Raw genomic sequence first — 71256 nt, 5'->3', positions numbered from 1 at the left:
CTCATTCTATCCTCATTAACAGGTGTTTTTCTGCATAGACAGGGTATTGCTTACAAGAGGATTTAGGTGGTTGTGAATCAGGAACTTTTACAAATAAGAGGGAAAAAAAACAACAGAAACCTTATTCACAGATGTGTGAGTTTCCAGAAGCATTGACAGCATTTTGTGGAGATGCCCGAATCAATGAGAGCCTGTTGAAAGTACCTAACTGCTTTCAAATTTTTCTTAATTTTCCATTTCATAGAAGAAATCTTTTCTTTTTTTTTTTTCTTTAACTGAACTGTATGTCATAGGAGGAGACTGAACATGGCAGCGACCATGACTTCACGTCCTTCTGAGAATGGTGCAGTGGGGCTTACCAGTCTGGAGAGCAGGGAGCAGCCTTGGGGAGCACCTGTCAGGAAGCTCGCTCTCTGTCCAGAGCAGACTCCAGCTGGAGCATGGCCGACTCGCCCAGTGTCTCAAACTTCTCCATCGCCCTGGCGTTTTCTACAAAATCAGTTAAGTACGTTTTCATTTGTCTTCTATTTAGGATGTTTTAAATCCCATCCAGAAAAATTTAGGAGGTGCTCAGGATTGTTACTTGTCTTTAATAGTAAATAGGAAAGTTACTTTTTACTAAGTTGGGCATAGTATTAAAGATTCCTAAGAACAGCCTCATTTGTATATGTATCAACATGATAGCTATCCCCCCTCCCCCCGCCACTGCTGCCACGGGCAAAGAACAGGGCTGATTTCTTAGGAAGAGGCTTTTTGTGGGATGGGACCCATATATATTGATATAGTTCAGCTTCTCATCATGGTTTCCAGCATCTGTCTTTTCCACCCTGTGCGTCTTGCTGGACTGTGAGTGACGCCCACCCTTGGTCCTGGAGCTGAATGGGAACTTCTTGAAGACTCCACTCCTTTGGCTTTTTCTAAGTCAAGCCCTGAGTATCCCTTTCGTCCCTGATGCTAGAATGTAGAAAGTAAAAGATATGAAATGCTAACGTGGAAAAAGTAAATCAATGTAAATAGGGGTAGAAGCCAAGATACATGACGGTAGGCCACAACATGAAACCACTGAAGGAGACCTAAAGAACACTTTTTTTAAACTACCAGCAAAAAAGAGTAAAAGCCTCAAGACGGTACCAGTGCAAACACAGGAGTAAAGACCTCGAGATGGTACTAGTGCGAACACAGAGCCCTAGATCTTGACAAAGCTCCTAGGAAGTGCGATGGCCGCCTCAACTTAACACACACTGGGCAGGAGCAACCTACTTCCCGCACTCAGAGTGTGCATCTGGTTGGAGAAACCATTTCTTCTCTCAAGCAGAAAGCAGATTTATGGACCTGATTAAGAAAGGGCACCATTCCAAACATTTTATTCTTAGAGATTAATTTAGATACTGACACAGGCACTGAAATTCTAGTCTGCCCATCTGTGGAGCAGTTGCTCACCCAGCGGTATGTACAGTGCACACCGCTCAATGTTGTCATAGCGTTAGGCCTCTGTTCCAGAAGGATCACCCGTCACTGGACCGGCCTATCCCGCAGCAGCTCTGGCTGGCACAGGACAGTCCGGGTGTGAAAGAAACGAAAGGTGTTTGTACACACAGAGGGATTCACCACGCACAGGCTGTTCTGAAATTCCTCCAGAGTGCTCTCTGGTACAAAGCAAACTCTGACTTCAGGAAAGTAGGAAACAAAGGACCCAAGAAGAGTGGCCCAGCCAGTCACTTCCTGTTAAATCTACAATGCTGTCCGTGAGGAATTACCTGCCTCCGACGCCCCAGGTAGTTCAGCGCTAGGACTTGAACGGACCTGTCAGAGCTTTTGAGCACAGGCGGAGTGCAGCCCTCTCAGCATCTCCCACGGCCCTGTGATTTCCGGACACCACAGGCCCCACGGATTCCTGCTGCTGCTGGATCCCAGGACATAGGCACCCGGAACATAGGCATCTTCCCTCAAGGTCCTGGAAGAAGCTGTGCCCTACAGAAACCAGCTGCACAACGTAGAATGTTTTTCTTGCTAATGAGAGCAAGAGCATCTTATATCCTTACCATAGAGGAACTGTCAGAGCTGCTCGTGTCACTGAGCTTGATGTGTCTGGAGAGTTTATTTCTTCAGATCTGATCTGTAGAGACTTTGTTGGGGTCAACTATGAAGCCCTTATATTACATGTAAATGTACTGGAATTTGTGGGATCTGGCTGCATCTCAAATATTCTTACATGGAACACACGATATGAAAGCCTTTTAGGAGAAAAAATATTTCTCTCCTGTGTGTTAATAATCAGAGAAGGAAACTGGGCACAACACATGGCCAAATTCTTATGGGAGGTAAAAGGAAATTAGTGCCCTTAAACAAATCACAACTGAAAGAGGTTAGAGGATTCAGACACAAACCAGGATCTGTGCAGGGAAGAAACATAGTAGCAAAAATCATAAGGCCTTAGGCAGCATGGCTCTGAGTACCCACTGGGTCTAGCTCCAAGGACTTAAGAGCCTAGACATGGTACAAAACATCTCTGAACTGAAAGCATGAAATGAGATATTAATGTGCATATGATGGGCATTGTTATTAGAAACATCCAAAATGTAGATGTTTCTGTATGTCTTCTGAGCTTCTGATGCCCGACATGGCGCGCACACAGCTTTTACTGCATATTATTAAATACAGCTCAAAAAAGAGTTGGCTTACAGAAATTGTAATTAATTTCTGAAGACTTAAGGACTGAGGAAAGTGATCTGAAGAATGTTTAGGAATTATACATTCAGTTAATTTCCGAATTTGTTAATTTCATGGGTAACCTAGGGTTACCCGCATTTCCAAGCACCTTTTCCTGGAGCAATTTGTAAGAGAAGCAAATAGAAATGGATCGTAAAAAGAGAAACAGACATTTTAAAGCAGAAGCCCTGATTCTCAGCTGAGTACAGGCACTTTATTAGATACCTAGGAAGGTGTGCTGAGCTTACAGTTGGCGAGTCGACAGGGCAAGAGCTTGGGCTGTCGGCCCTTCTTGAGGCATCCCACAGGGGTCTCTCACCTTTTATCCTGCAGAAGGAGGGAGTTCTCTCTTTGTTCATAGTGATGTGAACATACCCAGGGTTTCCCCTCCTGGAGATCTTGCCAGACAAGGGCATCCTGAAAGAAAGCCTGGTTCCCGGCCCTCCAGCCGCCCAAAGGAGCCACTGCCGGCAGGCCAACTGATGCTCCCCGGGGTTCCGAGGCCGGCTCCTGCCCCTGCGGCAGTTACCGGTGACGGCTCAGCCATCCAGACTGGATGGGCACCCGTGTGTGATGGTCCAGCATGGGGGGAAGGAACTCATCCTTCCCTGGAGGGATAGGGTGTGAAATGTCAGGAGATGACATTGTGATCCTGGACTGTTTGACACAGCCTCTGAATTATGAATGTTCAGATACGTATGTATATGAAGCTGTGTATCCGGACAGACAGCCACATATATGAAGATGTGTATATATGAACATGTGTGTATATACGGGATAATAGGAATCGCAACTTCTTTTATAAGTTTTGTTTTACTGTGAGATTTTCTTTGGTAACCTTTAATTCTGACATGATTTCAACCTTGCAGAAAAGTATAAGAGTAGGCAAAGAGCACCTATAAATTCTTTATCAAATTTAACCATTTTAAACATTTTGCCCCATTTGCTTTATCTCTCCTTTTCTCTCTGCATATGTAATATGGACAAGTCTTTTCTGAACCATTTGAAAATAAGGTGCAGACACTAAATATCAGAATAAGGATGCCGCCGGGGTGCCTGGCTGGCTCAGTTGGTTAAGAGTCTGACTCTTGGTTTCAGCTCTGGTCATGATCTCGGGGTCACAGGATCAAGCCCCATGTTGGGCTTGCTGCTCCTGGGGAGTCTGCTTCAGGATTCTCTCTCCCTCACCCCCTGCCCCCCCCCCCACCGCTGCTCACTCAGATGCTCCCTCTGTCTCTAAAATTAATAATCTTTAAAAAAAAAAAAAAGTCAGGGCACCACCTGCATAACCACCGTACCAGGATAAAAACCTGGAAATTCAGCATTGACACACCATTGATTAAATTACACCATTGACAGAGAGGGGAAAATGACATTTTACCTTCAAAGGAATAGCAGATTTTTTTTCACAAAAATTACGAAACTGAGAAAATGCATAATGGAACAGCATCGTTGAAGCGCTTCGTGAAAATAGCTGCCAGCTGGCAACTCTACAGCTAGTTCGGGAAAGAATTCCAGCACGGAGGTGGACCTGCCAGCTCTGCGTCAAGTAGGATGACCGCGGCCAGCTATGCTCAGGGGTGGGTGGGGGGGGGGACATGGAAGTGGTGAAGAGAGCAGGTCCCAAGACTTCTCATCACAAGGAAGAGACATCTGCCGTCCATGTGAGGTGATGGGTGCTAACTGACTGATGGTGGCCGCCATCGCCCCCTCCCCGGAAGGCCCTCATGCCGAATGCCAGAGGCTTGGACGGTGCTCTCTGTTGAGGGCACCTCAGTAAGACTGGGAACCAGGAGGTTAAAATGTCGCCCACACAGACAAAACCGTAGGACATCCTTCCAAAGACCCACACTGAAAGAAAGGGAAGTTTTGAGTCACAAGGGAGGGAACTACATGGCAGTTCGGTAATGGACGCAGGAAGGAAGAACAGCAGGACGGTTACTATGTGGGTGAATCTGAGTAAACACTAAGGAAATGGGAAAACCAGCATGGGCTTTATGTCGCGCGTGGCATGAAATGAATGGCAGCGCAGGAGCGCAGGGGCCAGACAGGGTTAGGGCTTTGAGGTCCCACACGGTCAGTCAATTCTAAAATCCACGCAGATGGGGAATCCAAATATGAAATGTGAAACAACGGAATGTTTACAAGAAAAATCATGACATATTATGATAAACGAGGTAGTGATAGATACTCTGCTGGTGAGAGTTCTCTCCGTGAGTGGTTTCTCGGGAAGAGTCACCCCCAGCCCTCCTGAGACAAGCTCACAGGAGGCAAGTGTCCACACACCTGACCTGGAGGCTGAGCCCCTGCCGCCCACATTCGCGTCTGAGATGACCAAGAGTGATGGCATCCAGGCCCAGCTCCTCCTTTCCCACTCGGGAAGCAGAGAGGTGGGCCACTTCCAGGAGAAACATCACCACACAGGAAGCCCTGGAAAGCTCTCGCATCAAAAAGCAGACCGCAGATGTCACCAGACTTCCATTCCCTCCCTTGTAACTCGTATAAACTGTCTCCTGGGAAGAGAATAGTCCAGCCTCGTGGTCTCCCTGGTAACAGCTTATCAGATCTACCTTCATTTTTTTGCTTTTTATCCTCAGGAGCCAGATATTAAAGACTAGGACATTCCAAAAGAAATGTACGTTCAGGGGAAAGTAGAGCATGACAGTGTCTGCCCAAGGAGAGGCTCAAAGAAGACCCAAGAAGATGTTACATTTATGCTGAAAGCTGATCCTTGGCACAGAGAGGCTACAATTTAAAAAAAAATTTTTTTAATTAAAATAGCAAACCCTGGGGAAAGAGAAAATTCTAATTTCCAGACTTACCATATTGTTAAATTAAAATGTCTGGTGCTCAACAACAATAAAACATAGCAGACGTACAAAAACAGGAAAGTATGCCCCATTCCAAGGGAAAAAGTAAGTCAGCAGAGTCTGTTCCTGAAAAGTAGTACCTATTAGACAAGGACTTCAAAATCGTGCTCTTACAGCTCTTAACGTTGCTCAAGGAGCTAAAAGAAGACTTGCATAAAGTCAAGGAAGCTACGTGTGGATGAAATGGAAGCATAGAGGCAGAGACAGAAAACATACAGAGAAACAAGAAAGAAACAGCAGAGCTGAAAAGTATAGTAACTGAGATGGAAAACGCAGGAGAAGCATTGGGAGACAGTGTCAGGCCCGCAGGAAAAGAGTCTGAACTTGAAGACGACACTCGACATTAGGAAGGCTGAGAAACAAAAGAGAAAAGATCGAAGAACAGCAAGCAGAACCCAGAAGAAATTTGTCACCTTCAAAAGGACTGATACACGTGTCTTGGAAATCTCAGAAACAGGGGAGAAAAGAGAAAGAGGCAGAGAGAATACTCGAAGAAATCATGGCTGAAAAATTCAAAATTTGAAGAAACACATGTATAGAAACATCAAAGAAGCTCAGTGAACTTCCTAGTAAGATGAACTGAGAGAGACCCCAAATGAGACACATTATAATCAAACGTTCAAGAGCTGCCAACAAAAAGTCAACACAGGGCAAGGGTCCTCAAGGCTGCAAGCAGATTTCTCATCAGAATCCTGGAAGGCCAGGAGACCGTGGGCTGATACTCAACGTGAGAATAGGAAAACCTTCATCAAGAAATCCTGTATCTGGTTCAAGTGTTCTTTGTAAGTGAGGGAGAAATCAAGACATTCTTTTTCTTTTTTTTAAGATATTTATTTATTTATTTGACAGAGATCACAAGTAGGCAGAGAGGCAGGCAGAGAGAGAGGAAGGGAAGCAGGCTCCCTGCTGAGCAGAGAGCCCAACGCGGGGCTCAATCCCAGGACCCTGGGATCATGACCCGAGCTGAAGGCAGAGGCTTTAACCCACTGAGCCACCAGGTGCCCCAAAATCAAGACATTCTGAAAGAAACAACAGCTGGGGGACTGCGACTAGACCTTTCCTACAAAAAAAAATAAATAAATAAAAAGGTCAGCAGAGTCCTGAAAGGTGCAGTGAAGAGTCAACCAGTAACTCAAAGCCACGTAGAGAAATAAAGATTTCAATAAAGTCAATGTATGGGCAATTATAAAAGCTGGTGAAGTTCATTGTCCCAGGACACAAGCTCACCAAAAGCCTGGGACCTAATCCCAGGGCTAGAGAACACCTCCCCTCCCCCCAGCACCTCACAACCACTTTACTAAAGCCTGTTTCTGGGAGTTCCTTCTATCCAGCACATCATGCCTGGCTATCTAGAAAAAATCACAAGCCTTACAAAAAGGCAAAACACAAAGTCTGAAGAGACAGAGAAGCATCAGAATCGGACTCGGGTATGGCAGGGCTGTTGGAATGATCAGGCAGGGGAATTTAAAACAACTCTGATAATATACTTTAATATAAAAAGTAGACAGTATGCAAGAACATATATGGGCAGTGTAAGCAGAGAGGTGGAAATTCTAAGAAAGGTTGAAAAGAAAAGCCAGAGATCAAAAACATTTTGACAGAACTGGAGCTCGCTTTTGATGGGTTCGTTGTAGACTGGACATGGCCAAGGAAAGAATTTCTCTCTGAGTTGGGAATGTGACCGTAGCAACTCCAAAAGGAAAAAAATACAAAAGAATATGCAAAGACCGCGGGACTGGGGACATCAGAAGGAAGAGGAAAAGACAAGGGAACAGCAGCAAAATCTGAGGCCATCATGATGGAAACACTCCCCAGATTATTATCAGGCTCTGAAGCACAGATCAGGAAGCTGGGAAAACAAGTAGGTAAATGTCCAGAACAACGACACTTACACGCATGAGAATGGGGAGGAAATAAAGACTTTCTCAAACAAACGGAAACTGAGGGAACATGTTGCAAACAGCCCTGCTTCATGAGAGACATTAAGGAAGTTTTTCAGGGAGAAGGAAAATGAAATAGGTCAGAACCTCAGATCTACATAAAGAAAAGAAGAGCATCAAAGAAGGAATAAGTGAAGGTAAAGTAAACTTTTTTTTCTTATTCTTTTTTTAAGGATTTTATTTATTTGGCAGAGAGGGAGAGAGAGCACAAGCAGGGGAAGCAGCAGGCAGAGGGAGAAGCAGACTCCCTGCCCAGCAGAGAGCCAGACACAGGGCTCCATCCCAGGACCCCAGGATCCTGACCTGAGCCGAAGGCACACATTAAACGACTGAGCCACCCAGGCGCCCTTGCTCTTCTGATTCTTAATTGATGGAACAGATAGCAGTTTGTTCAAAATAATAACAGCCACTATGTATTTGACTCTGTATTTATGGATGTTTATGGAGGGGCATATAGTAGAAATACTCTTACCATACAACCCAAGAATCATGCTCCTTAGTATTTACTCAAATTATTTGAAAATTTGTGACCCCAAAACCTACATATGGATGTTCATCGCAGCTTTATTCATAATTACCAAACCTCGGAATCGACCAAGTAGGTGAACAGATAGATAAGCTCTGTTGCATCCAGACAATGCAATGTTATTCAGCGCTAAAAAGAAAAGTGCCGTCAAGCTACAAAAAGACAAACAGGAAACTTAGATGTGTATCACCAAGCGAAGGAAGCCAGTCTGAAAGGGGGACGTACTGTATGATTCCAACCCTATGACATTCTGGAAAACTGTGGAGACAGTAAACAGATCAGTGGTTGCCAGGAGGGGGCAGGGGCACGATAGGCAGAGCCCAGAGAATTTTTAGGGCAGTGAAACTATTCCGCGTGGTACTGCTGCTGCCAGGTGGAACCTGTCACCAAACATTGGTCTGAAGCCATAGGAGGACTGTGGACGTGGGCAACTATGACGTGTCACTGTAGGTTTCCCAAATGTGATGACCGTACCACTCTGGTGGGGATGTTTATGGTGGGGGAACACAGGGGCATCTGGGAAATACCTGCACATTCTTCTCGGTACTCACCGTGAACCTAAAACGGCTCCTCCCCAAAAATAGTTCATTAATTTAAAGAAAACAGGGGCGCCTGGGTGGCTCAGTGGGTTAAAGCCTCTGCCTTCAGCTCAGGTCATGATCTCAGGGTCCTGGGATCGAGCCCCGCATCGGACTCTGCTCAACAGGGAGCCTGCTTCCCTTCCTCTCTCTCTGCCTGCCTCTCTGCCTACTTGTGATCTCTGTCTGTCAAATAAATAAATAAAATCTTTTTTAAAAAAAATAAAGAAACACAACCACAGGGAACACAGACATGAGCCGTCATCTCTTTGGTGATTTCTTGGCTGGTTTTCCCTATCAGGAGTGAGGAGCACGTGTTTTGGGTAGGTTAGTACATTCCTAACCACCTTCCAGTTTCCTCAGGGATTCTAAAAGGTGTCAGAACTTGTGTGTCAACAATCATGGTTTGGACTGGGAAAACCTCTTACTGCCCCTAGAAATGCAGTTCCAGGATTCAGATCCACATTGAATCAGAGGAGTGAACAGGGAACCGAGTGTTCAAACAGGCAGCCACGGGGTCAGTGGCTGTTGTGCAAACCCACTGTTGAGAAAGCCAGCCCAGAGGAGTCCTGCAGAGGAGGATGTGATGTTGTCAAACTTGTCCTGCTCCTTGTGGATCCAGAACGTTTGACTCCAGAAACCCTGCACTTAATTCTCATCGAGATATCCAGGAAGGCACGGGACACTCCCACCTCCTTGGCTTCTCACCCTTTCCCACCCAAACGAGATGCACTCTGGGCTCGAGATGGCATTGCCACACACACCTGGCACACATGTTTGGAATGAAGAAAGAGTGGTTCTTAGTTTCCTTCAGTCTGTAACAGTCTGTTTGACAGCTTGAGGTTGCAGAAAACACAGTAGAGTTTCACATTAATTGAACCCAACTCAGTCGGGATTTGCGATGAAGGATCGACTTCGAGGCTCCCATCTGAGAGGGTCCGGACCTCGCCTTTGTAAGGCAGTTTGTACAAGATGGAGAAGGAGCTAGCTTCTCAAATGAAGAAAATGTGGGGCATGAGGAGGGGAACTGATAGGGACTCTGAGAAGCTCAGAGCCCCCCTCGGGCTGCCCGCAGCGTTTCCCTGGTTCCATCACCACTTCTCGGGGCTCCTTCCCAGCACCGACAGATCGGGCCAGTTCGCATTCCAGTTAGCTAACACAGGGTGACGCTAGTTTCAGGGGTTCGATCTAGTGACTCAGCACTTCCACACAGCACCCCGCACTGCTCAGGACAAGTACACGCCTGGGTCATGAGTCCTTTTGAGACAGATGGCCATGCTCCATTTCCAAAGCTGCTTCCTGAAGGAAACCTGGCAGTCACCCATCTCGGCCATCAGCGTGGCCCTGGCTGCCCTGTGGGCACCTGGCGACCTCCCGGCAGGATCTAAGCAGCTCTGCCTTCTCTTCTTCCCCGTCACTGGGGACGGTGACTGCGTGTGCCAGAAGGACAGCGCCCATCCCTCAGTCCATGCTCTTTCCTCCCCTGAGAGCCTCACTCCCCACTCCGAATCGCCTCCCTTGCTTCCTCCCCCGCCTCTGCTCCCAACAGCAGTCCAGCTCACATTTCTTCCAGGAGGTGCTCCCAGCAGCGCAAGCTCAATTCCACTTTCCTCGTCTGTAACCCTTGCAGGACCCGGCACGGACCCTCTGCTGTGGCTGCTAAGGTGGTTCTGAGTGGCTCTGAGAACAAGCTCCGAAGTCTCCCGGTGCCGTGTCTAAAGCATGCTGGGTGCTCAGAAATGAGCAGTCAGACTGGGTTTTGAAAATAACATAGAACACAAAGCCAAATAAAAGGAAAATGTAAGGTTTTGGATAGAAATTTTTCATTTCAAACACCAGGTTTTTCCGGACACGGTCACATCAGGAGGTGTCTGCCCGACGGATAAGAAAGCAGGCACAGGGCTTTGGCAACTAGCCCGAGTTCACACAGCAGCACGGGGGCACTTGGGGCTGGTCCCCATCCCCGTTAGCCACTCCACGCCCCTGCTTTCCCTGACACGACGCCCACATCTTGGAGGGTAAGGAGGGTCCCCATTTAAACATCACTGTCTCTGCTCTAGGCCCAAGGCCAGTGATCTTTTCCAGCTCACTGTACCGTCTGTGTCCCCGAAGCACTCCCTGGGCTCCCTGCAACAGCCCAGCGCAAGGACAGACCCCTGGCCTGCCACACACTATACTCTCTCGTGTTCACACTTTCAGCAGTTCTAATTCATTGTTCCCTTTGACTCCCCTGACCCCAGGTGCTCTCTTCTCATTTTTAACTTTTTAGGAAATCAGGTTCCATATTGTTTTTTTCCCCCGTATTGTTTTGTTTTGGAAATTCTATCTCAATTACATTTTGTTCCCTTTGGAAGAACAGAAAGGGTCCACCCTGGAGAAGCAGGTACAGTTCTCAGGAGGTGGAGGGAAGTCGGGGCGGGTGTATGTCTGGCCGGATTCAGGAGCGGCCCGCCACAGGCAGCACTTCATGCAGAGGAGGAAAATCCCAGGACTGCCACCTCGGTGGGGCCCCCGTTGGCGCAGCGCTGTGCCCCGTGCCCCCTCCAGCACATTCCCGGGCCACAGAGGGTTCCTTGGGAACCTCACGTGGCTCAGTGAACCTTCAGGAGATGTTAGGCCCTCGGAGCATTTTCCACATTCCAGTTGCTTCTCTGATACAGCCCTGAGGCCCTTTGTAAATAACTCACCCTAGGTTCACATTAGCGACATTAAAGGTCACTGATAAAGACTCTCAACTAAAAACCAGTGCAATCATTTGACCAAACCTTTACATTCTGCCTGGTGTAGGGAACAGAGAGATTTGTTCAGGATCTGGGACTTCAGGTCCTGGGGTCACACAGGGCCTCAGACAGGGGTAGCCTTGCTCCAGGCCCGCAGAGCCGGCCTGTCCATCACACAGCAGCTCTCCTCCGTGGAGGACCAGAGAAGACTCATCATCCATGACTCGGCACCCAAAGGCCAGTGACGAGTTGGGGGTCCTGGCTCATGGGACCAGTTTCTCCCTGCTTCTCCGTGCCTCGCTGGGTCACAACAGGACCTCGGGAAAGACCTGCTAATAGATAAGGCTATTGCATCAGAGCACAAGGTAAACATAACGAAACAAAGCGTATCCTTCTAAAACCCAGAGCCTCCTCTTTCATAAGCCGGGTTATCCTGTTCTCCTAATCAGCTGGGAGACGTTCAACAAGTCCCTCTATCCCTCTCCTTCTGGTGCTGAGGAGTTTCATTGGAAAAATGACTGAACTTGAACTCAAAGGCCCTTCGTGCCCTGCCATCTCAGGTGCGCTGGCCTGCCGGCGGCCCAGGGCACAGGCGGGGACTGTACCGTGTGCTGAGTGCTCAGAGCCACCTGTGATCTCATTTAACCCCATTTCCCGAGGTAAATACTAATGCCCCCATTACACAGATGAGAGTACAGAGGTTTAGAGGCGGGGCCTAGAACTGGGGAAGTGGAGTGTGGCTCCAGCCTTAAACCCCATGCTCCAGGTGACTCTGTGCCAAGAGCCGATGGCTATGCTAGATGCTGGAGCACCAGCCACGGTGGGATAGCAACTGCCAGGCCCCGGCCACTCTTATCAGCACTCTGCAGGTGCCACCTGGCCTAATTCTCACAACGGCACATTCCCCTTTAACCATTGAGGAAACTGGGGCACAGAGATGTTAAGCAACTCACCCAAGGTCACACAGCCAGTCCATGTAGGAGGGGGACATCCATAAGGAGAGTTATCCAAAACTCGAAAGATGGATAGGATTCTGTCTTATCCTTACACATTGTTTGTGGTATCCTGAACTGAGACTTACAAAGTGCACCAAGCATAAAGTAAACTCTTGTGTGAGCAAAATGGAACTCACCATATGCACAATTTAAGAGCACCCCATTGAAGTTTTTCAGGATTTAGGATCCAAAAACTTCTTAAAAACGCCTTCAGTACTGACTCAGCACTAGCATTAAGGCGGTGTGGGAGAAGGTGAAGAGGAAATTGTTCAGACATTTACTAGCTATTCACTGAGTTGTGGTTACTCGTGAGTATAGTGAGAGGAACACCACAGCTCATGTCTTTGGAGACGTGAAGGCAGACAATCATCCAGACACGCACACCTCTGTAATTCGGTTTTATTACATGAAACCGAGGAATGCAGAGTTCGAAGACAGCATGGAACCCAGCAGGCAGCTCCCTGAGAAAGTGATGTCTGAGCCACCATCTGAAGCATGCAAATCCCAGACGCTGGCTGGAAGAAGGAGCGTTCCAGGGACAGGGCGTACCTCCCAGGTGCACAAGCCAAGACGCACAGAGGAGAGGAAGGGAACATCCAGGGGGAATGGGGCTCAGAACACAGGCCTGGCTAAGGATTGGGCTTGATCTAATGGGGTGGCAGACACCATGGCACATCCCGTCCCACCCCCCTCTCCGCAAAACGGAACCCCAGCTGATTCAGGCAGTGGGCAGAGACGCCTTGATCTCAGTGAGGACAGACCATAGACCCAGAAGATGAATCGTGATTGGTTGGCTAGTTCTAACCCCAATAAAGTATAAAGGGAAGAATGCTGGAGAACTGGGAAAATCCGGTTTCCAGATGAAACCTCAGTGCTCAAGAGAAGAGGACTTTTGCCCTGCCTCTCTCATCCTGATTGCTTGTGACTGCATGGCACCGAGGTCATCTGGAATTGGTGACAATTGTAACGACACAAAGCCACCTTGCTGAGGATGGCTCAATGGGAGATTCTGGGTCACTGATCAAATCCTGGAACTGCCTCCCCCAGGCTCCCTGTATTGCGGGGTCATCACCCGCCTTCATGGGAGTCATTGACAGCCAGGTACCCTCTTCCTCACAACTGAATTCAGCTTAAACTGATTTACGTGGGAAGTCACAGCCCACCCTAGCGCTTAATGACATGAACACCTCAGTATCGTTCTCTCTCATGGTTTGGTGGGTTGACTGCCCATCTTGCAGGATGTTGTAGTCACAGGGAAACACAGGTGCTGCGATGTTCTGAAGGCTCACCTTGGCTGGATACCTAAGGCGGCTCACTGGCAGGCTGCTGGTGGGATCTGAGCCAGCACGGTCCACTCAGATGCCCACACTTGGCCTCCTGAGTGTCTAGTGTCTCACAGTATGGTGGCTGGTTTCCTGGAGTGAGTACTCCAAAAAAGGGTATTCCTAGAGGTGCAGGCATAAACAGCAAAGTTTTTATGAGGCACTTTCAAAAGTCACACAGCACTGTTGGTCAAAAGCAAACAACAGAGAAAAGCCAAACTCAAGGTGAGACTAGCAGGAGGTGAATTCCGTGCAGTGGCCATCTCTGAAGATGAGCTACCGCACCATCACAGCATTTAAAGTGACAGGTGCCATGGTCAGATGATTGCTGTGTTGACCGGGTTGGAGGAAAAAACAAATAAAGATAAAATAGAGGGAGGAGCAAGCTGGATTTAGAGGGTCGTGATTAGCTCCCAATATACATTCCGTCCCTCTGTTGTGTAGCCGTGAGTCATCCCTGCTCTACACTGACTGAGTCAGGAATAGGCGGACTTAAGCCACTGTGCTCCAGGGAGACTTCAGCAGAGCTCTCAGGATCCCAAGAAAGCTGGTTCCTTGCTGTTAAGAAAAAATACCAGGAAACCCATCTCTCTTCACCCAAACCTGAACATGGGATCATTCAGAACTGACTACCATTGACTGAGGTCTTATGGCCAGTAAGGAGTCGAGTAGTGGTCTTCAAATGATCTCACTGTTGGACTTAAAAAGAAGGGAATACTGTGGGCGATGGAGCAAAGTTCTCAGAAGAACTGATCTCCAGTGGCTTTATTGATCCACAGAACCAGAGCTCTCCAGGGACAACCTGAACCTCACTTTAAAAATTTTTCACAAATGATTTGAATGGAGAGCGTCACTGCATAAATTCTGCAAGGCTACAAGTATACTTAAAGACACAAGAGCAGGCATCCAGAAGGTTAAGGGATGGGAGTGGAAGTGGGGACCTGGGGCAAAGAGGGAGAAATGAACAGAGGGATGGATTACAAATGGTCTGTAAATTTAGCAGTCTGGATGACTCGACTTAGAGCCACGATACAGCAGTAATGAGTTGAAAGCCCTTAAGAAACTATCTAAAGGAAGAGTTGCAGGAGTGAACTCAAGAGTATGTATGCAGGGGCGTTTGGGGGGCTCAGCTGGGTGTCTGCCTTGGGCTCAGGTCATGATCCCAGGGTCCTGGTATGCAGTCCTGCATCAGGAACCCTGCTCAGCCGTGTGTCTGTGCCTCTCTCTGCCTCTGATCTCTCTCATTTTGCTCTCTCTCAAATAAATAAATAAAAGCTTTTTAAAAAACTGTGTATACAAAACTACACATCTGACATGTTGTTGGGTTGTGGGAGGATTAAGGGATTTTAGTTCATTTTATTATGCCAACAAATCTTTTTGATTGTAGATCTAAATTGAAACCTTTCCGTGGTACTTCATTGGTTCCTACACATAAATCAATAGTAACAGTGACTGACACACAGCACGAACCAGGTTAGGTGATGAATTATAAAGGACAATGAAAAATACACCTTGGTTTAATTTTGATTTTCCCCGAGTAGTACAGACATTATAGCTTAAGAACTCAACTAAAAGCACAAAGTTTATAACAAACATCAGTCCTGGCCCCCCCTTCCTTACCCCAGATTCCCAATCCAAAAGCCAACCGTTTCTTCTAGTTACTTCTTGTGCAGACCTCCCAGGTTTCATCAGCATGCTACCCGCCATCTGTGATGCTTTCAGTTAGCTATTGCCTGTCACCCCCCACCGCGGAAGGCAAGGATCTCAGGGTCTCGCCTCACTCCGTGCACACACTGGACCAGCTCCCATCTTCTCAGTGTCGTTTGGACCCATTTTTTAAAGGTCATTCCCCATGTTTTCATGACTACATGACTTTAAATGTGGTTCACTGCTAAACCAAACAGTGATTGATTTCTGTAACATTTTTCTTCTGGGCAAACATAATCGCCTCTTTCCCTTCAATTTGCTGGGTGACAGAACCACCCAAGTCCATTCCCCTTCATCTAGCTTGACATGGTCACGTGGTGGGGAGGCCTGCCGCCGGCTGCCGTGGGCGATCTCCTCCCCTTCTTTTCTGAATGAACTGTCCCACATCAACTTCTTGCTTGTCTGCTCTCATTTGGGAGCTGCATATCACCCAACAGCGTCTTGAGAAAGCCTGCCTCAGTAGATCAGGGGCGCAGAGACCCTCGCCTCTTCTCTCCCATGTCTGCACTCATTCCCTGGAGCTTCAGAATCTCTTCCAGCCACTAGACCATCAGCCCGTACTGTTCAATTCCCGACCTCTTCTCCGGCTGCAGACCCCAACACCCACCTGCCCCTGGCATGTATTCGCATGGGGGTTCAGTGTCCACTCCCAAAGCTGCTCTCCTCCTGTCTTCCCCTTCTTAGAAGCAGGGACACCAGGCACACAGTGTAGTTCAGGCGGGAGGTCTTGGGGCATCCCTGATCCCCTTTCTCTCCCACCTCACAGCAGCAAATCCTATCAGCTCCACCTTTCAAACTGTGTCGGGCATGAGAACCTCCCACCTCACCCACCCCTGCTGCCAGGGCCTGAGCAGGAGCCATGCTCATCCCACACCAGCCACACTCTGGGGCTTCGTGAACCTTCTGAGCATTTCCCCAGTATTTCCCTCTGCCTGCATCACTCCCTCACAAAACACTCATGGGTTTCCTTCCCTCGCTTTAGAGTTCTGTCCAAATGGTATGTCTTCGGAGAGCCCTGTCCTGTCCACTCTAATTCCTTATCTCCATCCATACCGTCATTTCCCACATAGCATTTCATGATCTTAAGCCACATCTTTAGTTGTATACATTTAGGGTCTCTCTTACCATGACCCTGTAACCTCCAGGAGGTTGGGATGTCACCTGTCTGGGGTCCTGTGACTCCAGTGCTAAAGGGAGTGCTCGGGAAATACCTGTTGATGAATGCATGACATGAATTCTAATTATTAACATTCCTAGAAACAATCACTGAAACTCAAGTTGAAACCACTGATCCAACAGGCTGCATGGATACAAGATAGAATTAGTGGGCTGGAATGCTGACAATAGAAATTTTACCATGATGAAGCACAAAAAGATGAAAGTTGGAAATTTGGAAAAAAAAGTTAATTTACATAAAAGATAAATATATTCATATAAAGAAATTGTAGGGTTTTTGTTTTTGCTTTTTACTGTGGTAAACACTTACCTGACAAAATTTACTTCTTTAACCACTTTTAAGTGTATGATTCAGGGACATTAATCACCCTTTCACGTGCTTAGTGACTATTTGCATATTTGCTTTGGAAAAATGTCTGTTCGAGTCCTTTGCCCATTATTTACTTGGGTTGTTTTGGTTTTTGTTACTGAGTTGCAGTTCTTCACATATTCTGGATATTAAGCTCTCATCAGATACACAGTTTGCAAATATTAGGGAACTAGGGAGTGGAGAGGGAGAAGCGGGGTCACCCAAGTGGTCATGTGTCTCCAGGGCTTTCTGAGAAGCCCTAACCCTAACCCATGGGGACAGCCTAATTCCTGCTTGTGTGGCTAGTCGCTGTGTGATGCAGCTGGAGGTATGATTATTCGGGATGGATGACTTTTGAAATGGATGCTTCTGCGATCCAAGGCTGAATGTTAGGCACTCATGTTGTAGTATGTACATCCTATATTGTATATATAGGTATATAATATTGGCTATGTGATATATTATACAATATTCTATATAGTATTATATAATAACTATATAATATTATGCAATATTATTTGAGTGGTTGAATCAGGAAGAGAGGGAGGTTGTCGTGTAATTAAGGATCCCAAGATTAGATCATCCTGGACTATCTTCAGGGGCCTAAATCTGATGACAAGTGTTCTTATAGGAAACGCAGAGGAGAAACACTTAGAGAAAGAGAAGACCCTGTGAAGGTGTAGGTAGAGACCAGAGCGATGGAGCCACCAGAACTAGAAGGGGGAGCAAGGGAAGTCTCTCTCCTGGAGTCTTCAGAGGGAATGCAGCCCTGCAGACCTCTGGATTTTGAACTTCTGACTTGCAAAACTCTAAGAGATTAAATTCTCTTGTTTTAAGCAACCCAATGTACGTTAATTTGTTACAGCCACCCTAGGAAACGCCTACAGATTTTGGTCCTGGGAAGCCGAGTGCTGCCTTACCAAAAGCCCCCCACTGTGGAAATGGCTTTGGAATTAGGTGATTGGGTGGAAGTTGGGAGAATCTTGAGCATCACAAGAGATAAAACCTGGACTTTCTAAATAGAAAGTAGCTTATTAGTAAAAATTAGTAAAATATTAGTAAAAAATATGGACTTTAAAGGTAGCCTGGTGAGGGCTCAGAAGGAAATGAAGAGCACGGGAGAGGAGGTTGTCCTCTCAGAGGGCACAGCTCGTCAAAAACAGCATGTTATTCAATATTGATGTGACAGACGTGTGTTGAGGCTCAGAAGATGAGAAACGTGTTACTGGGGACTGGAGGGAAGGTGATGCTTGCGCTGTGCCAGCAAAGAACTTGGCTGAATTGTGTCAGCTGAGATTTCTAAGCAAAGCGTGGAAGGTACGGCGGGTTCCTTCCTGCTGATAGTGAAATGGGAGAAGAAAGAGGTTAAGTTGAAGCAGACACAGTTAAGCAAAAACAAAATCAGCCTGATGACTCAGGAGAATCTTGGCTTATCCATATGGCAAGGGACGAAAAATGAGTAGCTTCACTGTTGAGGGAGTGCCCTGGACAGACAGAGAGAAAGGGCCCAGGGTGTGGCTGAACGACGTTCTGCGGAAGATCCGAGCAGGGCACTGAAAAGTCCGCTCAAGTACCTCCGCATAGCCAGGAAAGGACATGTAACAGAGTAGTTAAAGAGCTAAGTGTGCACAGCAACAGGCTGATGCAAGCTCGGGAGGATAGCACAGATGCCGCAGAGATGCCCTTTCCAAGCAGGATCTGAATCCAGAGGCAGTCAGGGACAGTGTGACACGTGACATGAAGTCCAAAAGGTAGGTGTGACAGAGACAGCATAAACAGCCAGAAAGAAACCGGGCAAAAATGTTGCCTATGAAACGGGAAAAATATGAGATACTCAGCACGTAGAAAGAGCTCCTGTAAATCCGTAAGAAGATGAAAATCACCAAAAGAAAAATGGGCAAAGAATGTAAATTGGTGATTCCTGGAAGTGCTGTACATGCCAAGAGAAGTCGCTAAATGTCACGGACAACCAGAAGCATCAAGACGAGAAGTCAGCGAGGCGTCCTTTAAACGCCAATAAGCTGGGGAAAGTTCCAGAAAGATGGATTATACCCGTCGGTGAGCTAGAGCCCGGCTGAGCTCCCCGCCGCATCAAGGGCAGCGGGGCCGCCAGCCGCACTGGCCCAGGAGCGCGGTGTGCGGCGGCCGACGTCAGTGTGCGTGCAGGAGCCCCGCAGGCGGCCGCGGGGGACAGCCCGGTGCATGCGTGCGGGAGTCCGTGCACCGGAACGGGACTCATATGGGACGCGGCGCTCCGAGCCAGGGACTACGCAGGATCAGACACGCGCAGCTGAGGGGCCGGAGCAGGAAGGCCTGTGGGGCGATCACGGACACGTCTGGCCGCAGACCCCGGCTCGCCGGCTTGAAGCATCTGCGCATCTGCGAGCGCCCGCGCACCGCGTCAGCAGAAACCCGCGGAGGTTCTGGAAGCCGCACCGCGTCCGCACGAGCCCGCAAGGGTTCCGGAAGCCGCACCGCGTCCGCAGGAGCCCGCGGAGGTTGCGGAAGCCGCACGCCGCCGCACTGCTGGAGGACCTCGCCCCGCCAGCGTCGGTCCGAGCAGAAACCTGCAAGCGCTTCAGGAGAGGCCGCTGTTTCTGGGCATTTCTGTAATTTTTATTTAGTAAAGTGCCTTCGTGGGTTCCTTCTGTGATGGAGAAGGGAAGAGCAGGCCTGCGAGTGCAAGGCAGGCATTTACTGTTGGCCTCCCTCCGGGGAGCCCGGCACCGGTCCTACCACCGCACGGCCACAGAACACCAGCTCCCGCCTCTCCCGGCCGCCTAGAAGACCCCCAAGGCCGACACCCACCGACTCTGCGGCTCAGGCCGCCCGCTTTCCTCCAGAGCGCAGGCGTCGGGAGGTGGTGCCCCCCGCTCGCCAGCTCCGCCCCAGGCCTTATGTCACTGGGCTGCGCCACGCGCCGCGTGACGTAACTGCGACCCGCCTTCCGGAAGGCAGCGCCAGTGGCTCACCATGGCGACCGCCGCGGAGCAGTGGGTTCTGGTGGAGATGGTCCAGGAGCTTTACAAGGTGAGCTGGAGCGCTCGAGCGGCACGCCACCACACCGGGCCCAGCGGGGTGCGACGGGTCCTGGGCGAGGCCGGCTGCGTCGCGCCCCGACCCCTTCTCCGGCTGGAGGGGCTCGCGGGGAGACTCGGGCGAGAGCGGGAACCGAGGGTCTCCTTTGGCGCTGGGAGGGAAACAGGCGGGGGCGCAGGGGCGAGGCTGCTCTTGACGCTTCCGAGCGGGGACGGGTGGCAAATCGGGGTGGCCTAGCTGCGGTGGGAGAGCTCGGTCCGTCGGCCTCAGGGAACTGGGATGCTCGGGAGGAGGAGCAGACGGGAGGACGAAACCGAGTGCGGGAGTTTGCTCCTGTGGGCGCTAAGGGTCCCGGAAGCCGAGTGGACGGGAATATGAAGTCGTCGCCGTTCTCCCCCGTGTGTCCACTTTCTGTCCGGTAAACGTGCCCTTCCTGCGGGTTCCTGGACGCGGAGCGCTAGCGTTCCCGAACGGCCGGCCGCTTCAGGTGCGTCGGGCGGCTCGGCAGCAGAACCGCTGTCTGAGAGCGAGAGTTCGCCCCACCGGCGTCCGCAGAGCTCCGCCACCGAGGCCGGGAGGACTTTCCGCACGTTCTGTCCCCGCGGGGTCCGTGCGGTGGCCGCCCGCCAGCCACGCGGCTAGAGCAAGTGAGGGGCCCAGAACTTGGGATTGTGTTTACACAGCCTCATGCGCCGGGTTGGTGTGCGGCGGGACGGCGCGGCGTCGGTGCGAGGGAGGGCGCCGGGAACGAACGGAGGGAATTACCGTGCCAGTGCCCCGAATTCCGGGTTTCCTCGGACGGTTCTGTAAAAGCTGACATAGCTGCTTGCTGGCGGGGGAGACCGCTGTCTTCCCTGAGAGACTTCTCAGAACCATTGAAAAACAGTTGACAGAACAGATGTGATGTACGCGATGGCCAGTACCATCCGCATTGTAGTAACAGAGATAAAAGCCACTGACGTGGACGTTTTTAAAAAAGTTTTTAAAAAATGAACAATTTCTTGTTCTATGCTGCTGCTTCCTTTGTGAGGACTGCACAACTAATCAGGAGTGAGGCGTTCTCTTGGATATAACGTTTCCAGGAAAAGCCACATTTGTGATTTTGATTAATCCACTAGACAATCAGTATTTTGGTTTTTCTTGCGATTTCTTTGTATAGCGAGATGCTTGCCTACTAGAGTACAAGTGCTGAGAAAACCAAAAGAATTTTTTTTTTCTTAAAGATTTTATTTATTTGTCAGAGAGAGCAAGCACAAGCAGGGGAAGCATCAGAGGGAGAAGTAGGCTCCCCGCTGAGCAAGGACCCCCCCCCCCCCCATGACCCCTCCACACACAGGACCGGATCCCAGGATCCTGGGATCATGATCCCGAGCCAAAGGAAGATGCCCAAGTGACTGAACCCCCCAGATGTCCCAAGAAAACCAAAAGAATATTTAGACTAGAGTCCCCATTCTTAAATGTATTATATTCAAGGGAAATCAGTATATTTAAAAATCTTCTTAAACAGAGATTTCCATTCTTGCTCCCAGCTGTGTTACAGTTAATGTATAGAATGTGAGGAATCTTACACCCAAAAGAGAAATAATAGTGTGTGGATGTAACATATGTGTGTAGTTAGATAATTGTATATTGACTTAGAAGTTAACCTATCAGTTTGTCTGCAGTTTTCCTGTCTTCACATTCTGGGTTTTTGTTTTTAACTGCGGTAAATCATCTTCACTTTCTTTTTGTCTAATGTTTGCACATAACTTGTATTTACATTTCTTTTTTTTTTTTTAAGATTTTATTTATTTATTTGACAGAGATCACAAGTAGGCAGAGAGGCAAGCAGAGAGAGAGGAGGAAGCAAGTTCCCCGCTGAGCAGAGAGCCTGATGCGGGGCTCGATCCCAGGACCCTGGGATCATGACCTGAGCCGAAGGCAGAGGCTTTAACCCACTGAGCCACCCAGGCGCCCCTGTATTTACATTTCTAAATACCTCTTTTAAATGGCTTTCCCTGACAGCTTATTGGAGTAGCTCACTCTGTAGCTGACTGGGGTTTAGTCACTGTGTGGAATCTTCCACACGCACTTAGTGTGTCTGGTTGTACAAAACACAGAAGTCAGCCCAGTCTTTATCTTAGAAATGTACAGTGGAAAGAAGACCTGGCATGGATAATTTCAGTGAGGTGTCTTTATGTCTGTTGATATGGAACACACTGCATACTTTTGGGGAACTGCTGTAAGGAAAAAAACCTGCCATTCCTTTAGGCATTTATAAAGCCTTTTTCTCTCAGCCGTGTTCCAAGAAGGATTTAAAGAGCCTTATCAGGGATACGGAAAATGGAGTAAGATGTGCAAAACGCCAAGAATTGTGGAAACTGAATTTCAGATAACTCAATTTCAAATTAAATTATTAAAATCAAATAAATCTGTAGAAAAAAAATGTAGCTACCTTTCAGTGAACGCACTAGTGCTGTTCATTCAGTACTGGGTTAACACAAGAGTAAGTGAATTTACTTAACTTGGAGAGGTTTTTTCTTTCAATAATAGCCTTATTGACATAATCCTCAGACCATGAAATTCAGTCTTTTAATTCACCACAATTGAGTGGGTTTTAGTATGTTCACAGACTTGTGCAACCATTGCCACTGTCTCATTTCAGAATATATTTTTTTTAAAGATTTTATTTATTTATTTGACAGAGATCACAAGTAGGCAGAGAGGCAGGCAGAGAGAGAGGAGGAAGCAGGCTCCCCGCTGAGCAGAGAGCCCGATGCGGGGCTCCATCCCAGGACCTTGAGATCATAACCTGAGCCGAAGGCAGAGGCTTAACCCACTGAGCCACCCAGGCGCCCCCAGAATATTTTTATCACCTTAGAAAGAAATTGCACACCCACGCTTACTCAACCCCCCATGCCCCCCATTCCCCATCTACTTTCCCCTGACACCTACTAACCTACTTTCTCCGTGTGTTGGCCTGTTTTGGACTTTAAAGGAATCATGCAGTATGTGGCCCTTTGTGTCTGATTTCTTTCATTTAGCATCACATTTCCAAGGTTTGTCCATGTCATAGTAGCTTGTGTCACTTTTGTGTCTGAATAATACAGTATTTCACTCTGAATATATCATACTTTGTACGTTCATCAGTTGATGGGTATTAAGGGTTGTTTCCAGGTAGTATGTGGAAGGAGAAAAATTATATGTGTGCATAAACTCCCATGAATATTTGTGTACATTTTTTTTTAAATTTCACCTTTTTTTAAGGTTTTATTAGAGAGAGAGAGTGCATGCACAAGCAGGGGAGGGGCAGAGGGAGGCAGAGAAGACTCCACACTGAGCAGGAAGCCCAACTCCAGGGGCTTAGTCCCAGGACCCGGGATCAAGACCTGAGCCAAAGGCAGACAGTTAACCAACTAAGCCATCCTGGCGCCTCTATGTACGCATTTCTTCTGCGGACATATGTTTTTATTTCTCCTGAATATACACCTGAGAATAAAATTGTTGAGGTTTGTGGGAACTTACTTTGAGGACCCACCAGTCTGTTTTCCAAAGTAGCTGAATCATTTTCCATTCTCACCAGCAATGCATGTGAGTTGTAATTTCTCCCTGTCTTGGCCAACACTGTCTTTCATTGTGACCATCCTGCTAGGTGGCGAGTGGTACCCTCCATGGTTGGGATTTGCATTTCCCAATGATTAATGACGCTGAGCATCTTTTCATGCACTGATTGGCCATTTATACGTCTTTTCTGGAGAATAACCTACTTAAGTCATTTGCCCATTTTCTAATTGGGTTATTTGTCTTTTTATCATTGAGTTATAAGAGCACTTTGTATATTTTGGATACTAGTCCCTTATCAAAAATACGACATGCAGATATTTTCCCCCATTCTCTGGGTTTGTCACTTCTCTGACAGTGTGCTTTGAAGCACAAATGTTTCTAATTTTAATGAAGTCCAGTTGTCTGTTTTGTTCTTTTGTTGCTTGTGCCTTTGTATTGGTTTACAATCCTTCCCTGATCCGAGATTATGCAGGTTTCCTTCTTTGTTTCCAGGAGGAAGGCTTGGCGTCCCATTTTTCATCATGTGGATTTGTACTCAATTCCTGTTTTCAGCATGGCACCATCCCGCAGCTGTCCGTAGGACTTAAAGTTAATACTCAGGCTTTTCCAGGGAGGAAGTCTGCTGTCTTTCTGCAGAGTAGGAAGAGGATCTGAGCGCGAGTGGCTGCTGCTTACCAGATTTCCAGCTGCCCTCGTGCCCACAGGGAACTGTTCCCCGGCAGGGGGCGGGGGGGGGGGGGAGTGGGGGAGGGGGGGTTGTTTTCCAGGAGCAGGGGCTGAGCTGCTCACTGCCGGCTCACGTGCAGCTTTCTCTCTGGTCTCTGACTTCTCACATACAACCTGTCCATTTGCCAGGAGTTGTCCCTCCCTGCATCCTGGTCTTAGTAGCATCAGATAGTTAGACCTTGGAGGCATCTTATGTTCCATTAGAAGGGACCACAGGCTGACGGGTTTTGTTCATTCTGTTCTGTTTACCAGAGGCCACTGGTAGGTCTTCGTATTCATAAGTAATTCTTAAATTCCTGGAATAAGGCTGTTTGATTAGTTCTTATACGTTGCTGGTTTGTTTTGCTAATGTTTGGGATTCTTGACCTGCATGTTGAAATGTGAGTTTTGTTTCTTTTTTTCCCTTCCTGTTGCTGGTCCAGTTCAGGTATCAGATATAATCGGCCTTGCCCTCCTCTTAGTCATCGTGTGGTAGGCATGCTGACAACACTGACTCTTTCTCTGGCCCTCCAGTTTCAAGCCCGTGCAGTGACCTCTCCAGGGCTCCGTGGTCTGGGCCCCATGGAGATTAACGTATGCCCTGACCAGAAGAAGGGAGGCTTGTTCGATCTTCCCTGGAGAAGACACCGTAGGTAACTGGTCGGGATCACTGGTCTGCAGAAGGCCCCAGTTTAGATGACTACCCCATGACCGTGCCCCCATGCCCTGTGCTCCCGAAGAGCCAGGGCAAGTCTCGCCTGGACTGGGCGCAGAGCGGCTGCGCACTGCCCTGCCTGCCCACCTGCCTCAGCTCCCTGTGGGTAAGTTACGCCACAGCTCCGTTGGCACGGTGGGGGCCAGCTTCAGCTTTCAGTCGTGGAGGGGCTGCTCAGTTTGGAGGACGCGTTACTGACTCTCCACCGCCCTCTAACAGGTCTGCATTGGTCGCACTGTTGGTTGTGTTGAGCCTAGATTTTTAGTCCCAAATTCCCTGTCTTCTTTGAGTTCTTCAAACGGAGTGAGTTTTAGTTATTGTCCGTTAGTAATTGTCCATTTCTTCTTACTATTTCTGAGTGAATTGGCATGAAGCAGTTTCTCGGGTTGCGTTGACCACACACCTTTAGGTACAGACATGCATGACGGCGCACGTGCAGGGTCGTGTTTCCCCCACAGGCGGTGTTTGCTCGGTCCCGCTTCTCACTCAGCTCTGCCAGAGTCTTGTCTTCTGACTCAGTGGATGCTCCGTCTTAGTTTCTCCATGTGGGGCCTTGTGGACACAAGTGCTGACCCTGTCCTCCGTCCCACTCTGGTCAGCCCCTGCACGTAGCAACGCTGGTGTTTTACGCCTTGTCTCCTTTCGTCCTCCCCCCAGGCCCCTACTTGGCCACCTCCTGAAATACTTCCACCGAACTTTCAGTCATCGCTTGATGTCCTGTATATCTGAATTACTAAAATGATGCATTTATTGTTATTATGCATGTATTGTTAACCTTAAAAATAGTTATTTTTACCAATAAAAATGGGTTGATTTGGGAATAAAAATGACAATTTGGGACCAGCAAGTTAGGGCTAAACTGTAGGTAAGTCCAACAAACAAGGGAGAGGAATGTCATTTTCTGAGGGAGGAGACTGTTGAGAGGGGTTGTTTTAATGAAAGTTTATTGGAGGCAAGCAAGAGTCCAGGCCGGTGAGGCCTTCTCCCTGGCTGAGCTGCAGGGCTGGTGGGTCTCTTGTAGGAGATGCTGTGCCCCTCTCTCCCGGTTAGGGGCTGTAGTTGAAGATTGCTTCCTCTGGAAGGGGCCTGGAATCCCCAGCTGGCGTTAAGGGATAATGAGGAGATCTCGCGCAGCGCAGACCAGATGGTGAGGGCTGGATGTGCTTCTCATTCCTTCCACCTGCTGTGTAGGCCTCCATTGTGTACTTAGCCGCTTTGCTCATGTTGGGTCCCTCAGCTGCACACACTCCCCGCTGCCACACAAAATCTGGTGATTACTGCCCCCTTGTGCAGCTGTGTGAGTCTCTGGAGCCAGCAGTAGGTCCTGACACACGCCTGTCTCATTTCCCTGTGGGGCTTCCCTACCTGGTGGTGCACACATCTCCGCTCCCCTGAGTTGGGATATGAGGGCCCAGCTTCCCACAACCCTGCTGGGCAACATTGTTTTATTTTGTATTTTTCTGATTATTTGGGCCTTTGAGCATCATTTCATCTGTGTGGGAGCTGCTGGGGTTTTCCCATTCTGTGACTGCCTCTTCATGTCTTCACCTCTTCTTGCTGCATTCCTAGTACGTGTCTTGATTAGCCCGAATCCCGTGTGCCTTGTAGACTTTCCTCCACTGTCCGTTTTCAGTGTGGTACTCTGTATGTCCGTTTTAAGACACACGTTCGTGTTCTTCCTATCGTCAGATCTCCGAACTGGGATGAATCTTAGGGCCCCTGAGATCTCTTGTTGGTGGGGGCATCCTTGCCTCTGTCCCTGTAAACTGGTCCTGGCTGCACTTATCCCGGCTCCTCCGTAGAGCTATGTGAGCACTGCTGGCAGGGAAACCAGCGGCCAGCCGGGGAGAGGCCCAGACTCCTCCCAGCCAGTGAGCAGAGGCTGCAGTGACAGAGGCTTGAGCCTCCCTCCTTCGGATTCCTGCCTGTGGGTGGTTGCCGCTGGCTTTTAGAAATGCGATTCCAGGGCGCCTGGGTGGCTCAGTGGTTTAAGCTGCTGCCTTCGGCTCAGGTCATGATCTCAGGGTCCTGGGATCGAGTCCCGCATCGGGCTCTCTGCTCGGCAGGGAGCCTGCTTCCCTCTCACTCTCTCTGCCTGCCTCTCTGCCTACTTGTGATCTCTCTCTGTCAAATAAATAAATAAAATCTTAAAAAAAAAAAAAAAAAAGAAATGGGATTCCATCGGGGGAAAGATGAGTTCGGTCCAGGGAGAGAGTTTCGCATCAGAATTTGAGGTGTGGGAGACGCTAACCTGTCGGGTAAGCTCGGCGATGATGAGGGAGCACCCTGCACGACATGGGGCACTCCTGACAGCAGAGAGGAGTCTTGTCGGTGTACCCACGCTGTCTATGACTTGGAGACGTGGAGCAAACAGCCAGGGCTCTGGTGGAGAGGTTAGGGATGTGTTGACAGATTTCTGTTATGTTTTCCCGCTTAGTCGTGCATACGTAGTGCGACAAAAATCTGTGTCTGAGATACCTAATAGAACTTCTCATTCGGTGTAAACTCAGAAATTGTAAGATCATAAGAAAACATCCTCCCATTTTCATCAGCACAGTTTTCCTTCCTTTAAAAACATTGATGGCATCTTCGGTTCAGTGAAGTGTTTGGTAAGTGTTGCCCATCTCTGAGCTTTGTCTGCGGTGTCATCACTGAACCAAATTCTCTCCCTCTCTCTCTCTTTTTTTTTTTAAGTAGGCTCCACGCACAGCAGAGCCCAACACAGGGCCTAAACTCAGGACTCTGAGACTAAGACCTTAGCTGAGATTAAGGGTTGGATGCCTAACTGAGCCTCCCAGTCTCCCCAACTGAATTCTTAATTATTACTCCGATTCATCCATTTTGGTCTCACTCTTAGTGTGTGGGAGGACTTGTGCAGAAATCCTCCCCATACTCCCCGGCGTCGCAAGGACATTTTTCCACATTTTCTTTTGTTACCTCTTCCAAAATATCTTCCAGGTTTTTAATATGCCTAGAATTCACCTTTGTGCGTGTTTATTCAACTTTATTTTGCTCCATAGAAAAAGAAATGTGTGTGATTTGGCAGTTTGTGGTGCATCTGCCGTCATTCGCCAGGTGTTTGTATACACACAGTTCTCTTGAGCTCTGGAGTCTTTCGTTGCTCTAGGTAGCTGCTCTTACACTGCTACCCAACCCATTGTTCGTGTGGTTCTGTAATCCTAGTCTCCTTCAGTTAAAACACTGTCCTCCGTGTTTCTAAGTTCACTTTCTAATTACTGACTCTCACTAATAGTGAGGTTGTGGCTTTTGGTTGGGAAGGGTTTTATTTTCCCACCTTCTCTCCTCTGATGCCTTCATCATGGAACTGTCTTTCTAGCTTGGCTATATTTGCATCTGCGAGAGATCCTGAAGGGTCCCATTCTCTGGTGTTCTGTGGTAAGGGCCGAGTGTGACATCCCTGCAAAGCTGCGAGGAGCACGGGTGGGATCCTTCCGTTTCTGCCCGAAGCTGCTCTTTCCTTGCTCCAGGTGCCAACAGGATCTAGGTCCCAGACTCCTTCATCATGCTGCCTCCTGACAGTTTATCAGCTGTGCTCAGCGGTTTGGGGTGTACATTTCCTGGATGGTTTGATTTCTCTGTTAGTGGTTTTGTTTCATTTTGTTTGTTTGTTTGTTTTGTTTTTGCTTATTAGTTTTTGTAGAACAGCCTTGACTTTCCCAGCGGCAGCCTTTACTACAGATTGTCTCCATAGGGGCTCCGTCTTTTCCCTTTCTGAGTGCCAGCGCCTCCATGCCAGCAGGAGCGGGAAACCTAAGAAGGCCACTGAATGACATGGTGGGTTCAGAGTCAGAGCAGGTGGTTGGAAGGAGAAGCCCTTGAGGCCGTAGGGAAGAAGGAAGGAATATTTAGAGAGTACCTCTTATGGAGCAGGCACTTTTAGAGCTGTTCTCCGGAGAGGTGGGTTCTCTCCCAACTTCATGGATGAAGGAGCAGAGACTCACTGGTCTAGGGAGCTTCCCCGAACTCCAGAAGCCAGGAGGAGCTGGAGTGCAGGTGCGCCCCATGTTCTTTTCCCAGAGGCCTCCTGCCTTCTGTACAGGTCCACTTGCTTCCGGTGGTCATTCTCTTCCTTCCCAGGTTGCCCAGCATCATCTGTTTCTCTCCTTGGAAACCAGTTCTTTGAACCTGGCCTGAGAGCAGGGTTTTCCGGTCTTCTGTGGAAGTATCATTAGCAGAGCACTTGTGGTCATCTCAAGAGCCCGTCTGCGGTCCCAGCCTAGCTGAGACCTGGGCTCCCAGGCTACTGGACACCCTGTTGCTTTATTTCTCCCTGGGGCTGGGGCAGGATCCTTCTTACATAGTATTCCAGCACTAACTGTAGAACTGGGAAACCTAGCCCACTGACTGCTGTTGTCTCTTTCTGTAGTTAACGTGTATTTTCAAACTATTTAACTATAAAGCCAAACCTTTACTGCTCATTCTTGCTTTCGATTTTGATGTTTTTATATTTCCTTCATCTTTGTCTTATTCCAAATTTTTTCCCAACGTACTTCATTTCATTTAGCTACTTCTTTCTTAATGAGTTTTAAAATCAAATAAAGGTTTGCCATTTATCTGTGTTGGAATTATAGCTCACTTGTTTGTTGTTGTTTTTTTTTTTTAAGTACTACAAATTAGCCTGATAATAAAACTAGTAGCTGATTCATAAATACCACTTCCTAATTTTACACTTTAAAAATAATGAGAAGAAGGCACCTGGGTGGCTCCGTCGGTGAAGTGGCTGACTCTTGATTAAGGCTCAGGTCATGGTTTTAGGGTCATGAGATCAAGCTGTGCATTAGGCTCCACACTCAGCTCTGAGTCTGCTTGGGATTCTTTCTCTCCCTCTACCTCTCCCTGTTCCCGCGTGTGTACTCACACTCTCTCTGGAAATAAATAAATCTGAAATGAACATCAGTTAGTTTGAGCAGAGAGCTAGGAGACCAGTGTGCAGCCAGGGTAGAGTGACATCAGTTCTGTGTCTCATGTGGCCCCAGGGTGTTGTGACAGCACATGCCCTGGAACATGAATATCTGCTCAAATCTACCTCTGTCCTCTCTTTCCTCAGCCCCCAGCCACAACATTGTGGTGAATGGAAAGAAGTGTGTCAACTTTGCCTCCTTTAATTTCCTGGGATTGTTGGATAACGCTTGGGTCAAGATAAGTAGGTACTGTGCGTAACCGCGGATTACTTAAAAATCTGGGCAGGAGGGGCGCCTGGGTGGCTCAGTGGTTTAAGCCGCTGCCTTCAGCTCAGGTCATGATCTCGGGGGTCTGGGATCGGGTCCCACATCGGGCTCTCTGCTCGGCAGGGAGCCTGCTTCCCTCTTTCTCTCTCTGACTGCCTCTCTGCCTACTTGTGATCTCTCTCTGTCAAAATAAATAAATAAAATCTTTTAAAAAAAAAAAAAATCTGGGCAGGAGAGAAGAGACCAACGTAGAACGTGGGAAGGGGCTCCCTCTGCTGGCCATTGGCCATCACTCTTTCTTGACAGAGCTGTGACAGGGGTTCCACAGAGGGTGGGCAGTCAGGGTGTGTAGTGTGGCTTGGCGGCCGTGACATCCGGGGAGCCCTGTGAGCCAGCCCCCAGGTTACAGTCGGAGGTGTGCCTCGGAAATGGCTCTGTGTCCTGGGAGGACAGTGAGCCACTCGGAGGAAAGACTTCGGCCCAGAAATGCCAAAAATGATAAAGGCCTTGAGTTTACCGTGTTTGGATAATCAGACTAACACCGCTTTTCCATGTTTTAAGTTCTGTCCCTACATCTTCGCATGTATCTGCTCTTTATGTCCAGTCAGAATTGCCACGCTTCTAAGAAAGAAAGGAACATAGTTGGCAGCGGGGGGCCCTGGGAGGAGGGCTGAAGAGTAGGAAACATCAGTTTTGAACCCTGAAGGTAAAGCATTAAGACCTGACTTTTCTCCCACAAAGGCGGCAGCTTTGGCATCTCTGAAGAAGTATGGCGTGGGGACTTGCGGACCTACAGGATTCTATGGCACATTTGGTACGTACCGCTCTCTCCTTCATACTACTCACCTGCCTCTAACGACGGACTCAGTTTAATTTCAAAACTCCTCGGAAAAGAGATCCGTGATTAACTGTGGCGTTGAGTGGTTGAGTCTGTGTGTGTGAGGGGCCCTGGTCCTCATGAAGGAAAGGACCTGCTGGCCAAGGCCAGCTCGTCAGCCCGGTGGAGCCCGAGCTGTTCTTGTAGGTGCCCCAAGGACCATGGCATGAGGAGACTCTGTTTGATTCTGTCGTGCTTGCCTGTTGGAAGGGGACGGGTCCTGCTGCAGATGGCCCTGCTCTTCACAGTCATGCAGGAACCAACTTCTTCCTCGTCCCCTTCCTCCAGTGCCGAGCCCACCGTCCTTGTGCTTGTCCGGGAAGGTGCAGCCGAGGGCCGGTGTGGAGGAGCAGGCTGTGCGGCTGCAGTAGCCCTTGAAGTAGGTGCAGGGTGTTGCACATGGCTCTGTCCACCTTCCGCTGGGGAGCCCAGAACCTGGCTCGAGCCTTCCTGTGAGCTGGGCAGCCACTTCCTATGGGAAGGGAGACAGGACAGATGGGGTAGGAGGTGGCAAAGGATTGATGATGTGGCTCTTTCTGGAATGAAGAGGGTCATTGATGACCAGCTGTGTCTTAGGATGAGTGTAGTTCCAAACACTACGAAGTCCCCAACTCAGAGTCCTCAAGGGAAAATGTTAAATGATTGTTCACGTGAATATAGTACTGAACGCAACGTTCTGGCCTCCACATGGCAGCATGTGGGGAAAATAGAGCCTGGGAAATCTCTTCTGTCTTCTGTCCGAGTTTCCATGTCTAAGCCTGTGTGTGTTTGTCTTAACAGTGAAGGTGTTTTTATGAAGGGAGAACCTTTCTTTATTCTGTAGCTAGCTTAGTATTAAATTATTGGTATTGGAAACAGACAGACAACAGAGTAGGTGTCCCAATATTTTAAGTTGGAATGGGTCTGAAATATCTTGTGTTCCAGCATCCCAGTCCTTCAGAAGTGGTGTAGAAAGTTCAGAGAGGTTACGTGACTTCCTCACAGTCACACAGCTCATTAATTTCAGCCTTATAACGAGGAGCCAAGTACTCTGATGCCAGCCCTGATGGCAGGACCAAAGGCTTAACAGAGCTCCGGTCAGTCCCCCTCTTTAGTCTAGTGCAGACACGGGTTGTCTGCTTGGTTGTTATTGGTAAGGAATTATTTCCTAGATAAGTAGTATTAGAGAGCTAGGCAAGACATTTTTTATGGGTTGTTTGTTGTAATCTGATCAACAAGAATTTCTATAATTTGCTTGCTGGGGTTAAAAAAAATTACTTTCTTGAAAGCATTTCTTTCTAGGGAATTTTATTTGCCTGTGTGGCCTTGGCTTCTGCTTGGGAGTTAATTTGAGAAAATAGCAGATTTATTGCTGAATCAAGTCATGAAAAAGAAAGGTTTCAACTCTTCGAAACCAGTTTTCCCAGAGTTGGTAAAATAGCCCCAGTCAGCTTTGTGTGTGGCTCCCCTGGATTGAAGTATGCAGTAGCGGCTTGTTGTGTGCTTCCAGATGCGGGATCTTTAGTTCACAGTTCCTTTTTTTTTTTTTTTTTTAAGATTTTATTTATTTATTTGACAGAGAGAGATCACAGGTAGGCAGAGAGGCAGGCAGAGAGAGAGAGAGAAGCAGGCTCTCTGCAGAGCAAAGAGCCCGATGTGAGGCTTGATCCCAGCACTCTGGGATCATGACCTGAGCCGAAGGCAGAGGCTTTAACCCACTGAGCCACCCAGGCGCCCCTTTTTTTTTTGTTTTTTTGTTTTTTTTAAGATTTTTATTTATTCCTTTGACAGTGAGAGACAGCAAGAGGGGGAACACAAGCAGGGGGAGTGGGAGAGGGGAAGCAGGCTTCCCGCCCAGCAGGGAGCCCAATAAGGGGCTCAATCCCAGGACCCTGGGATCATGACCTGAACTGAAGGCAGACATTTATCGACTGAGCCACACAGGTGCCCCAAGTTCATGATTTCTTAGTATTTTTGATTGAATAATTCAGCCCATATGTGAGTTTCAGAAGGTTCACAGAGAATGAAAGTTGTCTCCTCCCCCACCATTATCGCAGCCACCCCCCCACCCCCGCCCCCGCAAAAGGCAGCTACTAAGGAACTACTATGAGTAGTTCCTTATTAATTCCTCCAGGGACGCTTTTCAGCAAATGCAAACTACTTCCTGTACATACGTTTTCCCGCTAATTTTACAAAAATGGCAACATAGCCTGCATGTATTCTGTACCTTGCTGTTGGAGTGAGTTTGAAATTTAAATTGGGTTTGGATTTTTAGGGGTCCTAAGCAGACTCCTTGCTGAGCGCAGAGCCTGACACGGGACTCAGTCTCACAACCCTGAGTTCATGACCTGAGCCGAAATCAGAAGTTGGATACTCAACCAACTGAGCCACCCAGGGGCCCCCCTGCAAAAGTTGTTTTTTTAATGTCATCTTTTTTTTTTCCCCTGGGAGTAACACATTCAGGCATCTGCTTTCAGAGATGAAGAAACTTCCTTGTTTAGCTCTTTTTTCAGCTTTTCAAAAATGAATGTAAATCACTAGTGAAAATAAATTTCTTTATTAAAATGTTTTCCTTTTTATTATTTCATAGTAACATATTAGATGACATTCGATGATTAATACAGAAAAAAAAAGTCAAATGATGGTTGAGTTAACATTCGTCTAGTTTCTTGGGCTGAATGTTTTGCCTTTGGCAAGTAGAACTCCTCAAGGTCTCTGGTCATCTCGTCAGGACCATGTGGTTAGGAGTTTTCCAGCTTCTTATTTTATTGTCAGAGCATGTGTTTGAGAATGGCACGAGAGGATTTGTCAGGCTGTAGAGAGGACTGTCCTCTAGGGCTCGGGCTGCACGCTTGGACAATTTCTCTTATCCAGCTTCTGGGTTTTCCTTGAATACGTTCAGATCTCTTTTGCTGGAAGTTATCACTGGTTTCCCAGTATCTGCTTTGCATACACAGTGCCTGCTTGACTCTTTGCTTTTAAACTAAGTCAAAATACAGTCAGTGGCGGGATTTCATGGTGAAGGATAGTGGCATTTAATTGTGTTCAGGAGCCATTAGTGAACAAGTAAATTGTTCAGTTTATTTTTCAGAATATATTCTTTCTTTAATTCAGAGCAGTCAACTGAGTGCCCCAAACATGCCTGCGTGTTTTATTAAGAGGAACATTTGGTCATGATATTCCTAGACCTGCCAGTTCTTTCTACTAACCGGTCATGGGGTTGCTTTTGCAGGATAGGAGGGGACGCTCCTTGTTTGCACAGCTTAGAACGTTTTGGCAAGAATCACATAAGATGCTGCACGTAAAAACATTTTGGAAAACACTCAGCCCTATGTTTATGTTCTAATGAGTGCATAAGTGTATTATTTGTATTTTTTTTAAAGATTTTATTTATTTATTTGACAGAGATTACAAGTAGGCAGAGAGGCAGGCAGAGAGAGAGAGGAGGAAGCAGGCTCCCTGCCAGGCAGAGAGCCCGATACGGGACTTGATCCTAGGACCCTGAGATCATGACCTGAGCTGAAGGCAGAGGCTTAACCCACTGAGCCACCCAGGTGCCCCCTATTATTTGTACTTTTAAGAAAAGTTGTCCTTGTCTCCAGGGATAGAAAATGAAAACAGTATGTAACACAAAATATAGAAGCCTTAAGAAAAAATGTAGTTGGTGGTTTCTAAACTATTCTGAAGTTGACTATTCTGTAGTCTTTCCTTTGGAAGACAACCAAGAAAGCCGAAATACCTCTTAGCAGAATAAAAGAGGAGATACATAAAAGGGAAGGCAAATGGAAAAATTACTAGAATATGAGGTTCTTAAATACGTGGGGTTTGGACAACTTAATTAGAAAATGGTGTAACTGTTTTTTTCCTTTTAAAAGAAAGCCTTTTATCCTACAAATATTGATTTACCTGTACAAACACTTAAACGGTGTATTGGTTTTTCCATGCCGGGTGTTTACTGTGTTTCATGGGCATTGACTCGTGGTTCTGGTAACAGCCCTTTGAGGCGGGTCTGACTGTTACCTCTTTGACAGAGGAAGGACCTGAGAGGCACGGAACTGTTTCAGGCCTGCCCTGGTCCACACCCAGTGAGGCGGGGGGCCAGATCTGGAACCCCCTGTGATGACTACCGTGACCAGGCCCTGCCTTGGGTGCCAGACATCCTATACCGGCCTCGAATCCCTTCTGTTAGGTTCTCGTTAGGGAGCAGGTGCAAGAAAGGGCAGCGAGTGCTGGGAGGGACACAGAGCTTTCTGGGCACCTCCCTCTGTTGCCTCTGTCCTGCAGTGTGTGTTCCTAGTGGTGAATCCGAAGGTGTGGTGCTCTACCTGCACTCTGTGCAAATCCATGGAACAGTCGGTGGAACGGTTCATCTGCATAGAAGACCGAAATCAGAAGCAGGAGAGCACGGCCTGGTGCTTTCCCTGCTTGGTACCTCCCCCTCCCTTGGGCTGAGAGTTTATTCATTGCACAGAGTAGCTTTCACACATCAGAAGTCACGTAGCGCTGCACACCTGCCTGTCACAAAACCTGCTCTGTGAGGCTGCTGTCAGCTAAAGCCCAGTGTCCCCAGGTACAAGGAGAAAGAGGCTAGTCTTTGTTAGACTTTTGGGAAGGGCAAGAATCGGTAAGTCATTGACTTACTGTAGATTCTTCTTAACCACTTTTTGGCAGTGATGTAAAAGCAGTTACGAGTATGTATAACGGTGGGAACGTTTCTAACATGTAGTTTTCATCCACTGTGTAATTAATGCTAAAGCCCTGAAATTAAGCCAAGATTGTTTGACTTTCTCATCGCTCATCAGTGAAAAAATGAGTCATGTAAAGCGGAGTCTACAGAATGATTTAAAATCTTCTTTGTATTTAGCAAAAATAGTTCGTGTCCATAGCAGGTGTTTTGTTTTTGAAATGGAGATACTGGATGAGAGCAGTTCTGGGACTCGTCTGCTAACTAAATCATGGAGATTTGGGGTAGATAGTCCTGATTTGGAGGCCACATAGTCATGTGCAGTGAGGGACTTGTCCTCATTCTGATCAGAAGTGGGGGGCATGGTGCAGAGAGCACTCTGAGGAGGAGGCAGGAGCTCCTTGCTCAGTGTGGGGGATGCCCGGTTCTCTAGCATGTGGCTGCTTCCCTTGTTCTCGTCCCATTTTCCCCGAAACCTTTCACTGGCAGCACGTGGCAGAGGACAGGCCATCAGGGTCAGGGTCATGTTCTCTGTGTTGGTGATGTCACAGGTCTGATGCTCAAGACCTAAGCACCTGTTTGATACCATTTGGATCACATGGGATATAGTCATTAACTTCGTTACTGTAAAGTCCCACACTTAGCTAATGTTGATGTCATCTGTGCAGTGACCGTGACCTCTCGGGAATGGACGTCAAACGGCAGTTCATGTGCTTTTCATAATAGGTTATGTTGGTGTACATCTTAACTGCCAACAGGAAGAGGCATGTTTGGTCTTTCATGTATACATGTCTTGGAGGAATTATGAAAATGAACTGTTTATCCCATTCCAATCAGGTCATAATAAAAGAATGGACTTTTTAAAAATGTATTTTAAAAAGTATTTAGATGAGGGAAGTCCAGCAATGTTCTCAGTTCATTTGTTAATCAGACGTGCAGTGGCTGTCAGGTAAAGCCAGGTAGTCTGGTAAGCCTAGGGTCAGGAAGGGGGACTGGGTTTGTGCCACCTGACAGAGGGGCACGACTGAAAGGCAGGAAGCAGCTGGCATAAGAAAACTCCAGAACTCCAAGCCCATAGGAAGAGACAAGGGGCCAGGTCACGCCTGCGGCCTACCTGCCTGAAGCACCTCGGTCCCTCTACTCTCAGACACTTGCACCATGTTTCCTGACCGGAGACTGAGTGCGCTTGCTTGTGAATGAAGGGCACAGGTGGGAACTCGCCGCTGAGTGGCAGTAGGCAGGTGCCCTGAGCTAAACCCCAGTTCGATGGCAAGAGACCTGCAGTGAGGAGCGCGAAAACTGAGCAGCAATACCCAGCAAGTAAGCTAGAGCTCGCTTCAGGCATCTGCTTCCCTGACCCTTGACAGGGAGTACAGCAGAACTCTGATTGTTGTCCAGGTGTGGGTCCTGCTATAGTGAAAAGAGCTAGAGGAAGTTTTAAAAGTCCTCTTCTCTCCTGGGTAATGCCTCGTTTTAGGACCACTTCGAAGTTTTCAGGTTCAAAGCTGGTCCGTGCACTGTTTATTCTAGTCCCTGCCGGGGCGTGTAGCCTGCCTGCTGGGGTGTGTAGCCCAGTGCCTGAGACTGGGAAGGTGAGCGGCAGTGAGCAGCCACGATAGGTGGTCCCGGGTTAACGGGCACAGTCCGTTCCTGCTGTTACAACAGCATTCTTCTCAAGTAGCTTTTGTAAATGACTGCATTTCTCTTTGTACCACCCATCTGAAGTCCCGGTACGCTTATGTGGAGAGTCGGACGGGAGAGCGATTGCCGCGGAGCTGGAGCAGGTGCATACTGTGTGCTGGCGCCTCTGTCATCTGCAGGACACGCAGGCTCTTCTATTCATCTTTTCCTTTTAAAAGTTGGTTTCCAGTTGTCTTAATGTCTAGTGTGGTACCTTCTGCTAAATGGGAAAAGGGTTTAATACCGTGTCACACGTTAGTAAAGCCTCCATGTGGTTGGTTGAGGGAAGTTAAGGCAGGTGAAGTCGCTAGGCCTTGTGTCGCTGAGCTACCATGGCAGAGAAGCAAGAGCCAGGATTGGAGCGGCCCCACTAAGACCTTGTAGGGGCAGAGGAGTAGCAGATGCTGTTCACAGGCTTGGGGAATCGTTTTGGCTGAGAGTCATCTCAGTAGATCTCATATAATTTACAACTCAAAGACGGTTTCATTTTGGCCATAAAGTGACAGTATTACTAACTAAACTGCTTACGTTATTTTCTTTATTCTGTACTTAAAGAAAAAGAATTAGAAGATGTTTTAACCACTTAACATCTTATTGTAGATGTGCACTTGGATTTGGAAGACCGCCTGGCAAAGTTCATGAAGACGGAGGAAGCCATCATCTACTCCTACGGGTTTGCCACCGTAGCCAGTGCAATCCCCGCTTACTCCAAGAGAGGTGACATGTTTGTGTGAGTAACTTTAACCTGTGTTGCCAGTCAGAGTTCCTCTGGAGATAATGGTGATCTTCCTGGAGAATTCCTTTATTAGAGGTTATCTGCCGTAGGTAATACTGACTTTCTGTTTAAAGAGGACTTTCCATGAAGTAATTGGTGCGGCATTGATGAGACCATCACTAGAAGGATGCCGAAAGCATTTTTTTTTAATTGATTGGTTTTATTTATTGATGTCGGGAAAGCCAGACTTACTTCCCTCTGTAGCTCTGTGGCACCGTAGTGTCCTTGAAGGTCCATGGTCGCCGCCCACGCAGTCAGCGGAGTCCTCCGTTTCCCACCACCCCGCCCTGAGTCCTGCTCTCTGCTGACCTTGCTTCATGGCTTGCTAGGCTATAAGCCACAAGCAAATCTGCGCACTCAAGCACACGCATCCTGGCTGTGTGGTGTCTCCACTTTTGTGAAGAGGAAGAGCAGAGAGCAGTGGGCTGGGGCTGGCCCAGCTGGGCAGCCAGCTGCTCCCACTGCGGGCACCACCCTCTAGCCCAAGCCTCTGCTGTCCTTTGAGTGGATCATTAAGTGACTTTGAATTTTAGGTCTCAGATTTACTTTTGTTTCCTCTTTTCCGTTTTAACACCATAGCCAGAATAATCTTTTTAAAAAATCTCATCTGATTATGTCATGCTTAAGAGCTTCCATCGTTCCTGAAATAAAGATCCAAGTTCTTATTACAGTCTTCTGCATTCTGGACTACCTTTCCAGGCTCATTTTGTCCCCTTTTCAAAACTTCAGGTGCTCGTGCTATAGACTCATTGGCCCTATATGCTAGTTTCCTCTCGCTTTTGGGCCTTTGAACACACCAATCCCTGTGCCTAGAATAGTCTTCACCCCTCCTCGATGCCGGCTCATGCTGCTCACCCCACACGGTAGTGCTTCTACAGGGCCACCCTCCCTCACCTCAAGGACCAAGCTGAGACCCCTGCCACATGTGGGGAAAGTCTCACAGCTAGAGGGGTTTGGACTTCTTGGGAACCCATGATCACACAGGTGCTCACACTGCCTGTCACAGTCCCCTGCTTGTCAGGTCTCCCACTCATGCATGTGCACACACACGTACACACCCCCACTGTCCCCTGCTCGTCCCGCCTCACACTCGCTGGGCTCTTCTTCTGTGGCACTTCCATTGGTTCTTACTATGTCATTGCCTAGGAGCGCATTTCCACTCAGTTGCGCTCAGAAAACACCAGCTCAGTTGATAAATGAATGGATCCTGGCACTTAGAAGAGGGGTCCGAGCGCCAAGGCTCAGAGCCCAGCTTCCCATGGCCCCCACACCAGCCTCTTGCTGCTCCCCAGCGGGCTTCTGCTGGCGCGGCAAGCTCGGGCACACGCCACAGCGCCGGCTCCGTTGGGCTTTGGGGGCCAGGGCTGGGGTGTGCAGCCCGTCCTGCCCCCCGAGCCCCCAGCAGCCCAGAGCATCAGCATGCGGCTGCACGGAGCTCGTGTGCATCCTCGTCAGGTCCCGAGTGTGGGATTGCTTTGTTTGTGGTACCGGCCGGGAGGCCTGGGCTGCGCTCACTCCCACTTGCTGTGCTCTGACACATCACTTTAAACATTCCTCCTAGAACTCATCCAAAGGTAGGAGCACTAGAGTTGATGCTGGTGTTTAGTAAATTATTGGATGAATTCATTAGGCCTAGACAGTGACGCGCAGGGCTTAGTCTCTGACTTCAGTAAATGGTGGGAGAGCTTTGCCAGCAGTAATCTCGGTGGAGTGCTTGCTCACATGCTAGGTCTGTCCCCGTTCATGACAAATAATACAGAGATTCTGTGGGCCCTTTGCCCTGTCTCCGCCAGTGCTTGCTTCATAGCTGGGATATGGACACAGATGAAGTCAAGATCCAGAACATTTCCATCGCCACGAGGATCCCTCATGTTGCGCCACGAGCATCCCTCACGTTGCCATACCCGTGGTCCTCCCGCCCTGCCCACTCCTTATCCCCTGGCAGCCACATCCAGTCTCCCTTTTTGTAATGTTGTCATTTCAAGATTGTTAATACAAGTGTGGTCGTACACTAAATAGTGTTTGGGGAGTCGCTTTTTCCCTCGGCGTTAATTCTCTGGAGGTCTGCCCATGTTGTGTTGATTGCGAATTCATTCCTTGTGATTACTGAGTCAAACATACCTCATGGTCCGGAAGCAACACAGTTGGTTGAACCACTCACCAACAGAGGATGTCTGAGCTCTTTCCCGATTGGGGCTAGAACAAAGAAGGCTGCTGTGAGCATTTATGCACAGGTTTTCTCTAAAGCTAGGTTTTCATTTCTGTAGGTGTAGGCCAAGGAGCACGGCTGCTGGGTCACATAGCATTGCATAGTTGTTTAAGAAATTGCCTGTTTTCCAGAGCGGCTGTACCATTTTGCATTCCCATAAATAGTATTAAGTGATGTAGTTTCTCGACATCCTAAGAAGCATTTCGTATTGTCATTTTTTTTAAAAATTTTAGCCATTCTGATAAGTGTATAGAGAGATTTTATTGTGATTTTAATTTATATTCCCCTGATGGCTAATGATGTTTGCATTTTTTGGACTTTGGTCTTGTCATTAGGAGACTAGTCCATAAAATCCCCTTCTTGTGTTTTCTGGAGAAATAGTATAAAATTAATGTTAAATCCTTAAATGTTTGGTAGATTTCTTCAGTAAAGCCAACTAGGCCTGGAGATTTATTTTTTGAAAGAATTTTAATTCTGAATTCAATTTCCTTAGTACTTAAAAGGCTGGTCAGATTGTCAGTGTCATATTGATGAGTTAAGATGGTTTGTGTTTTTCAAGGAATTCATTCTTCTCAGTTGTCAAACTTAGGTTGTGTTCTTTATAATATTTCCTTTTTCTTCTAAATGTTAGCAGAGCCTGAAGTGATAACACATTTCATTCCTGTCTGGTATTCTGTCTCCTCTCTTTCTAGTCAGTTTTGCTCCAGTTGTTCAATTTTATTTATCTTTGCAAAGAATCAGCTGTTTGTTTCAATGATTGTTCTCCATTGTATTTTTGTTTTCAATTCTTCTATCACTTTCTGCTATTGTTTCCTGCCTTTTGCTCTTTTTTGGCTTCTTTTTGCTCTTCTTTTTCTAGATTCTTTAGTTGGAAATTTTGATTATTGATTTGAGACTTTTTCTTTTTTCTAATGTGATGGTGCTGTGCACTACTTACGTGCTCCTCTAGCCTTGTCCCACTCACCTTGGTCTGTTTATTTTCATTTAGTTTGGTATATTTTGTTTTCCTTTAGACTCTCTTTGACCCACAAATTATTTACAAGTGTGTTTAATTTCCAAGTGTTGGGAGATTTTAAATTTGTTGCAGTTTGTATCATGGATCATGATGTGGTCTATGTGAGAATATGTTCCCTGGTCACTTAAAGAAGAGTATTTGGCCATTGCTCAGTGATATGTTTCATAAGTGACACTTAGATCTTCTTAGTTTACAGTGGTGTTGAGGTCTGGTCTGGCCTTGCTGATTTTCCGTCTGGTAGTTCTACAGTTACTGTAGTTGTGATTTGTCTGTGTTCCTTTCTCTTACCTCAGTTTTTCTTCTCAGCCTTTTGTAGCTCTATCGTTTGGTGCGTATTTTCTTGGTTAATTGATCCTGGTTATCACTGTATAATGTTCTTCTCTGTCTCTGGTAATTTTCTTTGTTCCAAAGTCTACTTCATCAGATAACAGCGTAGGTATTCTGCTTTCTCCTGATGAATATTTGCATGCTGTATTTTCTGTGCGTATCACACATACAGCCACTACCACGTTATTATATACCTTGTTGTATATTTTCTCATAGGCAGGATATTGTTGGGACATGTTTGATCCATTCTGCCAGTCTTTGTCTTTAAATTGTGTATTTTGGCCATTTACATTTAAAGTAATTACTGGACATGTGAGGGCACTTTATTTTTTGTTTCATATTTGTTACCTCTTTTTTGTTTTTCTGTTTTCTTTTTCCTGCCTTTCTGGGGGTTAAGTGAACATGTTTTGGGATTCTATTTTTACTTATCCATGGTGTTTTTGAGTGTTTCTCATTGCATAGTTCTGTTTGTTTTTAGTCATTGCTTTCAGTATGACATTATGTATACACGTAAGTTATCACCTTCTGCTGGTCTCGTCATTTTACCATTTCAGGTAGAGAAACCTTTACCTTCCTTACACTTCTCTACTCTCCTTGTTTATAATTGTTTTCAGTACTTCCTGCACGTACATTGAAGACCATATCAGTGTTATAATTTTTACTTAAATCATCCAAAATAATTTAGAAAACTTGGGAAGGTAAGAAAAGCCTAGTGTGTTTGTTCATAATTTTACTTACTGTGTTCTTTCTTCCTCTCTGATAATCTAAGATTCTTTCATTTTCTTTCTTTACTTTTTTTCTATGTGGAGAGCTTCCTTTAGCCATTCCTTTTCCCCTGGTCTGCTGGGGTCATCTTCTCTTGGTTTTCCTTCATTTGCCTTCGTTTCCCCTGTTCCCTAAAGGATCTTTCTGCTTGTTACAGAATTCTTGTTTGAGAGTTCTCTTCTTCCAAGTATTTGGGATATAACACTTTTTCCTGATCTCCGTGGTTTCTGATTGGTCTCTCAAATTATTTTTCTCTTCTATGTAAGGTGTCATTTTAGGGCTGCTTTCAAGATTTCCTCATCATCATTAGTTTTCAGAAGCTTTACTATAATTTTGGCGTTTATTTGTTTGGGTTTACCTGTATGAATTTCGCTGAGCCTCTTACCACATTGGAGGCATCTTCCATCCTTATTTCTTTGAGTACTTTTCAGCCCCGCTATCTCTCCGTCCTCCAGCACTCCACTGAGGCCAGTGTGGCAGCTTTCGTTGTAGTTCGCAGGTCCCTAAGGCTCTGTTCTTTCACTGTTGTGTGTTTTCCTCTGGTTTCCGTTGCTAGCTTCTGTTATGTCTGTCACTTCTCCCATTCTTTTCTCCATCCCACCCAGCCTGCTGCTGAGCCCATCCACTATACTTTTTCTTTTTTTCTTTCTTTTTTTTTTCCTTTTAGCCATTGTGTCTTTCAGTTCTAGCTTCCCCATGGGATTCTTTGTCTTCTATTTCCTTCCTGGGGCTTTCTGTTTTTCCCTTGTTCCAAGCATGTTCATAAGTGCTCACTGAAGTATTTTTATCATGACTGCTCTAAAATGACTCTCAGATAATCCGGACATCTGTCAACTCAACATTGGTATTTGTTGATTATTTTCTTTCATTCTGTTTGATATCTTTTGATTCTTGGTATGACAAGTGATACTCGAAATCGGGACATTTTCATATTCTGCTATCAGAGTTTATGCTTTATTTAAACCGTGGGTTTTAGTCGGCTTTCTCTGTCACTCTTCCATTAGGGGTGGGGGGCATTCACTACTGCCAGGTGGAGGTACAAGGCCAGGGTCCCCCTTCCGCCTTCACTGACACCCAGGTGGGGGTGTGTTCATTTCCGTCGGTGTTAATGAGAGACCCACTCTTACCTGAGCCTCCTCGGGCACAGCCCAAGCCAAGAAAAGGAGGCTGCCCCTTTTCTTGGGGCAGGGGAGTGGAGGCTGGGGCTCTCCATGTGGTCTTCACTGATGCCGCTGTGAGGGCCCTTGTTACTGGCTCGCGGGGTCCAGTCCTGGCTCCCTTCTCTGAGGCCACTGGGGCGGCTGTTGGCGTGTTAGCTTTGCAGTGGTCTGAATCTGGGCCCCCTCAGCCCTTGCTGGTGTCGGGGGATGAGCCCAGGTTTTTCTGTGGTTTGGCTGCAATCGAGTCATTTCTGCTTGCTGGGCCGCCCCTTTCCTGTCCCTTTGGCCACAGAGGGCAGGCTTGTGTGAACTTTTTTGCCCGTGCCCCTTGGCACTTGGAGTTGGTCAGCTTCGTCAGCTCCAAGTCAGGGAGGCCCATGAGATGTCGTTTCATAGGTCTTCAGCCGGCCTGTCATTTTTCTGCACTCTTCAGAGTCTTCTTATGTTTGTTTTATATGTAGTGTCCGGGGTTTGGGCTTGTACTTAGAAAAACAGGGAAAATAGGACTATTCCATCTTCGTGGCAGAAGCCTTGCATATACTTTAAAATAATGCAGCTTAATGTCAGAGACATCCTCCCTCCCTAACTCAGTTTAGAAGATCTTACTGGACTTTCAGCTGCCAAAACCAGAGTCAACAGTTGGTATCACTTCTCATGGCAAAATAAGGGCAGAGTCTGCGCCAGTCAAATCCGAGACGCCACCAAGGGTGAGATCACCAGCGTTGTGTTTCTCAGAAAGAAAAAATTGCTGTGGGTGAACAGATGTGCATGCTGACTTCTGAGATGGTAAAATGAGGCAGGGGTGTGCTCCGTGCAAAGGAGTGAGCGTGGTCACTCTGAAAAAGACGTGCAGAGTGAGGCACAAACAGTGGCGTGTAAGCCATCAGATGTTCTTACTGATCTGCGTGTTAACAAGTGCGCATTGAGCAGCTACAGAAAGCAAGCATTCCTTTTCCAAGAATGTTGACAAGACCTTTTAAAACCCCAACTTGGTGGGTCTCTCTTCCTTGCAGAGACAGAGCTGCCTGCTTTGCCATTCAGAAAGGATTGCAGGCATCACGGAGTGACATTAAGTTATTTAAACATAATGACATGACCCACCTGGAGCACCTGCTGAAGGAACAAGAGATGGAAGATGAAAAGGTATGGTTCTTTTGAAGAAAATTATACAGTTCTTTGTGCTTGCTAACCAGCTAAATTATATATGAAATGGTAATTTGTCATGAAAAGTGCCTGCAGATCACTTTTGGATATGAAGTGAGGTCATTCCTGCTTATTAAACGCACTCCATGTTGGAGAGGCAGGTCTGATTGTAATTGCCTCATCATCGCCGTAATTACTTATGGCAGCTTTGGGGGAGGTAAAGCGGGCAGCTTTCTAGAAGAGAAGAGCAGCGTGCACGTCGGGGAGCGGGGGTGTACTCCCCAGTCTACAAAAGTAATGCCGGAACACACTAGTTCTTATACCTGTATCTGGGGCACTGTCTTCAGAGGAGAATCAGACATGGTTTAGAGATTCAGAGATGGTCACAGTGTGATGTAAAAAAGCAAGAGAAGGGAAACCACCTACACCCAGCGCTGGTGCAATAGTTACTATATAGTGTATCCACAGCAGAGTAGTGTATCTCCATTGAAATCATGTTTTTAGTAATTATTAATTAAAATAATTTTTTTAAACTCAGGTTCTAACACTATGGCAGTAAAATCCTGATTTGAACAGAGTTTATAAAAAGGATGGTCACTATCAATGGGTCTTGTAACTACCTGATCTGTTAAAAATTTTGTGCACTTTCCCATTTCCCAAGATTCCTACATTGAGTATTTTTTTTTGTTTTGTTTTGTTTTGTTTTTATTTACAGCATAACAGTGTTCATTGTTTTGGCATCACACCCAGTGCTCCATGCAGTACGTGCCCTCCCTATTACCCACCACCTGGTTCCTCAACCTCCCACCCCCCCCGCCCCTTCAGAACCCTCTGGTTGTTTTTCAGAGTCCATAGTCTCTCATGGTTCATCTCCCCTTCCAGTTTCCCTCAACTCCCTCTCCTCTCCACTCCCCGTGTCCTCCATGTTATTTGTTATGCTCCACAAATAAGTGAGACCATATGATACTTGACTCTCTCTGCTTGACTTATTTCGCTCAGCATAATTTCTTCCAGTCCCGTCCATGTTGCTACAAAAGTTGGGTATGCGTCCTTTCTGATGGAGGCATAATACTCCATTGTGTATATGGACCACATCTTCCTTATCCATTCATCCGTTGAAGGGCATCTTGGTTCTTTCCACAGTTTGGCGACCGTAGCCATTGCTGCAATAAACATTGGGGTACAGATGGCCCTTCTTTTCACTACATCTGTATCTTTGGGGTAAATACCCAGCAGTGCAATTGCAGGGTCATAAGGAAGCTCTATTCTTAATTTCTTGAGGAATCTCCACACTGTTCTCCAAAGTGGCTGCACCAACTTGCGTTCCCACCAACAGTGTAAGAGGGTTCCCCTTTCTCCACATCCCCTCCAACACACGTTGTTTCCTGTCTTGCTAATTTTGGCCATTCTAACTTGTGTCAGGTGGTATCTCAATGTAGTTTTAATTTGAATCTCCCTGATGGCTAGTGATGATGAACATTTTTTCATGTGTCTGATAGCCATTTGTATGTCTTCGTTGGAGAAGTGTCTGTTTATATCTTCTGCCCATTTTTTGATATGATTATCTGTTTTGTGTGTGTTGAGTTGGAGAAGTTCTTTATAGATCCTGGATATCAACCTTTTGTCTGTACTGTCATTTGTAAATATCGTCTCCCATTCCGTGGGTTGCCTTTTTGTTTTGTTGACTGTTTCCTTTGCTGTGCAGAAGCTTTTGATCTTGATGAAGTCCCAAAAGTTCATTTTCGCTTTTGTTTCCTTGGCCTTTGGAGACATATCTTGAAAGAAGTTGCTGTGGCTGATATCGAAGAGGTTACTGCCTATGTTCTCTTCTAGGATTCTGATAGATTCCTGTCCACGTTGAGGTCTTTTATCCATTTCGAGTTTATCTTTGTGTACGGTGTAAGAGAATGGTCGAGTTTCATTCTTCTACATATCGCTGTCCAGTTTTCCCAGCACCATTTATTGAAGAGACTGCCTTTTTTCCATTGAATATTTTTTCCTGTTTTGTCGAAGATTATTTGACCATAGAGTTGAGGGTCCATATCTGGGCTCTCCACTCTGTTCCACTGGTCTATGTGTCTGTTTTTATGCCAGTACCATGCTGTCTTGGTGATCACAGCTTTGAGTATTTTTAAGTCGTAATAAAAATACTTCATTTTGGAAAGGTAGGGGGAGGCTCGCCTCTCTTCATGTCCTCCCCCGTGACCCCCAGCAAACCCATGGCGTTCGGGTCTGAGTCAAGAGTGGAGTGAAGGTGGTCAAGCCAACTCAGGGGCGTGTATTCTGCATGCTCTGAGTGTTACAGCCGTGGGTTCTGCATGTCCCTCGTTAGAAGCTTAGAGGCAAGAAACCTTTGCACAGGAAGATGGTGCCAGTTCTACCCAAGGATCTCAGTATTTTTCAACCTTGCACACCTGAATCATCTACAAATTCCCCAGGTGGGTGGCATATTATTAGTGACATGCCATCAGCGGGGTGCAGGAAGGTTCTGTGTTGTCTGAAGTAGCCCTCCACCACTGCCTCAGACGTGCCTGGATGAGGTCATAGTTGAGTTTTACTGGACCTGGTGGTTAGGAAGGATTATATCTGCTGTTTGATAGATGAAGGAGAACAGGGTTTGTCTGTTCAACTTTTTATTATGGAAAATCTCAGGCATATTCAAAGGAAATATAGTAGTATAAGAAGCCTTGTGCCCTCCTCCCAACCTTTTATCAACATTCTGCCTTCTTGTGTCATCAGAGCCTCTGTCAAACTCCCACCCCATCTGCAATGATTGCCATCATCATTGTAGTAGCTCTGTTTTAGGCAAACCTGGTAGATGTTGAAGTGAACAAATCCTGGCCATACATTTTGACCAGTGGACAATCCAAGTATCATGGCCCCGTTGTGACCTCAAATGTGCCCATCTCCCCAGAAATTTCCCTTGGGCTATCTCAGTCATTCTGGGTTTGGGGAGTTTTGTTTGGCTTCGGCATTCTCAGAGCACCTAACTTGCGTGTGTGCATGCATGTGTGCAGTCAGCTCATGGATTGGATGAACTGGAAAACATGAGAAAAGACAGCACTGTTGTCTCAAAATAACAGGGTATAAAACCTTGAACTTGAAACTCACCCAGACTGTCTATTGGTTTACTTATTCAGATGAATAGATTTTGTCGGATGGAGTGCTAGGAAGCATCTAACAGATTCTGCATTTGGAGTTACTGAGATTTAAAATGTCTTTTTTTTTCCCCTTTTAAAGAATCCTTGCAAGGCTTGGGTCACCTGACATTTCATCGTCATGGAAGGGCTATATATGAACACTGGGACTATCTGTCTGCTCCCAGAACTGGTAAGCCACCACGCTCACCGAGCATTGCAGTACTCAGAGGGGGGCGGTTTGTTTATGTGCACTTCTCATGTCTAACGCCTGCGCTGCTTGCATAACGGTCTCTGACGTACCCAGGAAGCAGATGAGCATTACGTGCCCACTCTGGTCTTTAAGCAATAATCAAGACTCAGCTTTTTTTTTTTTTTTTAAGATTTTTTTTTTTTTTAAGATTTTATTTATTTGACAGAGATCACAAGTAGGTAGAGAGGCAGGCAGAGAGAGAGAGAGAGAAAGAGGGAAGCAGGCTCCCCGCTGAGCGGAGAGCCCGATGCGGGGCTCGATCCCAGGACCCTGAGATCATGACCTGAGCCAAAGACAGAGGCTTTAACCCACTGAGCCACCCAGGCGCCCCAAGACTTAGCTTTTTAAAACCTACTGTATTGAGGTGTAATTGACTTACAAGCATACAGTTTTTTTTGTTTAAAGACTTTTATTTACTTTATTTGAGAACAAAAGAAAGCACGAGCCGTGGGGAGGGGCAGAGGGGGAGGGAGAAGCAGGGAGCCCAACATTGGGCTCAGTCCAAGGACCCCGAGATCATGACCTGAGCTGAAGGCAGATGCTTAACCAACCGAGCCACCCAGGTGCCCCCAAACAGCTCCTTTAACAGGAAAAGCAATATACTGTTTTTAGAAAGCATTACTGCTGAGATTTCTCATTCACTGAGCTGAAGCTCACACAAGATAAAATTAGCTATTTTAGAGAGTACGGTTCTGGCGTTTGGCATAGGGACCATGTTATGGGACCATCAGCTGTCTAGTTTTCTCCCAGTAGGCCCCTGCCACTAAGCAGTCACTCCCCATTTCCCTCTGCCCTTAGCCCCTATCAACCACCAGTCTGCTTTCTGTCTCTATGGATTCACCCGTTCTGGAGATTTCTGATAAACGGGATCATACCATCTATGACATTTTGTGTCTGGCTTCCTCCACTTCTGGTGTTTTTGTAGTTCCTCCGGTTTGCAGTGTGCACCAGTCCTTCGTTCCCTCATAGCACCGAGTCGCAGTCCATTGTGTGGACGTGCTACATGGCTCCTGTGCTGATGGCGGTGGACCGCTGCTGCTCTCTGGCTGCTGGGAGGGCGGCCATGAGCTCGTGTGCAAGCACTTGTTTGAATCCCTGTTTTCAGTCCTTTGTGCGTATTCTTGGCCGTACAGTTACTGGATCAAATGTTGATTCTATGCTTAACTTACTGAGCACCTGCCAGATGGTTTTCCCCAGTGGCTGCACCATTTTACACCCCCTACCCCGCCAAGAGCCGGGCAGGGTGCCGGTTTCCCCACAAGTGCTACCCCACAGCCTCACCGACACTCGGTTGTTTTTGATTTTGCCACACCAGTAGGTGTGAAGCACGTGGTTTTGATTTGCATTTCCTGGAAGACCAATGATGTTGAGCCTCTTTTCTTGTTTTTGTTGGCTGTGTATTTTTGGAGAAGAGACTTCAGAAGTCTTTCGCCCATTTTCAAATTGGGTTGTTTGTCTTTTTATTGTGAAGTTATAAGAGTTCTTTCTATGTTCTGGATACTAGACCCTTACCAGATACATGACTTGCAAGTATTTTCCCCACAGTTCTGTAGGTTGTTTTGTCATTTCTTTGATTTGTGTCCTTTGATGCACTGAAGTCTTTAATTTTGATGAAGGCCAGTTTGTCTAGTTTCTTGTTTGCTTGTGCTTCTGGTCTCCTAGCTGAGAAATTTGTTGTCAAATTCAGAGTCATGAAGATACACCCCTATGTTTTCTTCTGAGAGTTTTGTAGTTCTAGCTTTGTTGTAGGGCCCTGATCCATCTTGGTTTTGTTTTTGTTTTTGTTTTTATAGATTTTTTTTATTTATTTGAGAGAAAGAGAAAGAGAGCCCAGAGGGAGATGCAGAAGTGGACTTCCCACAAGCAGGAAGCCCAATGCAGGGCTTGATCCCGGAACCCTGGGATCATGACCTAAACCAAAGGCAGACATATTACCGACTGAGCCCCACAGGCGCCCCATCTGATCCATTTGGACTTAATTTTTGTGTGTGTCCAGTTTCGTTCTGTGTATGGTTTCCAGTTGTCCCTGGACCATCTGCTAAAGGAACTGTTGTCTTCCATTGGGTGGTCCTGGTCTTTTGGCCGTAGAGAGACAAGCTCTCTAGCTTTCAGGACTCTCCTGTCTGTTCCGTTGTCTGTATGTCTAGCCTTTTGCCAGTATCACAGCATCTCAATTCCTTTGCTTTATAGTAAATTTTGAAATCAAGGCATGTGAGTTCTCCAACTTTGAGATTGTTTTTGGTTATTTGCGGCCCCTGGAGATTCCTTTTGAAGTTTAGGATCAGCTTTTCCATTTCTGTAAAAAAAAAAAAAAAGTCCCATTGAAATTTCGATAGGGATTGTACTGAATCAGGATTGTATTAAATCTGTAGATTGCTTTAGGAAGTATTTCCATCTTAATGATATTAAGTCCTTGAATCCATGAACACAGAAATATTTCCATTTATTTAGATCTTCTTTAGTTTCTTTCAGCAGTGTTTTGTTTTTTTCACTATCAGTTCTGACATCTCTTTGGTTAAATTTATTCCTAAGTATTTTAGTCTTTTCGATGCTCTTATAAATTGACTTGTTTTAGGGATTGTTAACTGCTAGTTTATAGAAATACAACTGATTTTATACGGTTTTTTACTTTTTATTTCATTGTTATTATTTTTTTAAGACTTTATTTTTAATGTATTTGCTATACCCAGCATGGGTCTCAAACTCACAACAGTTGGATTCTGCCAACTGAGCCAGCCAGGCACCCCTGGATTTTGTGTTTCGATCTTGTATCGTGGAATATTCTGTATGTAAGCTCCTGTAATCTATGAGTAGAGATAGTGTTACCTCTTCCTTTCCAATTTGGATGTCTTTTATTTTATTTTTCTTGCCTGACTGTTCTGGCTGGAACCTCCCACACAGTGTTGACTAGGAGTGGCGAGAGGGGGAAGCTTTTCAGGCTACGACCACTGACTATGATATTAGCTGCGTGTTTTCCATAAATGCCCTTTATCAGGTTGAGGAAGTTCCCCCTCGTCCTAATGTGTTGTGTGTTTATACCATGACAGGTTTGGATTCTGTCAGGTGCTTTTTCTGCATCAGTTGATGAGTCGATTATGTGGTTTTCCTTCATCCTATTAACAGAGTCGAGATTATCTACGGTGAACTGCCTTTGCATTCAGCCAGTGAAACTGGAATCTGAGTCCGTCAGTTGAATGGGGATTCAGAATAAGGGTTTCATACCTTGTTTTTAAAGTTTTTCACTGTTTCTTGAGGAAATCTAAATACATCTTTAAATATCCTGGAAGAGATGTATCCGTTTTCCTTTTCCTGTTTTCATGCCAGAGGCTGACAGAAGCATATCGGGGTGACAGTGGCCAAAAGGTAGCAGCATTGCGTGGTTAGCACTGCAGCAGTTGGAGAGCAGTACTGATGCAACCAAGCCATGAAACAAAATACAAAGTGTAAGGGACAGGTCAGATACATATTAGCATTGAGTATGTAAAGATGACGGGATACAGATTAGGGTTTGACTTCGGGATTTCTGTTTCATTTCACTGCTCTGTGTGTTTGTGCACCAGTATTGTCATAATACTACTAAAAACTTTCTAAAACATGATTTTTAGAAAATTTCTCACTCATAAAACATTCCATACATATTAATGGATGGAAACAGTATTGAAAAGATAGAATTTTCCCCAAATTAGCTTATCCATTGTGAATTAAAATCCACCAAAATTTTAGTGGTTGATAATTACTATACTTTAATTCGCCCGTGAAACTGATCATGTTCATAGTATTTTGGGGTAAATTAGGTAAACATTGGAGGAGGAGAAAGCTGGATGCAAGCATGCATGTGTTCAGCTGTGTTAACAAAAAAGTAACATGAATAATAAGAAAACCTACAGATAAATATACAAATATAAAAATACTTTGACTACTTATTTTCAATCTACAAACCCATTTCAGATATGGGTTGGAAATCTCAAATATGGTGGAAATCTTAAAAGATGTAAATCTTTTTTTTTTTCTTTTAAAGATTTTATTTATTTATTTGACAGAGAGAGAGATCACAAGTAGGCATAGAGGCAGGCAGAGAGAAAGGGGAAGCAGGCTCCCTGCTGAGCAGAGAGCCCGATGTGGGGCTTGATCCCAGGAGCCTGGGATCATGACCTGAGCCGAAGGTAGAGGCTTAACCAACTGCGCCACCCAGGTGCCCCAAGATGTAAATCTTTTTTTTTTTTTTTTCTTGTAATTTGAGTAGCACTGAGAAAGGGTCTGTGCTATGTGTTGTGCGCTCGCCAACATGATTTCCCACATGTTTACTAGTTTTATTTTTTTTTAAGATTTTATTTATTTTTTTGACAGACAGAGATCACAAGTAGGCAGAGAGGCAGACAGAGAGAGAGGAAGGGAAGCAGGCTCCCTGCTGAGCAGAGAGCCCGATGCGGGGCTTGATCCCAGGGCCCTGGGATCATGACCTGAGCTGAAGGCAGAGGCTTTAACCCACTGAGCCACCCAGGCGCCCCCCTCCCCCCCACAAGATGTAAATCTTAAAAGATGTAATTCTCTTGTTCCGTTCTTGTGCCTCGAAGCCTTGTAGTGTTTTTGAGAATGCTGTGCATTGAAAGTGACCTAAGTGTGCTGGGTGTCCTGGTACAAGGGTGGTGTTTTCCATTCAATGCTGTTTCTCGAAGGTTCACTTCAGCACAGAGGTGCGCTGACATCTGCTGCTGCTCCTGTGTGGGCTCTGCCATCCCATCACTGGGCTTACTTGCCCTGCTCTTTGCGGCCAACAGCTTACAGGACTGCTGGGGGTCTATGTTCTGGTATCCTGGCTTCTCAGCTGGACCCACTGGGAAAGCCCTGGAGACCACATGATCTGCCCACAGAGTCCTTCCACAGCCCAGGGTAGTAACAGGGAAGATCAAGGGCAGGGAGAACGCTTAGCACTGCTTCCCCTGGGCTCCCTGCCCCCCTCGCCGGGCAGCACCCCACCTCAGCTCCCGGCCACCCACTCCCAGGACACAGTGGTGGCTGCTGCAAATGAGGGTTATAAGAGCCTTCTGCCCACATGTGACATACATGTAATCTTAGTGAAGCAGTGGCGGACTAGGGAAGAAAACAGTATCTGTTAAGAAGCTCTAACCCAGAGTTCCTGCCTGTCCTACGGCATCCAGGTGTAAATCTTTTGACTCTTCATAGACTTCCACTCTTTCCATGCAAAACCGAAGGGACAGTGATACCCTGGCTAGCCCCCACCATGGAGGAGAGAAGGGGTGCTTGTGATTTATAGACTGAGAGAAAGCACACAAATACCATGGCTGATGATTTGTGGAACGAGGCCAGGTAGGAAGAAGGAAGTAAAAGGAAGGTGAGGTGTCCTTTTCTTTCAGACTGTAACAGATGTACTGAGGAGTCTGAAGGGTGGCCAGGGGGGTCCAGGGCCCAGCAGACACCACAGACCCCTGAGCCTCACCAGAACGCACAAATCTCAGTTCCATGTCTGTAATAGACACCTGCTCTGGATATGTAGTTTCCTTCCCTGCACACAGTGCCTCTGCTAAATCTACTGTCCTTGGACTTATGGAATGCTTTACCCATTGGCATGGTGTCCCACACCGTGTTGCCCCTGGTCAAGGAGTGTGTTTCATAGCAGATGAAGGGCAGCAATGAGCCCATGATGGTAGAATTCATGGTCGTACCATGCTTTCCACCATCCGAAGCAACTGGCTTGCTAGAACAACAAAATGGCCTTTTAAAGACTCAGTTACAGAGCTGGCTGGGTGGCAGTCACTTGCAGGCAAAATTTGTCCTGGGGCAGCATTCTTCAGGAGGCTGGGTATGCTCTGAATCAATGCGTCCGTATGTGATGCTCTTTCTCCCATAGTCAGGATTCACGGGTCCAGGAAGCTAGGGCTAGAAATGGAGGGACACCTGTATTACCCTAGTGACGTCACTAGGAAATCTTTGCTCCTTGTTTCTGTGACCTCACGCCCTGCAGATCTAGAGACCCTCATTCAAAGGGAAGAATGCTACCACCAGGAGACATACTGTGGTTCAGTTAAAGTGGAACTTAGGACGGCTACTCGGCCACCTTGGGCTCCTTATGCCTTTGAATAAACACATAAAGATGAGAGGTAAGGTGTTTAATGATCCTAACTATGCAGAAAGATGAGACTGTTAATCCACCATGGAGGAAATGGAGGGCATGTCTGCAGTACGAGAGATTCCTTAGAACCACCAAGCCCTGGGACGAAAGTCAATGAAAAACAACCAGTCCAGGCAGGACTATTGGTAGTCAAGAAAACGGGAATGAAGGGTTGGGTCACCCCACCAGAAAAAGAATCATGACCAGCTGAGGTACTTGTTCACAGCAAATGTAATATAGAATGAGCAGCCAAAGTAGCAGGTAGAAAACACCAGCTGTGACTATGTGACCAGTTACAGAAATAAGGACTCTAATTCTTTTTTTTATAAGATTTTGTTCGTTTGTTTCTTTGTTCAGAGTGCAAGTGGGGGGTGTAACAGAGGCAGAGGGAGAGAGAGAATCTCCAGTGGATTCCATGCTGAGCGCACAGAGCCCCATGTGGGGCTCAATCCCATGACCCTGACCTGGGCCAAAACCAAGAGTCGGATGCTTGACCAACTCAGCCACCCGGGCATTCCAGGACTCTAATTCTTATGAGTTATGAGTTCCTTATTTTGTTATGAGTATTTTTGTGTTGGTCCATCTGTTTTCTTCTTTCTCTTGGTCTCTAATCTAGAGAACATATGACATATGGAGTTTGCACTATAGTATTGAAGTTACAGGTTATCAGGGAGAAGGAACATCTCCAAGGACTTTGTATCCTCTGCTAGGGAATGTATTAGTGCATTCTAAATTGTATGTAAGATAGTTGCGTCAGATAGACAGAAGTATAACCTTGTTATTGTGTTTTTTGGAGATTAAGCATGACTTGAAGAGACGTGTACAGGTCCTAAATTGATAAGGGTTAATTGTGATAGTTAATTATATGTGACAAATTGTGTAGGCCAGAGGACCCAGGTAGCTGATCAAATACATGTCTGGATGTAACTGCAAAGGTATTTTTTTATATGTGATTTTCACTTAAATTTTGAAAAAAGATTATGCTCCATAATGTGGGTGGGCCTTATCTAATCAGTTGAAGGCCTTAAAAGAAAAGATTGAGGTCCCCCAAGTGTGAAGGAGTTCTGCCTCCAGGCAGGATTCAGACTCAAATTGCCACATCAGCTTGGTCTGCCACCAATCTGCAGAATTCACACATGCCAGCTTTCACAGTCAGCAAATTTCTTTAAAATAAATCTCTCTCTGTCTCTATCTCTCTTTTTCTCTCTCAGTAAACACACACACACACACACACACAGAAAGTACTTCACATTTGTAATTAAGAAAATGGTGAATAAAGAATGGAAGATGGGCATCATATTTACTCAGAAATTATTGGCATGTGCCTTGGTTATTAATTATAAAAATTCTAACAGAAGTCTAGTAAATTCTTAACAAGCACCTTCAAAGAAGTATAGAAAAGGACTAGGCTATATACCAAAACCCAGGAAAAAAAAAAAAAAAATGAAAAATGAAAAAAAAAATGAAAACTGCATGAAGTAGTGGGCAAAGTGATCCTAAGAATAAAATTAATCAAATAAGAAACATACACAACTGCAACTAAGAAGGGACATTTAACCATACATCAACAAAACATGAGCATGGGATTTGCTTCTCCTGGAGGCAGTGGAGCCAGGATGCTGGGTTTCTCTAAACTCTGAGCAAGCCAGTCTGGGTTTGATCCTCCGGCAGAGAGCTACCTGCTGAAGAGCTCAGCTGTGGTTTTCTTTCCTTTGGGGAATTGCTGATAGACCATCTGTCACACACTCAGCATAAGCCCGAGCATAAAGAAGAGCAGCATCAGCCACAATTATGATTCTTAAGAATGACTCTCACGGGGCGCCTGGGTGGCTCAGCGGTTTAGGCTGCTGCCTTCGGCTCAGGTCATGATCTCAGGGTCCTGGGATCGAGTCCCGCATCGGGCTCTCTGCTCAGCAGGGAGCCTGCTTCCCTCTCACTCTCTCTGCCTGCCTCTCTGCCTACTTGTATCTCTCTCTGTCAAATAAATAAATAAAAAATCTAAAAAAAAAAAAAAAAAAAAAAAAAGAATGACTCTCACTCCCAAGCTAGCGCAGTATCCTCTCACGGAGAAGAGCCTGGTTAGGAAGCTCGGAAGCCAGGCGACTCACGTTGGATTTCACACGGGGTCCAGGGCGCATGGCTCTGGGGTCAGCTGTTCCCGGGATGAATTGGGAGATCTGACTAGCTCCCTGATCAGCATAAGAAGTGGGTCAGATTGAGCAGGGTGGAGATGCATAACAAAGAAATAAACGTGGACACTTGTGGCTGGCTGATACTCAACCTGGATGGCTCAGTGGGTTAAAGGCCTGACTCCAGATTTCAGCTCAGCTCAGGATCTTAGGGTTAGCTGGGCTAACCAGCACTTAGCAGGGAGTTGGCTGCTAAGTTGCTCTGCTCCCCCGCTCCCCACTGTGCTCTTTCCCAAATAAATATATAAATCTTTTTTTAAAAAGAATGATAAGAAAGGCTGCAGAGTTAAACAAAGTGAAAGACCAGTGAGTCATCATGACATCTCAGATTTCAAAATGATAAGAAATGGAGAACAACCCATCCTCCAAAACATGCCAAACTCAGGGAGGTGCGGAAATCTGTTGCCTTTAAAAAATGTTCCCTTGGAAAATATTTCCAAGGACATCTTCTCTTACCCACTCATTGGGTTTCTTCTGAATATTTACGGCACAGGTATGGAATTAATGCTGTTACATAGAGCATGAACATGATAACAGGCAGGAGCAATGAACCTGGCATCAGAGAATGCATTGGTAAGGCAATGTCCGGTGCTTCAGGATTTTTGGGCAACAGGGCTGGATGTCAGTTTAGCTGTGACTGTGATGGTATCTGTGGGGTGCTGTCTACTTACGGACACAGTCCAGGGGCCAAGCCATGGACTTGGCTTATCTTGCCAGGTCTGTTTAGAGAGAGGGCGAGATCTCAGAATTGTTAAGTAAATTGTCCATTTTTATTAAAGCAGTAATCTTTGAAAAGTTTAAGTACTATTTTTCCATTTCAGATGTTATGTACCACCTGAAGGGACAGTCAGCACTTAGCATCGTGGGAAACCTTGGGGTGACCCATGGGTTTATGCTGTTGAATAAAGCTGCAAGAACCTCTGGGAGCTTCAGTAAAGCACACATTTGCTCAAAATAATTTTTTAAGTGAAACTGTATTAGGAACTAGTTTCAGTCCCTTTCTGGCTCACATTGGCCATTTTTAAAAAGGGGTAGAGGCAATGTAGCCACAGCATGGATTTATCCATTTCCACACCAGCCCGGGGAAAACTCACATTCTGTGTTCTCCAGAGAAGGACGAGCACCATTGTGGTCCACAAAGCGTGACCACACAGCATTCCCATACTTTCATCTAACCAGCGGTGCAGGTGGAAACACACATGGCCTGCCAGTCAGGCAAGTGACTGTAGCTGGGGTCACTGGGACCAGGGAGTTAGTCAGGTCTGCCCACGGAAGTGCATTTTAAAGGAAACTTTCTGTAATGAGGTGTAAACGTCGGCAGAGAGAGGAGCCCTGGCGACTTTCCTACTCCTGCCCCCTACAAATACTAGTGACTGTCTCACTGTCAAGGAAGAGCCATGCACCATTTGTTTTCTTGTAAATGGCAGAATCAGAATCTACAACTGCCTTGGTGTAGTAGAGCAGGTCTTATCAACTTGACATTCAGCATGATCCAATGTCCTAGTAAAGCCTGCTTCAGGTTCACTTGAACTTGCTTGAACTTCTAAGGATCCAAGAAGCTAATTAATACCATTTCATAAAAATTTCCTGATGGGGGGTCAGGGCTCGGATGGTTAAGTGTCTGCCTCTGTCTGATCTTCAGATCCTGGGACCCAGCCCTGTGTCGGGATCCCAGCTCAGTGGGAAGTCTGTTTCTTCTTCCCTCTCTGTCTGTCCCCCATTTGTACTCTCTGTCTCTCTCTCACTCTGTCTTTCTCTCAATTGAATAAATAAGATCATAAAAAAAAAAAAATTCCCAACATCATATCTAGGGAGGGACTGTCACTTCCCTGTCAATTAAAGACAACAATAATCCAAATTGTTGAAACATTTGTGCATATTCCGCTTTGATCCTGGAATAATTTGGTAGGTTGTCTTCATCATGTTGATGCTTTCCTTTTCTGTGTGCCATACTTTCCAGTGCTATGAGAACATGCACGTAAGCCCATTTTTAAAATTCAGTAGCTCCTTCTGGAATATTCTGGAGTGGATGACCACCACTCACACCTCACCAGCCCATATGAGAGCACCTGTGATCCTGCTCCTTCCCCAGCATCATTTTTTAGCTTAGCCAGTCTGATGATTGAAATGCATTATCATATCCTCCAATGTGTTCAGTTCGCTCTGTCGATGGAAGACTCAGGTAGGAGGCAAAGTGATTGCAACTTAACTAATCCTAGCAAGCTAAAAGACTAGAGATCATATGCAGCAGAAGTATCCTCTGTGTAGTGAAAGGGACCTCAAATATCCTTCAGGTCTCACTGAACTGGCTTTGTTTACAAAAATAATTGGAACCTAAACTCCTTCTCTAGATACTAACATAAATATTAAGAAGGTTTCACCATAAGCCTGGGAGAAACGCAGAACCATTCGGAAGTTCTTGTCTATTTCAGGGAATGTTCTATAATCTGGGGCTTGTGCCTCTTCGGCCCAGAGTTTGGGCAGGTCCTCAACTGACCTGGGATTTGAATAGATGACACAGAGGCACAGATGTGCTCAGTGCTACAGTGTGGGCTATTGAGTGAGCACTCCCAGGTAAAACATTTCTCAAACCTTGGCATTCATCACAGAGAAGGCAGGGTGGTATACCCTGTGTTCTATCATTGGAGATTTTATAATGTGTCAGATGAAGCACAAGGAAGAGGAAAACAGGAGTGGAATCCACCTCCGTGAGCATCAGTGTCATTACGAGGCACTAATAGTGCACTTCAGATGTCTGCCCAGCATAAACATGGAAACATTGTGCTCTTCTTCCCCAGAGATACATATTACACATAAATATGTGGATCAGTGTTTATAACTAAACAAGCAAAATGCTCCAAACCTGAAAGCCCCATCTAATTTTCTTCAAAAGCTGCAATATATCTCAAATGTTTACTTTTCCCCATGTTTTATTTATGAAAAGCTCCTTTTTCTCCGTCACTTGGCAAGCCTGAAAGTCCCTGGCCTAAATTCAAATACATTTTCACCACCTCTTCTTTGCTTTAACAAAATCCATCCACAAGTGTGAGGCCTGGTCTGATCTGTTTTCTGTTGAGTCACGGTCACCTTGCTCCACGAGCCTGGGTGGTGGGCCAGCCAGGACCCAGGTCCTGCTGCTTGGCACAGTCAGAATGCAGCCCACTAACAGCCACAGCAGAATACCTTCATTTACTGCTGAAAACCTCCAGCCAGGAGGAAGCAAGTGTCATCTGCTGAGAATCACAGGCCTGCATTTTGTTCTTTTAGGTTTGGGAACCATCAGAAAGTGATCTTAGTTGGACTCAGCTTGTCATAAACAGGGCAGTGGGGAGGTTTCAAAACTGAAAGTCACACGGGGATCTTTAAGGTCTTGGCAACAAAGACCCCTGCAGGGCACAAAGCATCTTACAATCAGTTTTTCTCCTCCCTTCCTGTTGGCCGTTTTATTTTTGCTATGTCTAATTTTATTTCCAAAAGGGTTCTTTACATTATCGTGTATCTTAGTGTTTAAAAGCTACAAGCTGACATTTATGAATTATATAGAAGTTATATAGAAGATGTAAGGAATAAGGAAAAGAAACCCGTACACATCCCTCCCCCTGTCCATCAGTCCTGTTCGCTATTCTCTGTGTTTTCTTTATATTTTTTCCAAAGTAAATGCATCACTAAATCGTATTTGATTTTGTATAGTTTTGAAACTAGAACAAACGCAACCATCCTGCACAATTTTTCTGCAAGTCGCTTTTATTTCTTCCTCGGTAGCATGTTTACGTAATTTACACTTACAGTGTTTCGCTGTAGTTCACTGTAAGTTGAGCACGATACTGCAGAGCACATACCTTCCACTCGATGGGACTGGGTTGGTCCCCGTTTTTTATTACTACAAAACGGCAGGTTTTCTCTAGCTCTAGCAGCGGAGTCATTCTTTCAAAAGGCCTGGTCTCTTCAGCCTGGACCAGCCTGGACCATTTTCTAAAGTGATGGCTCTAACTCACAGCCCCACCACAGTCAGAGCCCATGGGCACAGGCATGACATCATCACATGGGCAGCTTTCCATGATGTCAGCAAAACACTCCATACCCAAGACATTCGCAGAACTGAAGCTACTTTCTTGACACCAGTGTGAATGTTGAGAAACTTGGGCTCTCTGGTAGCAGTTCGCTGCAAGCCTGGGAGAAATGTGGACTCATTTGGAAGTTCTTACCTACTTAAAAGAGTGTTCTCAGAAAGAAAGGAGAAATGGGGAGGAAGACAGAATATTTGTAGAAATGGCTGAAATCTTATCAAATTTGATGGAAACCCTTAATTATAGAGTCAGTATTTACCTGCAGTAAAATAAAAACAAGCAGATCTGCTCTTAGATACATCACAGTCACACCATGGAAAAACAAGGGAGAAATTTTGAAATTGCACGACAAAAACTTCCCTTCATATACAGACAACCACATTAGATTAACCACTGACTTCCAATCAGAACCAGTGGGGTGAAGGCCCTGAAATGACACTAGTAAAAAAGCTGAAAGAGAAAACTTGTCCAGGTGCCTGGGTGGCTCATTCTGTTGGGCATCTGACTTTTCATTTCAGCTCAGGTCATGATCTCAGGGTCCTGGGATCAAGCCCCATGTCAGGCGCCCTGTTCAGTGGGGGGTCTCCTTCCCTATCCTTCTGCTCCTCCCCTTGCTCATGCACACACACACACTCTCTCTCTCAAATAAATCTTAAAAAAAAAATTCTCAACCCAGAATTCCATACTTAGCAAATCTGTCTGTCAAAAATGAAGGCAAAATAAAGATATTCCAAGATACACAAACTTACAAGAATTACTAAAGGAAATCTTTGAACCAAAAAAAAGCAAAAACAAAACAAAATGAAAACTCGATTCCAAGATTTGAAAATGCTGGATTTGTTAAGGAATGTGCATGAGCATGTGCATGTGTGCCTATACAGAATGCCGTGAAAGTGTTGCTGCAGTTTACTCTCTGCTCATCTCAGAAGGAAAACCACTACAAAGGACTGAGAACTGTACCTGGGAGGATTAACTATTTCACTCTTTTTTGTACTTCCTTAGCTTTATAAATTTTGAATAATCATTAATTTTCTAAGTCCCTCTAGTTGATGTTAGTGAAGATTAATTGAAACAAAACATCTTAAGATGTTTTCAAAATGCACATGGCTAAAGTCGCACAAAAGAAATTTGAGTTTCTTTTGTACTAGGGTGATGCAAGGCAAGAACATACAATGTGAGGAGACTGGAGCTGCAGACAGAGGACAAAAGTTCCTGGAAATTAACCAAAATTCCAAGGACAACTCCCGATTTTTAAAAGCTATGAAGCTGATGGAGTGCAACTGGAGATCTCAAGGGGAACAGGTATTCTTTGAGCTCCACGCAGGATGAAAGGCAAATTGACAAAGGTCTTTGTCTAGTAGGGTGAGTGGGTAGGAGGAGTGTCAGACCTGGGAGGGTGGAGGGATGACAGAGCTACAGGGCTGGTGGTGAAGAGGGGATGTGGTCCAGCTACTTGTGCCCCTCACCTGCCCTCAAGGACCCTTTGTGACTAGACCACAGCTCTGTGATGTCGGTGTGGGGCTTGTTTCTGCATGGACACACCCAGGGCTCAGTTGCCTGAGGGCAGCAGTGCGATCGGTCACTAACTCTCAGGGCTCAGTTGCCTGAGGGCAGCAGTCCGATCAGACACTAAGGCTTTTCAGAGGAAAGAGATGGAGAATTATCTCTTTCCTCAGGAATTCTTTACTGATGGTTGGCTGAGCTCCAGTCCCACTTCCTGGGCAGTTGATACCATCCAACCTTGATTCATATGTGGACTGAGGCACTTCTTCCTATTAATTTCCTATTTGCAGCCTGATCCATCCTCACTACCACGCAAGAAATACAGGAAGAGGAGGAAGGTAGGGAAGCCTTGGCCCAGACCCGGCGGAGTGTGATTCTATCTTCTTTTCTAGTATTCTCTCCACTTTTCTGAGTCAATGGAGAGACTCCTGAGATGGGAAAGAATAGAACATGTATTCACAGGAGAGAGTAGACCACCATCTATCCAGGACAAGCCAGACCGGGGAGGGGTTAGAAGGACATGAGGATTGCTCCCCAAAGATCTTGGGCCAGAGTCCAGATGTGGTGGAGGGATCCAGGACAGCGTCCCAAACGCAGAGACCAGTGGATCAGAACCGGAGGTTCAGAGCTGGCCCTCCAGCGGAGGTCAGGTCCCTGAGCACTGGGTCTCCTGCTATTGGGGCGGGGGTCCCAGCTTCCCCGTGTTCTCTCAGGACCAAGGGGAGCCATGGAGAAGGAGCAAGAAAAGGAAGAAAAACCAGACTCTGGAAGGTGAGCATCCGCCACTCACCCTGGCGTGCCCCAGTTACACTGAACCCCTGCTCTTAGTGCTCAGCCCCACTGTCTCCAGGACATCAGGACCTGAGCCCCTCCCTCAGCAAACAGAGCACTGCATGGGATGTGGGGGGCGCCAAGGAGGAAGAGGGGAACCTGGAGGCTTCCCAGATTCTGGGCCAGAACTAAACCCCAAGGGGCTGGAAATGGATGTCGCCCAGCAGGGGCCCCAGGGCCTGGACTGGGGGTGGGACCTCCTGCTCCCACTGTGGACAAGCTATTCAACTCCTCTCAGATTCCTCTGTGAGGCCAAGTGGTCTTTCCTCGCCCAGCAAGTTCATGAACGAGGAAGCACTTTGGTAAAGACAAAGCGACCCCAAAGGATCCCCAAAGGATTACAGGTGAATCCTGTAATCACCGTGCAGGCACGTGGCCTTGGACAGTGCTGTTTGGGGCTCCTGAGTCCAATCCCCTAAAGGGACATTGTACCCAGCCTCGCGTAAGACCTCTGGGGCCTGCCTTCTGCTGTGACCTGGTCTCCTGTTTCCAGTTTTCAGAGAGTTCCTGCAAGATTTGGAAGAGGTTCAGGACCTGTTCTCCCTTCTGCAAAGGTAAAGAATCTGCCCCCTTCTCCCCTGGATGGAGCTCCCCGAGTCTATGGTGTGACCCCCGGGCTGCAGGGAATGGCCTCTGGGGCTGTTCGGGGGGGGGGGGGGGGCTGGGAGGAGCTGTGGTGATAGACTGTGACCAAAGCCCGGGGCTGAGGGACAGCAGGAGCATTGTAACGGGTGTGGGGGGTGTAGGACTGTGGGGAACACTCCTGGTCCCGGCTACGACAGCAGCAGCTCATGCCTCCTCTCTCCTGCAGCCACCTGGCAAGGCTTTCTGTCTTGGGAGGTCTTTGACCAGTTCTTAGGCAAGCAGCCCCTGGACAGGTGCACTGAGGACTGCCAGTTGGAGGCCGTCAGCCATGCAGGGAGCCTGTGGAAGATGCTTCTCCCACCATGACCCTTCACCTGCCCGTGCTCCACCGACCGGCCCCCTCGGCCTCCTGCCTCCACCTTGCCAGCAGGACCAATGACCTCCTCAGTTTCTGTTGGTTCACACTCCTCCCTGAGTGCTTCCTGGCTAGCAGAGCCTTTCCTCCACCCGGATGGCTTTTCGCACCAGCCACTTGCTCTTCCCCCTTCCCTGCCATGTCTCCATCCTTCGGAGGCCTCCCCTCAGCCTCTGACAGCCTCCTTGGCCCCAGAGCAGCCGGACTCTCCTTTGACTCTCCCTCAGTGTGACTCAAGGGCACCCCCGCTGTGCCCTATCCCACAGAGCTTGGTTCCGCACACGCCTTGGTCAACTGACAGGGCAGCTTCTCCTGTCCCAGCCACCTCGGGCCTGGGTCACTCATGCTGCCCCATTTTGGCCCTGTCCTGGTGGCAGGCGGCTGCCGAAGACTGGAACCTGTCCACCTCAACACACTTGGTGTCCCATCAAGGGCCTCTGTCCCATGGCCCACCAGAGGCCTTGTTCTGGGAGACCCCACACACAGACAGGGAGAGACTAGATCCCCCCTCCTCAACCCATACGTCCAGAAGCCTCTGGAGATACTCATCGCCAAGAGAACAGAACTGAAATTTTGGAAGGAGAAGGGAAAGAAGGAAAGTTCAGACTACCAACTGACCTCTTTCGGGAGAATGTTCAAGTCCCCAGGTGAGGGGCCGGATACCATGGGCTGCCCGTCCTTCTGGAGCATGAGGGGCAAAGCAAAACAGCTGCTCGGTCCTGAGAAGCCCCCACATCCCAAGATTCCAGGGGACAATTTGGAGCAGAAATCAGCCAGCTCTTTTGGGGTCTCCCCTTTCTGCACAGTGAGTCCCTGGTGGCCACTGTCAGGGTGACCAATCCCCCACTGGAGTTCCCGTCCGTCATATTCAATGAGCTCTCTCATTCCTTGCCGCTCCAGATTCAGGCCATTGTGGTTCCTGGCCTCTCGCTGACCCAGGACTTAAATGACACTTTGGCCCCTCCCCCCTCCCATCAGCCCCAGCCGCTCCCCCTGGACCAGGCCCAGCTCCGGCCTCTAGCTCTGTCCCATCCCAGGCCTGCCTTGCACCCTCTGTCCCAGTGGGACTGCCTTCTCTGCCACCAGAGATGGGGACCTGTGAGGTGTCTTGCCCTGTAGCCCAGAAGACACAGTCTTACATGTCAACTGCCATTCAAAACCTGGAATCTCACTTTCTGAAGAAGCAACTAGAAAGCAGCAAGGTTCCCGATGTGGTGAAAAAATCTCAGGAAGTCTAGCCCAGGTCCTCCAGACCTTCCGAAGGGTGGCCATGCCCCCAAAGGCCAAGGGTCCGTCTCTGTCCTTCCTGGGGACTTGATGGACTCTGCACTCTGGGAGCAACTGGAGTGGCACCTTTGGAAGAGGTTCATGAAGCAAGAAAGGGGCCCGCCCCGCAGGATCCAGCTATCCCTGAAGACACAGCCCCACCATGAGTTCCAGAAGGTGCCTCAGGCACATGACTGGCACAGTCCCACATCTGAGTCTGAGTCTATGGATGGAAACTGCGAGGCCACATAGAAGACTGGGTCCAAGTAGCCACGAAGGATCATGCCAGGAAAAAGCCTGGGCAAGGATTCAAGGTCCAGTGTAGGGAGGATCCAGAAAGATCTACACAGGGGCACAACGAGCTCTCCAGGGAAGGCTCCAGGAATAAATCCTGAGGGGCCAGACACAGACCTGAAGCCCTCCAAAGCAGCGGCAGCGAGAAGCGCCAAAAGAAGGATCTGTGAGCCCATTTCAGGAAGTTGGGGCAGTTCAGAGAGGGTCGGATCCCTTTGGATGTTCATCTTTCCCGGCTCACTGCCCACCACTCCTTGGACCTTCCTGGAAAGCCAAGCTGTCACGGGAAACCTGGAAAGCCAGCACTTTCCAAGGGTTGGGAACCCTGCATGACCACTTCCACCATTTTTCTATCCTCAGTCCATACACAGCAGATGCTAGAAGCACATATCATAAGGCTTGGGGTGAAGCACTGGTGGGGCCTCCCCCTCAAGGTTCTCAAGCCTATAAATGTCTTCAAATTGAAGAAGGGCTTCCTCCTCTCCCAGTCCTCCCTTCCCCGCTCAGCCACCTGCATATCCAAGGCCGGCTCGGGGCCTAAGTTCGTGGGAAATCATTCTCACGAATCAGACCCATCAAGGAGAGGTGATGAAGAGTCTTATCCCACCTGGGGGGGGGGGAGGGTCCCCCTCAGTGCTCCCCAACCTATGTGTGAGGAAATCCATCAGGTTCTGGCAAGGACCTCACCTGGTGGTGGCCCTCTGGCTGGACAGGGAGCCAGGCCACCTTCTCGGACCTTCACATACAGCTTTGTGGGCAGAATCTGGCACAGTGAGACTGCCTCAAGGACTCATGAACAGCACCTTGGTGTCAAATGCAAGTCCAGGAACGGCCACGAAGGAGCAAAGGAGGGTGAATAGGGGTCGGGTCTCACGGGACATGACAGTGCTAGAACTCAACTTAGAGTCCCAGGATTTGAGTGCCAAAGAGCCCAGGGAGGCTGGGGAGGTCAAGGAGGCCTCTGCCTGGGGAGTCACCTCAGAACCCCATGTGCTGGCCAACAACCAAGGCCCCATGGCGAGCTGACATGATCAGGGTCTTCAGGGAAAAGCGACAGCCCCCTGCAACCTACAAAGTTGGTCGCCCAAGACCCAGAAGAGCTACGCCTTGAGGCACGGCACAGGGGATCAGAGCCCCGGAAGTTGATGGGGTCATAGAATCAGCCTCGTGATGCCACCCCCACCGTGCTCCTAAAAGACTGTGGAACTGGGGTCCTCCTCCAAGACTGTGCCACTGAGAGTCTCCTTCAAGACTGTCAGTCCAACGTGTTCCTTGCTGCCGACATCTTGGCCTCTTAGGAATCTCTGTCTGGCTTCTAGAGCGGGTCCAGTGAAGACACATGAACCTCCCAGGTGCTGCATGGCCAAAGATCCTATGGCCAGAGCCCCCACAGGCTGCCAGGACTCCTAGGACTGCTGCACCAATGTAAGAGCCTGAGCAGGTCATGTGCCCCCCACCCCCACCCCAAGGGGAGAGAGAGCTCCAGGAGGTCTTCCTTGAGAGAGCCTGCCAAAGAGTTGTCAGAACTGAAGGTCTTCCAGATCAGTGAGGTGAGATGTCCCGTCCAGAGCAAGGAGTCAGCAGAGGCCACAGGAAGCAAGGTCTGTGAAATCTTGCTGAGGAAGGAGGAGGCTCCTCCACTAAACTACTTCAGGAGAAGGATGAAACACTTGCTACAGTGGCTCTTTCCCAGTAGAGGCAAAAGACTAGAAGATTCCCTTCAAAAGGGCAAGCCTTCACCATCCAAGGGCCGGGGACAACTCATGGGCAGGTCGGCCATGGACAGCGCTTCTGCCGAGGCTCAGGTCGTCGTGACCGCTGTGGAGTGGATCCTAGAGGAGAAAATGGTGCCTCACTAGGGGCTCAGGGCCTCGGTGTTCAGCTGGTGCAAAACGATCTCCAGGCTTTGGCAGACCCCAATGTCTGCTACCACAGGGTCCTCTCTTACCAAGAGAAGATGAGAGTGATGAGGGAGACAGCCAGTCCACAGGGCACCCCAGGAGCCGCAGCTATGTCAACAAGACCGAGTGGATCGGGTGGCCCTTCCCCAACAGTGTGCTGGGGTGCCCAGCCAGACCCTGCCAGTACGGGTCCCTGGTGCCAGGCCCTTCAGGCCGCACCCAGCAGCCCCACTGCCCCAGGCACTGCCTCCTTCAAAGATACATCTCACCTGGCCAGCCACTGTGTGCTTCTCATGCCTTTCCTGGGAGGACAACTTTCCTCCAAGGAAAAATGCAAACGATGCAAAGAAAAACTTTTTTTCTCACATTAGCATATCCTCTATGGGCTAATGGCTTCTCCGTGCCACAATTATTTTGCTTCTTCAAAATATATGTGTTTTGTTTTTGTTTTTGTTTTTTTCTCATGAGTGGTGCTGGCCTCTGTGTGTGCCCTGCTGCAGTGGGAGGGAGGGATCAGGGTCCGTCTCCCCGAGGGCCTGCTTTGGCTTCCAGAACAAATGGGGCCTTGGAGGATGGGTGACCTAGGGGCCCACCCCTGCCCCTTTGCTCATTCTCCTTCGCTTTCCACAACAAGGTGAACAAGACCCAGACCAGGACCTTGCTCTGCCCATCCTCTCCTGCTTTCCCTCCTCCTGGAACTTGTGTGGCTGTAGGGAGGGTCTGCCGAGGCAGAAATCCTGCTCAGTCTCCAGGAAGTTGGGGATCTAGGTCAGAGTGGGGCCCGCAGTTGGAAGGCACAAGGCTGGCCCTGAGGGCAGAGGTGAGAAATCCTGCCATCACCACCCCCCCACAGTCTCCTGTGGGAAGTAGAGGACAGCTACCCCAGGAGCCTTCTCTCCCCAGGAAATCCCATCTTAGCTCCATGCAGCCTCTCGTCTCACACGTGGAGCAGCAAGGGATGTGCTCACACCCAGCTCTGAGGGTGTGTGTGGGGTTCCGCAGAGACCCCCAGGGACCAGCCTGCCCAGCCCCAGGACACTAAAAGGCCTGCTCACCAGCCCCCCTTTCCCTTCTGGGGGATGGAGTGTGTGGCTGTGGGCGGGGGGACCCTGCACTTAGGGTGGGAGTTCAGGAAGGAGACCAGCTAACAGGGTGTGCCCATGCCTGGTGTGATGACTGAGGACCCTTGGTGTCCCACTGCCACCCAAGGGCCCAGAGTGGAGAAGTTAGAGGCCCTAGAGCTGTCCCCGCAGGGTCTCGGCCCCACTCCAGCTGCCAAGCCCAGGGGTCGGGGGTGGAGAGATTGGGGTGGGGGCTGTACAGAAGCCACCTGAGCTCCCACATGGATGGCCAGGTGCCCAGAGGCAGCAAGGCCTTCAGGCAGAGAAGTTAACTTCTGCACAATTTGATAAACTTGTAGGACTGCGGGTCCAGGATGGACTTGTCGTCTGTGCCCTTTACATACACATGTGGCCCAAGGATGGCTCCCAGGGGACTGGTGGGGACTCAGAGGCCAAGGGACGTGCCTGGCTCCCGATTTTGGTTACTCCAGAGTCCGGAGGGGCAGGAGACCCTCGGATGGGGCATGTCCCACCCCCGGCTGGAAGGGACATGTCCAGAAGGAGGGTGGAGTCTAGGAGGGCCACCCCACTGCGTGCCCCGCTCCCAGCCAACCATTGTCCTTTGGGGCTCCCCATACATTGCTCTGATGGAGACCCACAGAGACCCCACACAGCGAACTTTGACAGAGACCACGTGCAGAGACATCTGACCGAGACCCACACAGAGATGGTGCATAGAGACCTCTGCTGGAGACCCACACAGAGACCCCTCAACACGACCCTACACAGAGATCTCCACCAGAGACTCACAGAGGCAGGAGCTAAGTTTCTGCTTATCATGTTACCATTACTTGTTATCATCCACTTTGTAGACAGCAAGTCTTTCTCAGAAACACCCGGAGACCAAGCCCATCCCAGCAGCTGTTGCTATTGAGCTGTTACAAAAACCATGACAGGGGCCATGAACGCCCCGGTGCGAACGGGGAAGTGGGGAGGGCGCCCTGAGGGCAGGCAGCCTGCAGTGCCGATTCCGATGAGGAGGATCTCCTCCAGAAGCTCGTGTGCACATCACTATGGACCACGCTTCCTCCTCTGACAGAGGACCTTTGCTATGCATCCTCCCAATCCATTTCTGATGGTGTTTGGCCACTTATGTAACTGAAGACCATCGGCTTCTAAAATTTAGTGAAATTTATGTTAACTAAAAATTTTGTTTCTTAGACTCTATCTATTAGAGCAAAGGAGGAAGGGAGAAGGACAAGCAGACTCCCCACTGAGTGGTGAGCCCAGGCCACCGGATCTCAGGACCTGAGATCATGACCTGAGTTGAAACCGAGAGGAGGTGCCTTAATCGACTGAGGCAGCCGGGTGCCCCTGACATTTTTGAACAAACTTTCAAAGTTACCGAAGTATTCACAAAATGGTAATGACAGGCATGTTCTGTGCTTGTGGAAGGTTTCCTCTACATGAAGCCCTGAGTCAGGACCTTAGCTTAGAGCACCTTGCTCACAACCCTAACCCCCTCCCCTAACCTTTCCCCTAAACCCTCCTCTAACCACACCCAATAACTGCTTCCCTAACAGCTCCCATGTTCACAGGAATCAATCCATGTAAGTGATGAAGAGAGGAAAGTTCGTTGCTGTTGTCTGCTTTGTAAAGCAAGGTTGGTTACTGCCACTTCTCTTCTGGACTATTTCACAGACTTTAGACAAAGCTTTAGAAGAAAGTTCTCCCTCATCTAGGAGATTGAATCCTCCCACATTTTATGACAAACCTTTCCTACAAACATTTCAGAAATGCCAATATAATACATAATATTTTCTACAAATGAATAAAAGCAAAGATTTATCTCATTCATGTAAATGCTAAGAAAGCAAGATAGCGAATTAGTGATTGAAGCCTCACACCTGAGGCTTAAGCAGACCAGCAGAGACCTGCAGCAGGATCAACTATAGAGAAGGACAATACAAATAAGCGATGACGATTTTGCAATCACGGGACAAACTATGATGTGGGATTTGAAAAATCCTAGAAATGGTCACTGTCTTTTAAGACATCCCTCCTATTCTTTCCCAGTCCGAGGGGCTGGCGAGGCCTCAAATTTTGATTTACCATGAGTTGTAAAAGCTTTTCAATCTGGAGAAGTCCCTTTCTGAAATGGAACCACCCTTTTGTGGCATTCTTTTAAGTCACTTTCTCTCCTTCATTTATTCATCCAAACGTATTTGTTGAACAGCCGGGGTTGGCATGGAGCCTGGAAGAGGACCCCCCCCCCCCAATCAGCCTCTGCTGATTTGAACCAGACAGACATCTGAAGAAAAAGGGCTCATCTGTGCTGAGATCTGTTTCCAGGACACTAAACGTGATTTTTTTCATAAGCAGGATCTCAACAAATCCATGCCATGCCCCTCCCCTGTGTGTTAAGATTAATCAGGTTGTTTTTTATGGAAAGAAAGAAACAGAGGTTGAGGTCAGGAAAGTATCCTGGCCAAGGGGTCATCCCCTGAGAGGCCTGCCCCTGAGACTGAGCGTGGTAGGTTTCCGGAATAACATCCCCCACACTAGGGCACGTGCTGGGAGGAATCCACTTACTAATGGGAGGTTTTATCTATACATACTCCTCAGTTTTCCTACCAAATAGGACTGCTGAGTGATGGAAACACTAAGTAGGGATTCTCAGGGGAAACACCAAGAAAGAAACATCGAGCCTAGGGTGCTGAGTGACTGTCTTTAGTCAATCCTTCATCTGTCTTATGCCTTCAACTACCCCGTCAGCATGCGGAGGGTTTGGATGGATGGGTTCAGAAGCCCTACATTCTCTGACTAAAATAAAGACCCCATGACAAGATTTCACCAGTGGCCAGGAGTTTAAAGGACAGCAGAGGAGCCAGGATTCCCCAATAGAAGAAGCCAGGGACATCTGGAGG

At 47.5% G+C, this 71256-nt stretch overlaps 1 protein-coding gene and 1 pseudogene across 1 annotated transcript; both read left to right on the top strand.

Moving 5' to 3' along the window:
- Window positions 1–19512: 19512 nt before the first annotated feature.
- On the top strand, window positions 19513–57285 carry LOC123946589 (serine palmitoyltransferase 1-like). The gene is made up of 6 exons (XM_046012063.1): window positions 19513–19922; window positions 30825–30897; window positions 37904–38033; window positions 44568–44697; window positions 47938–48027; window positions 57228–57285. Exons 1-5 carry the CDS (start codon window positions 19866–19868, stop codon window positions 47962–47964), a joined length of 417 nt encoding a protein of 138 aa, XP_045868019.1. The 5' UTR covers window positions 19513–19865; the 3' UTR covers window positions 47965–48027; window positions 57228–57285.
- Window positions 51440–67658, top strand: LOC123946588 (annotated as a pseudogene).
- The last annotated feature ends 3598 nt before the right edge of the window (window positions 67659–71256 follow it).

This window comes from Meles meles, chromosome 7, assembly GCF_922984935.1.
Source record: "Meles meles chromosome 7, mMelMel3.1 paternal haplotype, whole genome shotgun sequence".
NCBI lineage: Eukaryota > Metazoa > Chordata > Mammalia > Carnivora > Mustelidae > Meles > Meles meles.
Note: the sequence above shows the minus strand (reverse complement) of the source record. Positions and strands in the feature narration are given on the sequence as shown.

Coding starts and splice junctions, on each gene's coding strand:
- LOC123946589 (XM_046012063.1), top strand. CDS start 19,866: ATGGCGACCGCCGCGGAGCAGTGGGTTCTGGTGGAGATGGTCCAGGAG. Junction 19,923..30,824: donor TGGTCCAGGAGCTTTACAAG/GTGAGCTGGAGC, acceptor TCTCCCACAAAG/GCGGCAGCTTTGGCATCTCT. Junction 38,034..44,567: donor AAGAGAGGTGACATGTTTGT/GTGAGTAACTTT, acceptor TCTTCCTTGCAG/AGACAGAGCTGCCTGCTTTG.